We start from the raw sequence: 60,948 nt of genomic DNA, 5'->3' as shown, positions 1-60,948 counted from the left end.
TAGCAGCCTCTGCCAGGTGGGGTCGACTGGACTTATGGGAAAGGAGGGAATTCCTTGGCTCTATGGTTGGGAGCTGAGTATGTGCGTGGTCCTGGAGGAGGAAGCTGAGAGCAAAAGTCACCAGGCAATGGGCTGACAGTGGGGGGTTTGGGTGGTGCTTGGGATGCAGGGTGAAGAGAGCTGAGCCTCACATCTAGGTGGAGGAGGCATCAGTAGGGGCGTCTGGAGCTTCTAGACACTCCAGCTGAGGATGGCAAGAGTGGAGGCTGCTAGCGTGGTGGCCAGGGGGGCAGTGCTTGTGGCCCTGGAGTCCAGAGGCTCTGTGTGCCGCTGTAGCCACGCCCATTCCTCCAGCAGCTGGTGACGGCGCAGCTCTGGACCCACCTTCTCACGAATGGTCCTGTAGTAGCCATTCAGATACTGAAGCTGCAAAGGATGGGAGGGCTGAGCTGCCAAGCAGTTCCCTGCTGCCTGCCTTGGCCCAGCTACCTATAGGTCCCCAGTCATTGTCAACCATAGGCATTCTCCAGGGCATTCCACCGCAGGCCCCACCGTGGCGATGTATGTCACAATGACTCTCTTGGTGGGGATGGGGGCGTGGCAGGTGCTGGAGGACTGGATTTCAGGCCCAGGAGCGAGTCTGTAGGGCAAGTATTCCTATCCCCATTTTACAGAAGAGGGGACTGAGATCCAGTGAGAAAGGCCTGGTAGTGGCAGAGTCCCAAGATAGGTGACCCCGGCTAAGATTCCTCAGCAGTTGGGCCCACTGGGCTGGCTGGAGAGTTCTGGAAACTCTAGGGTCTCTTATGAGGTGGGAGCAATACCCTGTGTATGTCTACAGGCGCCACAAGTGTGGGCCCTCCTGGGAAAGGGGAGAAATGGGGGACCCTAAGGTGGGGATGGGGAGGGTGAATTCACCAAGGAGAAAGCACTCACCTGCTCCGGGGACAACAGGCTGACATCGATGAGGTTCCGGTCATAGGGTACCAAGGACACCATTTCAAAGGTCAAGTAGGTTCCTGGGTACTGAGACCCCCACAGGGAACGGGAAGTGGGGTAGTGGAAAGTGAGGGAGAAGGAGGAGTAAGGCTGCTGTGAAGGAGGGAGGAACCTACCTACTCCTTGTCAATCTTGAAGACTTAACCCCTTGGTCTGCCACTTAGCAGCCCCCCACCATCAGCACTCCCCACTGGAATCCTGAAAGCTTGACTTCACTCGGTTGTTTTCAAAGCAACTGAGGGTGGGGATCGGGGACTGGTCCATGGGCAGATTCTTAGACAAGATCTGGGAACCTATGTTGACATCATTGGAAGAGAAGTGCTGGTGGCTGTTTTATATCCGTCTTTTCTTCAGTCCCTGGGTGGTGCAAGCAGTTAGCTTGCTCCCGTGCTTAAACAAAAGGTTCGAGGTTCGAGACCACCCAGAAGTGATTCAAAAGAAAGGCTTGGTATGCTTCTGGAAAATCAGCCACTGACAACCCAATGGAATGCAGTTCGTCTCTGGCACACACAGGATTGCCTTGAGTTGGACTGGTTTTATGTTATTTCTACCTACCTACTTACCTACCTAAGGAGCCTGGTGGTATAGTGGATTAGGCATTGGGCTGCTAAGTGCAAGTTTGGCAGCTCAAACTTACCAGCCGCTCCATGGGATAAGATGAGGCTTTCTGCTCCCATAAAGCTTTATAGCTTTGTAAACCCACAGAAGCACTTCTATTCTGCCCAACAGGGAGCCAGAATCAACTTGATGGCAGTGGATTTTTCAACTGATCTGTCTATCTGTCTATCTATCTATCTATCTATCTATCTATGTATCTATCTATCTATCTATCTATCTTCTGTCTATCAAGCCTGTGTGTAAAGAAGAAAAATTTCCATCTCCTAGAGAACTCTCACATGTACGTGCTCAGAAATCTCCAACAATACAGGAAGATGCACAAGGAAAATGGAAAGCCTCCTCCCTGCTTGGGTTTCCTTCCTGACAAACATTTTAGGGCATGGATAGCATATATATCCCTATATATTTGAAAATTTGCACAAAGTAGATTATACCGTCTACTTTTCCTGCCCTGCTCCCTCCCCACTGCACCTAAATAAACTTAAGAGAAGGTTCCCTCTTCATTGTAGCCCAGGCAGATCTCCTGCATTGTTTCTAAGATTCCAGAGGGTGTGGGTGTATCTTCATGTCTTTAATCAGTGATGGATATTTAGGCTGTTGCTGGGTTTTAAGTATTACCATCAATGCTACAACCAATATTAGTGTACAGGCCTCCTGGTGAACTTTGGAAATGAGAGCCATTAGGTTTAGATCTGGCAGATGGATTACAGATGCAAAACATGCAGGCTTTTTTCATAGGTGTTTTGACAGGTAGTGCCAAACTACCTGCACTCCAGACAGGCTACACTCATTTATTTTCTCCCCAAGAGGGTATGTGAAAGTTGAACATTGACTAAGGAAGACTGAAGAAAAATCAATGCCTTTCAATTATAGTGTTGACAGAGAATATTGAAAGTACTGCCAGAAGGACAAACAAATCTGTCTTGGAAGAGGTACAGCCAGATGCTCCTTAGAAGCAAGGGTGTTGAGACTCTGTCTCACATACTTTGGACATGTTATCAGGCGAGACCCATCTCTTGAGAAGGACATCATGCCTGGTAAAGTAGAGGGGCAGAGAAAAAGAGGAAGGCCCTCAACGAAATGGATTGACACAGTCCCTGCAACAATGGGCTTAGGTATAACAATGATTGTGAGGATGGCGAAGGACTGGGCAGTGTTTCATCCTGTAAATATATAGGATTGCTATGAATTGGAATGTAGCAGTATATTGACAGGGAGCTACCAGAAATTCAGGCTGGGTTCGGAAGAGGATGTGGAGCAAAGGATGTCATTACTGATGTCAGATGGATCTTGGCCCAAAGCAGCGCATAAAAGAAAGATATTTACTTGTGATTCTTTGACTATAACCTTGAGAAGAATGGGAATTCTCCAACAATACACTGAGCTCATGCGGAACTTGTACATGCATCAAGAGGCCATTCGTTGTGCAAACAGAATAAGGGCATACTGCATGGTTTAAACTCCAGAAAGAGGTGTGCCAGGGTCATATCCTTCCACCATACTTGTTCAATATGTATGAGTAGAAAATAAACGGAGAAGGTGGATTATATGAACAAAAATGAGGCATCAGGATATGGAAGGCTAATTGACAACCTGCAGTGTGCAGATGATGAAGCGATCTTGTTTGTTGAAACTCAGGAGGACTTGAAGCACTTGCTGGTGAAGATCAAGGATTGTAGCCTTCGGTGTGGATTACAGCTCCATGTAAGGAAGGCCCAAATCCTCACAGCTGGACCAATAGCTAACATCATGGTAAATGGAAAAAAATTGAAGCGGTCAAAGATTTTTGCCTTGTTTGAATCCACAAGCAATGCTCATGGAAGCAGCAGTCAAGCGATCAAAAGATGTATTGCATTGGGTCAATCTGCTGCACAAGAACGCTGTAGAGTGTTGAAGAGCAAGGATGTTACTTTGAGGACTAAGATGCACCTGACCCAAGACATGGATTTTTCTATTGCCTCATATGCATGTGACAGACATGGAATGAGGAAGGACACTCAAGGATCGATGTCATTGAATTAGGGTGCTGGTGAAAGTAACATGGGCAGCCAAAAGAACAAACAAATCTGTCTTGGAAGAAGGACAGCCAGAGAGCTCCTTGGAGGCGAGGATGGCAAGACTTCGTGGCACATACTTTGGACGTGTTATCAACAGAGATAAGTCCCTGGAGAAGGACTTCATGTTAGGAAAGTACAGATGTGGCAAATGAGAGGAAGGCCTTTGATGAGATGATGAATTGACACAGTGGCTCAGGCATAGGAACACTTGTGAGGATGGCGAAGTTTTCATTCTGTTCGGCATAGGGTCACTATGGGTGGGAGATGACTCGATGGCCCCTAACAACAACAACAACATGAGTTGGAACCAACTTGATGGCACCTAACAACAACAACAAGAGGGTTGTCTCCTCACATGCTCATCATCCCTGGGTATCATCAAATCTTTACTTTTTGCTTATTGGCTAGGTGATACTTGGTGATCTCTTGTTGACTTGTAGCTCTTTCTTCAAGAATTAATGTGACAGCATTTCATTTTAATGGACTCTTCACATTGACCCTTCAGTGAATTGCCTCTTCATGTACGTTGCCCATCTCCCCCCCCCTCATTTTTGTCTTCTTGATTTGCTAAAGCTCACGGTCAAGTCAAGAGAATTGAACCTTTCTCTGTCACAGGTACAGCATTTGGCAGGCATCCTTTCACTCATGTATGGTGGTTCTTGTTTTGATTTTTTTATACAGAAAGTTCCTCTTTAATCTTTCCCTTTCTGGCTTCTGAGTCTTAGATAATAAATGAATTAATAGAAGTTTTCGTCTACATCTTGAGGGTTTCATTGCTTACTTTTAAACGTTTGACACATCTGGACATTTACTTTGGTGTAAAAGTGAGGACATTCTACTTAATCCCTGACCCCATTCAATGATTAGCCAATTGTCTTCTCCCCACTTATTTACTGGCCAGTCCTTCACTAGTGTGTTGAGATACTAGCTTTATTATAAACCATGTTTCTAGTTAGTTTACGGAAACCAGAGGGTCTATTTCTAGATCAACTACTAGGTTCCACTGTAATCTCTACTTCATCTTCAGCACCATGCTGTTTTAGTTACAACAGTTTCATCATGTGTATTAATATCTGACAAGGCTACTTCCCTCTTTTTATTTTTATTTCTCAGAATTTTCCTAGCAGCCTAGGCATTTGGGCATGCTTATTATTATGATTATTTTACAAATAAACTTTCATGTCATTTTATGGAGTTACAAACATGTTCAGTTAGCACTCAAATTGAGGTGGCCTTGAATGTACAGATTAAGTCACGGAGAAATGACACTTTTGCCATATTGAAGCTTCCTTATCAAATAACACCATTTACTTAAATCTTTTTTACGTCCCACAGTAGAGATTTCCATCAAGGAAATCCTCTTAAGTTTATATCTAGGTATTTCATCATGCTGTTTGCTATTGTACCGAATCTTTGTTTCTTTTCTTTCTTTTTTTCCAAATCATTTTATTAGGAGTTAATCCAGGCATCATACCATTCCATAGTTTAATCATATCAAGCAGCTTTATACAATTCTTACCCAAATCAGTTTCAAAGTATTTTCTTCCATCTTGAACTCCTTGCTATCAACCCCCCACCGTGCCTCACAGCAACCTTACTGTACTTGTTGTCTAACACACTCCCTTGCTGACTACTATGTGCACTGAAGACCAGCGATTGAGGACAAGCCAAGCCCACGTCCACTGCCATCAAGTCGATTCCAAAACACAGTGACCCTATTTTTTCATACAGAAAGTTCCTCTTTAATCTTTCCCTTTCTGACTCCTGAGTCTTAGATGAGAAATGAATTAATAGAAGCTTTAATAGACGGCAAAGTAGAACTGTTCCCTGGGGTTTCCTAGACTGCAAATCATTATGAGCGCAGATAGCTTTATCATTCTCCCTCGAAGTGGCTCGTGGGTTTGAACTGTCGACCTTGTGGTTAGCAGTCACACGCTGAACCCACAGGGCCCCCAAGGATCTTTATGCTCTATGCCAGGAATCTTTATTCCCTTGGTCCAGAGTAGGGCTTTGGCACTGGCATAAAAGTAAATACCGTACACACTCGAATATAAGCCGCCCCGAGTATAAGCCGAGGCCCCTAATTATTACCTGGGAAACCAGAAAAACTGATTGACTCGAGTATAAACCTAGGGTGGAAAATGCAGGATGTGAATTAACACAGAGACCAGAGGGGAGAGACGTTGCGCAGCCACAGACACATCCTTACCAGTTGTAAGTGAATCACTACTGGTGCTTCTGCGGATTGGAGCCACCCACGTCAAAGGACGGCTCTGATTGGTTAGATGTGAATAAACAAACATTCACAGTCCTGCAGTGTCAGCGGGGCTTTGAAAGAACAGCGGAGGAATGGCAATTACCCGAGAGATGTTACACCTCGCTGGGGTACCACTGACCCGTCTATAAGCCAGACCCTAGTTTTTCAGCACTCGGATTATACATGAGTATATACGGTACATAAAATACAGCTTCCCAGATGATTCTAATGTGCAGAGATTTCGAGAAACTGATTTTGTGAAGTCCTACAGAGCTACAAAAAACCCACTGCCACCGAGTTCATTCTGACTCAGAGTGACCTTATAGGAGAGGGTAAAGTTGCTTCAGAGGACTTTGGGGTCTGTACTCCTTTCTGGGAGCAGAAAACTTCATCTTTATCCCCCAGAGGAACTTGGTGGGGTTGAGCCTACAACGTTCTGGTTCTCAGGCCACTGTGTAACCAGCAGGGCTACAGAGCTAAGGAAGATTCCCAAGAAATGTATGCTCACACCGGAAATGACCTTCCTATGACCCTTCCCACGCCCCTTCCATGCAGCTCCCAGATGGCACCACTTCAGCGGCACCTTACCTTGGTCTTTGCTTCTACCACAAGGACTACATCTTCAAGACGGATCCCAAACTCCCCGTCCTGATAGTAGCCAGGTTCTGGGAGACACAGAGATGCTGGTAGCTTTAAAAAGAAGGACGGCCAAACCCCAGGCTTCCTGTTCCTATTGATGAACTGCTGAAGGGTCTGCCTTGCTGCTGACTCTGGCAGACCCTTCAGTTGGATGATGCTCATTGGCTCAGCAGACATAGGTCTCAGCTCTCCCACAGGAACACTCTTGACTCAGCTTTCCTCCCCTGAAGCCCCATGGGGAAGACCTAAGAACCCATTGGAACTCTAGAGATTGCGGACTTCAGAGTTGGAAGGTATAGGCAGGAACCCACTCCCAAGGGCAAAAAGCGGGTATGGGCTGAAGGGGCTTGGGCTAGAAGTGGGATGGTGGGGGACTATTTTGGACTGGGAAGAGCGGTGGCAGTGAGAAGGTGAGAAGTGATCGTCGTGGGCCTGGTGCATGCCCTGAACGTTGTCCCACCCAAAACTACAATCTTGAGCCAGCCCGGGTCTGGGCTGGGGTGTGTGTGGAGAGCCCCGGAGCCTTACCGATGGAAGTGAACATGCCCTTGGCCATGGCAATGTTGTTGGACTGGAATCCCACTGGCCCTGTGAGGGGAGATTGAGGAATGGTGTTGGCTTTCCTGCACGTGCCAGCTTGGAGGAAGAGCAGGTCATTGGGGCTCCCTAGACATCCCTTTCTCCGTCACGTTATCATTTCCCTGGAGCCGACATAGACCAGGCTGACTCTGGTTCTGAGCTTTCGGGGCTCAGTCAGCTACTGGGCCTTGGCTGGGCATGCCTCTCTCTGGCACCCTCCTGGATGCCAAGAAGGCAAGAGGCATGACAGACTCACTCACCCTGTGAGTGCCTCTGGGGGGCTTGGTCATTCTCATACCTGTGAAATGCCCTCCCTCCTTCCCAGCAGCACAGCCCCCAGGAGTGACCCCGGGGGGTGAGGAGGAGACACCTACACTCGTGCACACACAGGAAGTTGCCGATGCCATGGCCGGTCCCATGGCCATAATTGAGGCCCACATCCCACAAGGCTTTGCGGGCAAATGCCTCCATCACTCGCCCTGGAAGAGAGACAGCGGCCAGTCACTCTGCGGGGTTACCTTCCCGGGATGGTGGCTGGGGAGATAAGCCTGAGGGAGGCAGGGAAGTGGGCAGTCGCATTTGGTGGGGTTGGGGAGGAGTAAACCCACACCGCCGCCCACACTGGCTTTTCTATTTGTGCTCCACACTAGACCTGTCCCCCCCCCCCCAATTTTTGGCACATCATATCTTGTACCCATTCCCTGGACTTCTGACTCAATTACATTTTCTCCCCATCTGTCAAGACTCAGCACTGCCCTTGACACCTGCTTCTTCCCAGCATCCTCCCTTGACTGCTTGCTCCTCCTACCCCTGAGCTACTTCATGGGCTAGGAGGCAGTTCAAAGGCTGGCTCTGCCAAGCTAACCCTTGGTGTGACCTGGAGCAAGTCACTCTCTCTGTGCTGGAGTGCTGGCCTCCTCTGCATAAGGGGTGGGAATCCTGCTAGAGTTGGTGGGGTGGGGTGAGGGGGTCCCATCTGCTTTCCCAAACCCACCTGAGGTGGCTGCAGGAAAGATGAGTCTGGACAGGTCAATGTTTCCCATGAGTACTCGGGTGTATGCTTCCTGAAGGTGAGAGAAAGAGGTCATGTGGCAGGCAAGAGTCGAAGCACTGTGACCTGTGTGTGTGTGGGCCCAGATGTCTGTCTGTGTGGGCATGGGGGGAGGGGGAGGTGCTCCCACGTGATCAGCCACGTCCTGGGAAATGGCCAAAGGCAGCTGATGGGGACCTTCCCAAAGTGGGTGCTGTGGACGGTCTATCAGGGTGATTCTAATGCATGTAGGAGAAGCATGTAGGGGTTTGGGAATCAGACTTGGCCAATCATCAGCTTGGAGACTCAGGGTGGCTAGTTTTAACCTCTCTGTGCCTCCGTTTCCTTACTGGAAGTGGGATGGTCATGGGACCGAGTTCAAGGGGTGGTTGGTGAGATCTGATAGAGTAAAGCATGCTGGGTGCCTCAGTCAGAGCTGGGCCGGCACCCTGATGATGGTGACTGTCCTTTCTTTTTTGGAAGCCCTGGCCTTTGGTCTGGGGTGAGCCAGTCCCTCTCCATTGGGCTGTTGTCGGTGGAAAGGGGAAGGAGCGAGGCCGACATTGGACGGCCAGCTCTTCCTGGTCACTCCCTGGGGTCATGTGGAGAAGGGGCAGTAGGCAGTGGGCTCAGACTGAACAGCATTGGGGTTTCTTTGTTTTCAGAACAATGTTTGGCCCACAGACAATCTCTGCTCGCTGGATGCATAGACATAGTCCCTGCCTTCTCACCAAAAATCAACCAACACAAACCCACGGCCGTCAAGTGGCACGTGAACTCTGACTCATGGCATCCTCATGAGTGACAAACCAGAGCCGTCCCATGGGTCACTTGAGGACTTAGTCACGCCTAGTCTAGGCCACGGCATGTCCAGTCGCCGCTTATGCATGTGACAGTTGGACATTGAGTAAGGAAGACCGAAGAATGGATGCAGTTCAATTATGGTGCTGGCAAAAGATATTCAAAGTGCCACGGACTGCCACAAGAACAAGCAAATCGGTCTTGGAAGAAGTATAGCCAGGGTGTTCCTGAGAGGCAAGGATGGCAAGACTTCACCTCACATCCTCTGGACATGTTGTCAGGAGAGACCAGTCCCCAGAGAAGGCCACCCTGCTTGGTAAAGTCACGGGGCAGTGACACAGAGGAAGGCCCTGGAGGAGAGGAATGGACACACTGGCTGCAACAATGGGCTCAGTTGCAGGAATAACTGTGAATACGGTGCAGGGCCAGGTGGTGTTTCGCTCTGCTGTACAGAGTGGCTACAAGTCGGAAATGACTTGGTTGGCACCTACCAACAGTAGCAACATAAGGTTTTCTTGGCTGTCGTCTTTATGAAAATGAACCACCAAGCTGCTTTGTAAGCTGGGCAGGCTTACAAACTGCCAACCTTTCTGTTTGTGCCACCCAGGGACCTGCCCACCCGTCCCCAGATGGTCCCTATGATGTCCCAACAATGTCCAGCCTCTGTCTCAGCCCTTCCCACCCATGAGCCTTTGCTGCTATAGTTTCTCCTCGTCCCTCCTCCCTGCTGGACTGCTGCGCTCTCCCTTTGCCCCTTGAGCACCAAGCAGAGGGCCGGGCCCACAGACAACACCAAACACAGATGTGTTCATGGATTTCTTGAAGCCGGGCCCAGGTACTGTCAGTGACCAGAATGGTTTTGGGGAAAGTTCCAGAAGGGCTGGAGTTTCTGGCACTTGAGGTTAGATGTGAGTCAGAATAGACTCAATGGCAACTCAGAACGACACATAGACACACACCACCTACAGCAACGGGCCTCTCTGGGCATCTGTTCTCACCTGTGTATGATGAAAGGGATTTGGCTCTGGGGGTGAGGTGAGTGGGGGCAAGTAAAGTCCAGAGTGCAAGGCTTACCTTTTGGAAAGCAGAGGGGGTACCCCAGTGGACCGTTCTGGTGATATCCGTGGTTCCGTCCCTGTGGAGAAGCAACGTCGCCATGTGCAGTTCTAAGGAATACTTGGGGTATAGAACGAGCTGTGGAGCCGGGTCAGGGCTTGGGAGGGACCCTGTCTGACAATTGGATTCCTTCCACACCTACCCACCCCCTGGTCCCCTGTCTTAGCTGTTTGCTCAACCCAGGTGTCCTATGATCAGGCTGGTTCTTTAAAAAAGGCTTCTTGGCACAGCTTCCTGGGGACGCAGGAGCGACTTGTCCCCTTTGGGCAGAGGGGAAGTAGGCCCAGAGAGCAGACAATATCCTAACACTCCTCCTCATTTGGATGGTCATTTACCACTTTGAGAGCCGCACGTTCACAGCCCATCGGGGGGAGTGCAGCAGATGGGGCCTCGTGAATCCTGTTTCTTTTAGATAGATAGGTAGGTAGGTAGGTAGATAGATAGATAGATAGATGTCGATATTTTATGTCAATCATTTTATTGGGGCTTGGCCAGACACTGTGAGCAGAAGCCAAAAGGTCTGACTCTTCAGCACCACAGTGGCTGGCGAAAGGGTGAGGGAGAGATGGCCTCAGGGCCCTGGCTCCTCCCAGGGAGCAGGTCACAGGATAGGGCGGGGGCCTTCTTGAGAAGGAGAGAAGAGGAAGTGAGGTGGCCATTTCCCTGGCCTCACCCTGCCCTGTCCACGCCCCAGATCCAGCAATGGCCCCACAAGTTCACTTCCCCTTTGTATATTGGCCTGCTCCATCCCACAGGGCCAAAGCGGTGGCAGCGAAGGCTGCTGTGAGTCCTGTCACCCATTGCCTTCACGGTGTCCACGTGCCTTATAGTGGCCTTGGAGTCCATGCCAACTCTTGGCCACCTCTGGGGTGTCAGAGTAGGACTGTAACCCACTGGGTTTCCCAGGGCCGCCTTTTCAGAAGTGGACCCTGAACCAACCTCACGAGGCGTTTCTTCAGGAGACATGTTAACCACTCAGGGATTCATTCCACAGAGTAAAACTCATCAAACCAAACCCATTGCCACTGGAATTGATTCTGACTCATAGTGACTACACGATAGAGAAGAACTATCTCATGGGGTTTCTGAGACTTTAAATTATTACCGAAGCCAACTACCTCATGTTCCTTACATTGCATGGCCAGTGGGTTTGAACCACTCTCCTCATAGTCAGCAGCCCAATATTGAACCCAAGGCACCACCCACTGCCTTGGACAGATTTGGACTCCTACGGCCCTAGGCAGGGTTCACGAGGCTGTAAATCTTTATGGGAGCAGACAGCCTCAACTTCCTCCAGTAGAAGGGCTGGTGGATTTGAACCATCCACCTTGCTGTTAGCAGCCCAGCACTTACCGGATAGTGCCACCAGGCTGGGAACGTGTCCAAACTACTGCTAACTGCTTCATTACTTCAGTGACCTCTGTTCCTCTCTCGCCCCAAGCTTCCTATGGAACACTTGCTTCAGACAATAAGGGACAATCTTTCAGATCAGCACAGCTCCTGCGTGAATGGTTGCTCACACATTTGTAAGGAATGAGGTTAGCGTGTCTGGCGAGGTGGGCACGTACAAGTATTTAGGTTGTGCACGGTACAAGGGCAACTCAGATAAGGTGGGGGGAGAGGGATCGCCATTCATCTCAAGGTTATATTAACTAATTTCCAGGGATTATGGAGTCCTGGTGCGGGGAGAGAGCCCTCCTTCGTAACCGTGCCCTTAGACATGCACATTCTCAAAGAGTATGTACACATATCTGCTCACCAAACCAATGCCAAGTTCACGGCCATCAAGTGGATGCCCACTCCTGGTGACTCTACAGCACAGGGTAGAATTGCCCCTGTGGGTTTCTGAGACTGCAACTCTTTGTAGGAGTTTTCTCCCTCTGAGTGGCTGGCAGCTTTGAACTGCTAACCTTGCAGATTGCAGCCCAACTTGTAACCACTATGCTACCAGAGCTCCCAAACCAAACCTACTGCCATCAAGTGGATTCCAACTCCTGGGACTTGAATCACTCCCCTTTGGGACAGCACCCAAGCACTGAGCCCTGGGTGTCACCCCAAGCCTATGAGGGGAAGGCTGCTCAGAGCCCATTCCATCTAGCCCTTGCCTTACTCAGCAGAGGCCCCTGTGACTTGGGTAGGGGGATCTTGAGCAAGTTCTTGGGCTTTCTTGGCCCCGCCAGGTGGGCTTGGCACCCAGGATGCCTTAGCTGGCATAGCTGGGCTGGGGGTGGGGGAGCACGTACCAGTATTGCCCCCCAGAATCCACCAAGTACATCTCATCCAAGGACAGCTTGCGGTGCACCTCCTTGGTGGGGCTGGAGAGGAGAGAGAAGGCTGAGATGGGAAGAGCCTTCACCTGCCCCTGGTCTGGGTAAGTAAGGGGTCTTGAGTGAGTGCAGAGGAGCCTCCCTGCCCCCTAGGTCTTCTTGGGAAGTCAGTGTCTCCCAGAGGGCTCTGTGAGGGTACCCAGCTTCTATTGCTAAGGTCCTCCGTTCATGTCCATTGTTGGGCACTTTACAGAGTAAGGCCTAGGTTCCTGGAGTGGGGAGAGAGAGGGATGTGCCCGGGATGCCTGAGTCAGGAAACCCCATAGAGACCACCAGGGCTGACATTTCCTTTGAAACATAAGGAGAGAGGCCTACAGAGCCAATGGGGCATGGGTCACACCCTGAGTTAGTACAGTGATGGAGTGGGGACCTAGTTACCAGTTCTAGAGGCTCAGACCAGTTCTTTTTCTAGAACTTCCTGTTGGCTCCTTCTGAGAGTAGGAAGGCTCTGGGGGGGGGGGGGTGAGGCTGGGGAGCTGAGTTGGTGGGTGGAAAAGTACTGAGGTGAAAGGACTGGGGCAGACAGAGCAGTGGAGAGAATTCTGGGCCCCGCGTGGCCATCCCTTGGGGGAGCTGACCTCTCCCTGCTGTATCCAGATATCTGATCAGCAGTTTGCACCTGCCTCCACCTCCCCATCCTCCTTTCATCAGACCTGCAGATGTTGGTTTTCTATGAGGCCAAACATGTGACTAGGGTATATCTTGGGCAGTATGGATGGTCCGGGCTGAGTGAACAAGCCTTTCCCAATGGCTGATCGGGAACTCAGCTAACAGGATGCTGAAGAAAACTGTCAGACTACATCCTCACTTCCCTTCTACATCCTTCAGCACCAAGGGCACACAGAGTTCCAAGTTCTTGGCAGGGCAGACAGCTCAGATCTTTGTATTTCAGAGAGACTTTCCACCCCAAACTGAGGGGCCCCTAGCCCCCACAGTATGAAAGGTTTCAAGCCGGAAGAGGCCCAAGAGCATTTCCTTCCCCGACCAGGAGCCCCTTTACCATGCCCGAGGACACTTCTTTCCCCTGCAGTACCTGTAGTGGGCCAGCGCAGCATTCAGGCCACTAGCCGAGATGGTTTCAAAGCTGGGTCCTGAAGAGAACTCTTCTTTTCTGGAAGGCCCGAGGCAGGAGTAAGGAAAAGTCAGTGTGGGCCCAGGTGATGTTTGGGCCCCAGGTTTCTAACCAGAGTATAGGAAGTTGACAGCTGCCTCCACCAGGCTGACTCCCTTCACCTCCATTTGACCAAGGCCTCCATATCCCACAGATAGTTACTGGGTAAGCAAGAGTGAAGAACCGAGAACACCCTGAACCCTGGAGCAGCTCCCTGCACCTTAAGCCTGCAGACTTCATGCAGCCTGGGCAAGTAGGTCCTCTCCCCAACTTCACATTGCTGTTCTGAGGCAGGATGGGCCCTAACAAACCCTGAGCCCGCATTCCCCCCAAAGAGCGAGCTCATGTATAAAAGTGGTCACTAGAGGGTGCTGTTGGGTTGTAGCCTTGCAAGTGATTTTCTTTGAGGGGCTGTGACTGGAATTGACTAAACAGTAGTGGATTGGGGTTTGGAGAAATGCTATCCAACCCCACCCCCACCCCGCCAGTTCCGCCACTACCCAAGATCTTGTCACTCTTTGTTCTGAAACCCAAATCAATATGACTCTTGGTGACCCAATAGGGCAGGGCAGACCCGCCCCTGTGAGTTTCCATGACTTTTAACTCTTTATGGGAGCAAAGAGCCTCATTTTTCCTCTGAGGACAAGAGTTGGTGGTTTCAAATTGTTGACCTCGCAGGGTAGGGTATGCGGGTGTGTGTGTGGGGGGGGTGGCTATTAACAGCCCATCGTGTAAGCATTATGTCACCAGTGCTCCCTATTCTTTGTTCCAGAGCCCCCCCCCATCCCCGAATACATATTTTAAAACCAAACACAACCAATTCCTCTTCCTTCTCCTGTCCTCCACCCCCAATACAAAACAAAACCTCTGTGTTGGTCAAACTGATTCTAATGCCTGGCAACCCAGATGAGTGTCAACACAAGAGCTTTCATTGACTGCATTTTTAAGAAGTCAATCGCCAGGCCTTTTTTCTGAGGTGCCTCTGGGTGGAGTGAGCCAGTTCAGGAATATGCACCACCCAGGGACTTCTCTCCCTGCTCCCTCCCCTACATTCAAAGAGTAGCGGGTAGTACTTCACCCTCTGAGCTCATCCACAAACTTCGCCCCAGAGTATTCTGTGACTGTGCCTTTGGGTACATTCTTCTCCAGCCAGACCAAGTACTGGATGACTACCACGGCATCTCGAACCTGGAGGAGGGGAAACAGAGAAGCCGGCTGAGGTGTGGGCTCAGCCTCGGGGATCGCGGAGGATTGAGATCTGGGACCTGGAGCTCTCAAACCGGGACGGTTGACTGTCTGTTGGTTGACATTAACTAAGGGAATGAGCCTTAATGCTTCCCCTCAGGCTTAGAGGGTTGTAGTTGTGTTTCCAAACCCGCACTTATCCCAGTGGTTCTCTATCTTCCTAATGCCCTGTAAGACAGTTCCTCATGTGGTGGTGACCCCCTAACCACAACATTATTTTCATTGTGACTTCATCACTGTCATTTTGTTACTGTGATGAATTGGGCAACCCCTGTGAAAGGGTCATTTGAGCCCTCAAAGGGGTCGCGACCCACAGCTTGAGAACCACTGCCTTATTCTGCAGAGTGACTGACTGCAGTGTTGAGGAAGAAAGGAGACTCTGCCTGCTGTTTGCGTGACAATCCTCCAGCCAGAAGAGCATGGGGGTGGAGGAGGTGCTGGATGGGTAATTGAAGAAGAAACTAGGTTGACTATGAATTGATGGTGGACTACCACGTTGAATCTGGGTGGTGGGTACCTGGGCATTTACAATGTGAATTGTGTCTATTTTCTTAAGTGTTTTAAACTTTTTCTATAAGGTTTTAAACAGGAGGTGACTTATTCTGGTTTCTAAATGAGTCTCTGGGTAGTGCCAACTGTTAAGTGCTTGGCAGCCAGCTGATGGGTTGTGGTTTGAACCCACCCAGAAATGCCTGGTGATCGGTTTCTGTAAAGATTGAAAAAGAAAGAAAACAAATAAACAAACTCACTGCCATCAAGTTGAATTCAACTCCTAGCAACCCTATAGGACATGGTAGACCTGCCCCTGTGGGTTTCTGAGGCTGTGCATTTTCCTAGGAGTAGAAAGCCAGATCTTTCTCTCGTAGAGCAATTGGTGGTTTCGAACTGCTGACCTTGTGGGTTAAAGCCCAGTGCGGAACCCATAAGCCCCTAGGGCTCCTGGAAAAACCCATGGAAAAGTTCTACTCAGAAACACAAGGGGTTGCCATAAATTGGAGTGGACTTGAGGGCAGAAAACAACAACAATCCTGATTTTCACAGAAATATCAAAATGTGCCAGCCAGTCTCCCAGGGCAGTGGGATGAGGAAGTCATCACAGTGAGGGGATCAAGGAATTTAACTCATGAAAGGCACGTGGTGCTACTCAGACACTCTTTGTCTATCAGGCCTCCCAACAGCCCTGTGCTATAGAGTCAGGTGATGACCCCCATTGTAGAGAAGAGTTCCCTGTGGCTGGACTGGCTCTGTAGTGGGTGAAGCGGGACTTTTAACTCCCTGAAGCTGTCTTGCACTGTGAATAAGCGGAGAGCTGGAGTTTGTGGTCAGCTTTTTGTTTCATGACCACTCTTGTTTGGGCTGTTCGGGGAGGGTTTCCTCTTTCACCCAGCAGCTTGGGGGCTCCGCGGGACTCTGCACATGGACTTACGTGGCTGGCCTTGAGGAGAGCTTGCTCCTTGCTGTTTTTCACCGCCTTGGTCATCATCACTGGGGAGTAGGTGTCTGCCACGAGTTTCTCCTGTCAGGGGCCGAGAGGAGGGAGATGAAGAGAAGGCACGGGAGTGTGCTCTTGGGCATGTCCCCGTCAAGGGGAACCCAGCCGGCCATTCCTAGAGTGCCAATGGCCTCTCCTCCCGTGCTTTCTGGTTCTGTGGGGGCTCTGCCGGGTCCCAGGCAGGCCTCCAGGGAGGTTTCCTTGATTGCTGTTGCTGCTTGGCGACTCAATCCTTGCCCTTGGATCCCACTAGCTGTATGGGGATGGAGCCTTCCCTTGGGCTACGGGCTGCTCTGACCATGCCACTATACCAGCTCTTTTCAAGCTCCACAGAGCCACTCCTATAAAGTGGCTCTTATTGCCATTTTATGGATGAAGAAATCAAGGCCCAGCTGGCTAAATCTTCTGTCCAAGGTCATGGCACAGCCATTTGGGGGGGTCGGGGTGGGGGCAGACGGGCTGATTCCAAAGTCTCCCCATGGAGGCTTGCCCTAGGCAACCTGCCAGCTACCTCTTTGTGTATCCACAAGTCTGCTAGCCTTTCTTTTGTCTCTTGTCCATGGAGCCTAGAAGGGACCTCGCTGCACAGTAGTTGACTGATCATATGGCCACGAGGGTCTGGCCCCACTTCCAGGCTGGCAGGAGTGCCTGGCACTGACCTGGGGTATCACTTCATAGAGCCCGTAAGTGGTATAACTGGTCCCAATCCATATCCTCACGCTTCCTGATACATAGGACTGGATACTGTTGCGAACTTGGCTGTAGTCCTCGATTTGTACGCACATGGCCCCAGTGCAACTGGCGTTCAGGTACTTCAGCGTGTCAGCATTAAAGCGACTCTTATTTGCAAATAACCTAGGGAAGGGAGGGAGGGAAGAGTGGGAAGATCCTGAGGACCTGTACGGTTCACACGAGGAGTCCAGTCCCCTAGTTGCTGCAGGCACTGAGCTCAGGGGCAGCCTGAGGCTACAGAGGAGGGAGGGGAGGTAGCAGGGCAGCGAGGAGGCAGGGTTTGAAGGACGTCCCTGGCAGCAGGCCAGGGGAGAGTCATACCTGATGCTGGAGTCCGTGAGTAGCACATAAGAATAAAAGAAGGGGTTGTAGGGGATGTCGCTGCTGCGCAGGTTGAAGAGCCCTGGGGAGGAGGGTGGATAGGAGGTGAGAGGTCAATCTACCCGAGCCTGCATTCCCAAGCCCTTCCTTCCTGGTCCCACCCAGCATTCTATGTCCTGCCCTCCCCCATCCTCCACTCCCGCCCCCCCCCCCCACCCGGAGTGTTTCTCGATCTGATCTCTTTGGGGTCTTTGGTTAGTTGGTGAGAGCTATGTACAATGTCCCTCAGCAAAAGGCAAATACCCGGCCAGCAGGCTGGTCCCACACAGTCTCAAGGGGTTCTTAGAGTTCCCCAAACCCAGCCATGGGGGCCAGGCAAGAAGCAGCCCTGTGCCAGGCTGGGACAGAGTAGGGACACTTGAGACAGAGGCCAGGCTGTTGGGAGGTATCTGCAGGTCCCCTCACCCTTCATGAGAGGAAGCATTTGGCCACCAGTCTATGCTCTGGTGGCCCCGGGAACAGCCCCAGCATGCCCTGTCACTTCCTTATTCTGCACACAGACCCCTTTACCTTCTGAGTTCCCTCAGGCCATAGCCCAGGTGCTCTCTGGAATGTGCTGCCACAGGACTGCTTCACGAGGAGGGGCCCACCCATACCCAGAAATCCAGACTCACAGGCTGTCTCGTCAAGCGCGGACAGAAGGACGGCTGTCGGGGCCCTGCGATGCTTCTGCATCTGACTTCGGATGCCAGAGATCTTCTCCTGCCAGGTGCTCCCTAGAAGCAAGCGTGCTCGGAGACCAAGGTGGCCACACCCCCTCCACCCCTTCCCTTTGACACTGTGCAAAGGGCAGCTCCTTTGTTGTTGTTGTTGTTGTTGTTGTCCTTGCTAGCTGCCACCAAGCCAATTCCACCTCAAGGCGACCCAATGTGTTACAGAGTAGCACAGTTGCTCAGTACTCCGAGTGGGTTCAAACCACCCACCTTTCGCCTAGGAGGCCTCCCTGACAGCAGAACTCTTTCTTCAAACAAACTTTTGCTTGTGTGGTTGTGAAGGACGGAGACTCTACAGCCAGACGGGGTTCCAGTCCGGGCTCCTCTGTCAGCACTAGCTGAGTAGCTGGGGACCAGCTACTTAACTTTGCTGTGGCTCACGTTACCCCTTCCTTTAGTGTACGTCCTATTTATTTGTGAGTGGTGCACCTAGGTAGAAATCCTACAGGTACAGAAGAGCTGCACAGGAAAAGGAAACGAAACAAAGTCCTTCTTCCTTGACCTCAAGGCGGCCTGCCCTCTCTGCAAAGACCGCCAACATTTCCGGGTCTGATTCCACCTCTCAAGGTTCTTTAATGCACTTCGAAGCAAATGCATTGCATACAGAGGGGCTTTGAAAAGTTTGTAGAAAATGGAACCAAAAAAATAATGGAATTTATTCAAAAACTTTTGAAGGCCCCTCGTATTTTCTTTTCTTTCTTTTTATAAATAAATCATTTTACTGGGGGCTCTTACAGCTCTTATCACAATCCATGCATCCACTTTTTCCCAAGTACATTTGAACATATGTTGCTGTCATCACTTAAATAATATTTTCTAGGGCAGGGAATGTACAGATGTGCTTTATACAATTGATGTATGTATATGCATGGATTGTGATAACAGTTGTATGAGCCCCTAATAAAATGTTTAAAAATATATGTATATATTTTCTTTCTGTTTGAGCCCTAGGTATCAGCTCCTCCTTTGTTTCCCTCCCTTCCCCACCCTCATACCCTCATGGACCCCTCATAAATTATTATTATTTTCATATCTTACACTACCCACTCTCTCCCTTCATTTATGTTATTGTTGTTCGTCCCCCTGGAGATGGGGGGGGAGTGTACATCATTGTAATTGGTTCCCAGTTTCTCCCCCTTCTCAGGCCCCTCATATTTTCTTAGCCCCCATCTCCTGTGGTTTTTATTGTGGTAAAATACATTTAACATTAATTTTGCCATTTGAAGTGTACAGCTAATCAGTACTCATTATATCCCCAATGTTGTGTAAATAATTTGTGTCTCTTTTTCTGAAAATGAAGATAGATTATAATACTAATATTACCTCAGTGAGGGGACCCTGGTGACACAGAGGGTTAAGCATCAGGCTGCTAACCACAAGGTCAGCAGTTCAAACCTAAAGGTGAGGCTTTCTAATCCCGTGAAGATTTAGAGTCTGGAAATCCCACAGGGGAGGTTCTATTCTGTCCTTGGAGGTCGCTGTGAGTCAGAATTGACTCAGTGGCAGTGAGAGGGAGCTTTATCCCCTCTCTCAGATTGTTCTGGGGATCAAATGCAATCATATTTGTAAAGCAGGTAGAATGTTACCTTGCACGTGTCGTTGTGGTTAACTGCCATCGAGTCTGTTATGTGTGTGCAGTGTGGGACTGCTCCATAGGGTTGATGCAACTGTTTCTTTATCTGGTGGTGGTGGTTATGAGTGTACACAGCAGGACAGACATGAATTCTGCAACTTCTACACGTGTTGTGCCATCGCTCTCCCTCTTCTCTATTATCATGTGCGCACTGCCCCCCGAGGTTTCCCATCTAACTCTTGGAGTTGTTGCTGTCAATATTATTCTGGAGAGAGAGTTCTTAAAAGAACATAATGTTCCAGACAGACATTCTTTACTACTTAAGCTAAAGCACCATTTGATTTTAGGAAGACTTCAGGGGGATATTTTTGGTTAAGATTTAAAGGGCATCTCAGGGCAATAGTCCCAGCTGTTTTTCCACCTTTCATGGAAGAACAGAGAGTCTGGATTCCCTGAGAATTTAACGTTCCATTCTGCATTTACCCCTCTTTGATCAGGATTCTTCTGTAGAATCTTTGATCAAAATATTTGGTATGAGGGGAGCGGGGAGGGAGCGCTAGAACAGATTGTGGTTGCATAACTCATCTTAGAGGAGAGGTGATGCCCTCAAATTGATGTGGAGGTGATTGTACAATTCTCCTTGATATGAGTAAATGATTGAACTCTTGAGTTATAGCATACGTGTTACTTGCCAATAAAACCATTGAATATATATATATATATATATATATATTTTTTTTTTTTTTCAGTTCTCACAGCAACTCATGTCTGCTCGTGCAGTTTTTAAGACTGTAACTTTCCAAAGTGCTGCTGAGTGGGTTTGCACGGCTAACCTTTCAGCTAATAGTTGAGTATTTAACCATTTCAATCTCCCTGACTCCTGGGTATAGAGTAGTTTGCTATAATCTTTTTGATCAATAAAAAAATAGCACTTTGAACAGACATCAGGAAGGCACTTTAAATTCAAGGCAAAAGAATAGGCTTGAGATCATGGTTAAGCCTCTTCCCAGCAGCAAGTCCGTTGTTTTCATCCTTATACCATTTTGCAGATATGAAGCGGAGGGTTCGGAGAGGTCAAGTGACTTGCAATGTGTGTAAATAGGCTCCTCTTGAGCATGATGGGTTAAGTGTTGGGCTGCTAACTACAATGTTGGCGGTTCAAATTCACCAGCTGCCCCGCAGGAGGAAGCTGCAGCTATATGCTTCTGAAAGATTCTTAGTCTTGGAAACTCCGTATAGGGTCACTCGCTAAGAGTTGGAATTGAATCGATGGCAGTGGGATTTTTGCTTTTATGGTTTGGGGTTAGGCACGGCTTGGGGATTTGCTGGAGGAGGTCATAGGCGTTAAGGGTCCTAGTTGATCCTCCCTAGTGGCATAGTGGGTTACATGTAGGGCTGCTAATCACAAGGTCAGCAGTTCAAAACTACTAGTCAGCTCTTCAAGAGAAAGACAAGGCTTTCTATTCTTGTACACAGTTACAGCTACAGAAACCCATAGGGGCAATTCTACCTTGTCCTTATAGGATCACTATGAGTTGGAATTGACTTGATGGCAGTAGGTCTTAGAGTTGGTTACCCCTCCCCCAAATCAGTTGCCTCCTGGTTAATTCAGACTCACGGTGACCCCACGTGTGTCAGGGCAGAACAGTGCTTCATACGGTTTTCAATGAGTGAATTTTAAGAAGTAGATAGTCCTGTGTATTTTCCAAGATGCCTCGGGGGCGGGGGTGGGGGGACTCAAACCTCCAACCCCTAGAAGACAAGTGTTTACCTGCTTGCTCTATCCAGGGACCTAGCTGGGCTAGTAGATTGGCCTAAATGGTCATTTAAGACTATTTAAAAATAATTTTTTTGCAAACTGATAAAATTATTCAGCAAGAACCCAAGCTTTGGATAACACATTTTTCTATAGTTGATTTGCTTCATTGTGGTATAAGACCAAACAATAAAACTATCTTAAAGTAGACAATTTAGTGGTTGGTTATTTTGTTTTGTCAATTGTCAAGGTTGCACAACCATCACCACGATGTAGCTCCAGAGCTTTATCATGCAAAAAGGAAACCTATGTCCAGAAGCAGCCAACTCTTCACTCTCCCTCAAGACCTCAAACCCTCAAATCAAACTCACTGCCAGCGAGTGGATCCTGACTCACAGCCACCCTGAGTCGAATTGTCCCTGTGGATTTCTGAGACTGGAACGGTTTAAGGGAATAGAAACCCTCACCTTTCTCCTACCAAATGACTGGTGATTTGAACTGCTGACCTTGTGGGTAGCAGCCTAATGCATAGCCCGCTCAACCACCAGGGATCCTCAAGACTCAGCAGTCATTAGTCTCCTTTCTCTCTCTCTAGATTTGCCTATTCTGGGCAGTTCATAGAATTGAAATCTTATAATATGTGGTCTTTTGTGTCTGGTTTCTTTCACTTTGCATAATGCTTTCAAGGTTCGTGGGTGAGATACATCTTGGAGAAAACAAATGAAGGCAAATTTCATTGGTCTGATGTAGACAAGTCAGCTTTGAACGAACTTTTCATGTGCCTCCTTTGGTTCATTTCCCCTTTTGAAACCTGTGAGGGGCTGGCTGTTGAGAAAGGCTCTCTCATCTTCATTCACTCCTTTAAGCTGAACTCTTTCCTTAGGCTTCCAAGTTTTGTTCTGGCTCCAGATGGCTCTTCCTGTAAGACTAGCAGTTTGTGACTACTCAGCATGCCCTCATTTGTGGGAAGTGACAGACCCCAGGCGGATTCTCCTCAGCCTCCGCAAGATGCTCCCTCTTGATCCTTTCCCTTTCCAGGCAGCATTGTGACCTTTTAATCTGAATGAATGAGATGAAGTGTGTGTGTGTGTGTGTGTGTGTGTGTGTGTGTATTAAACAGTCGGGTAATAAATTTCTTTCAACATTTCGGCAAGATGAGAGGATTCTGCATGTTATACCAGAAGAGATAAAGCTATTTTAGTGTATTTCATCATAACTTGCTATTTTGAAATATTTCTTCTGCCTTTTGGACCCCTTTTTAAACAAGAAATGGGTATGAAATCCGAGTGCGGAAAGGGTCCTTTTAGATTGCACAATGATAGTGCCAGGACTCCAAGTCTTCTGGTTGTTTTAGAATTCCAGAGGCATTTGCGATGTAGTTGGATGGTGCCAATGAGGTTGGTAAGGAGCCTTGGTGATGGAGTGGGTTACATGTTGGGCTACAACCTACAGGGTTAGCAGTTCAACTCCACCAGCTGTTCCTTGGGAGGAAGAGGAGGCTTTCTACTCCCATAAAGAGTTAGAGTCTCAAAAACCCACAGGAGCAGCTCTACTCTGTCCTATAAGGTCACTGTGAGTCAGAAATAACTCTACGGTATTGAGTAATGAGGCTGTTGATGTTAGATTTACCTGGGTCAGTCAACTCTTTTTTGATGTCCAGTCAAAACCTGAGCCCTCATTGGCGACCCGGACTGAGCTTTGGTCCTGTCTCAAACTTAGTCCCTCTACTCCCTCTGTCCACTTCCGGCCCATCTGACCTCGGTCATCTCATAAATCGGAATGCCTTGTCATAGGAGGGACCACAAGTGATTCGCTACACACCCTTCTCCCTGTCCAGAAAAGCAACTCATCTCATGTGGCTTCTCACATCAAAGGATATTTTCTTTTCATCTCTCTTGGACTCCCTCCTTCCCTCCCTTCCTGTTCCCTAGCACTACACATCCCAACGTTTTGTTGTTGTTGTTTTAAAATCATTTTATTGGGGCTTGTGAAACTCTTATCACAATCCACCCATCCATCCATCCATTGTGTCAAGCACATTTGTACATTTGTTGCCCTTATCATTCTCAAAACATTTGCTTTCTACTTGAGTCCTTGGTATCAGCTCCTCATTCCCCCCTCCCATGAACCCTTGATAATTTATAAATCATTATTATTTTGTCAAGTCTTACAGTGTCTGACATCTCCCTTCACCCACTTTTTTGCTGTCGTCCACCAGGGGTTTATATATGTAGATCCTTATAATCGTTTCCCCCTTTCTACCCCACCTTCCCTCCACCCTCCCCGTATTGCCACTCTCATCACTGGTCCTGAAGGGATCATCTGTCCTGGATTCTCTGTGTTTCCAGTTCCTATTTATACCAATGTACGTCCTCTGGTCTAGCCAGATCTGTAAGGTAGAATTGGGGTCATGATAATGTAGGGGCGGGGGGGGGAGCATTAAAGTATCAGAGGAAAGTTGTATGTTTCATTGGTGCTATACTGCACTCTGACTGGCCTGTCTCCTCCCAGTGACCCTTCTGTAAGGGGATGTACAGTTGCCCACAGATGGGCTTTGGGTCCCCACTCTGCACTCCCCCTCATTCACAATGCCTGATACCTGATTCCTTTGACCTTTCGTGATCACACAGGCTGGATCGCAATGTTCTTTATTCCAGCATTTTCCCCAAATGTGGTCTCTGGGCCTTTTGACTCAGACTTTCAGAGGGCAAAGTCTAAAACCCAAAAGTCAGTACCCTGAGTCAATTCCGCCGCACAATGGCCCTACAGGACCAGGGCACAGCTAACCCCTGGGGAGTTTCTCTGAGACTGTATATCTTTACAGAAGCAGACAACTTCATCTCTCTCCTGAGGAGTTACTGGTGGGTTTGAATTAATGACCTTGAGGTAGGCTCTTAAAGGGAAGATAGAAAAGGAGATGATTTCTCTAATATGGGGATGACTAAGAGCTTATTTGAAAGTAAAGCTCATTGTCAACCGGGTGCGAAATGATGAATATTAAAAGAACACTTGAAGCTAATGACCAAGAAAAATCCTAACAAGGCAAGAGCCTTTGTGAAAAAAAATGATGTTACTCTCTCTAGGGCAGCGGTTCTCAGCCTTCCTAATGCCGTGACCCTTTAATACAGTTCCTCATGTTGGGGTGACCCCCCAACCATCAAATTATTCTTGTTGCTACTTCATCACTGTCATTTTGCTACTGTTATGAATTGGTCGACCCCTGTGAAAGGGTCGTTTGACCCCCCCCAAGGGGTCACGACCCACAGGTTGAGAACCACTGCTCTAGGTCATCATGGTATTTACATTATCTCCTTTGGACACGTTGTCAGGAAAGATCAGTCCCTGGCGAAGGACATCATGCTTGGTGAAGAACATTCTGCTTTATGAGGTTTATAAGTAGCAAACTAAACTGACTGGGACCAGGCTACTGATTCTGAATCAGTGTCTTGGTCTCCACCACTCCCACCTCCCTGGGATTCTAAAACAACCTGGAGACTTGGAGTCCTGGCACTATCATTGGTCAATCTAAGAGGTCCTTTTCTGTACTTGGATTCCATACCCATTTCTTGTTTGAAAAGTGGTCCAAAAGTTGTAGGGGCGGTTCCATCATGAGACACGACTTCCCTTCACTGACCCACAGCACTGCAGGGGACAGCACTGGAGACACGGTATGGGAATTGTGCCTTGTCTGACTGCTCCCCACCACCCCCACACACAAAGGGAGTGCAACAGAGCAGCAAGGGGTGGAAAACAACGAAGTCCCCAAGGAATCCCCCAAATAGACTTCAGTCTCAGAGGGCAGGGCTTGGCATGTCATCAGACGATCAGAAAATATACATAAGGGTCAGCAGACATAGCTGGAACTATTTATAGGCCTTTTCCCCCCTTTCTTTCTTTTTTTTTCATGGTCATCCATGTAAGGTGGGCAAGATAAACAATTCCAAGGGAAAAACAATAGGACCAACAGTTCCTGGGGGACAGGGAACGGGGGGGGGGGGAGGGAGAGGGGAGCCAACAAACTCAGGGACAAGGGAACAACAAGAGATCTAAAATCGATGGTGAGGACGATGCAGAACACCAGGTGGGGTTTGACCACGTGCAATATAGCCGAGAGGAATTACCGAGAACCAAATGAAGGCCAACATGATAGTATGACAAGAGGAAAGTAAAAGGAAATAGAGAAAAGAACTAGGAGGCAAAAGATATTTATAGAGGTATAATATAGGTATGTGTATATGCAAATAAATTAATATGTAGGGATATAGGTCTATGTACATATATTTATATGTTAAGTATCAAGGTAGCAGACAGACATTGGGCCTCTACTAAAGTCCTCCCTCAACCCAAGAACACTTAGTTCTCATAACACAGCATTCTGTGATATAATTGGTGAAGTCAAAATGTATAAGCAAATGAGGTGAAGAAAGCGTATGGTGCTCGGCTATTACAAGATATAGCATCTGGGGTCTTAAAGGCTTGAAGTTAAACAGTGGCCATCTAACTGAAATAAACAAGTGGCCATCTAACTGAGAAGCAATAAAGTCCACATGGAAGAAGCACACCAGCTTGTGTGATCACAAGGTGTATACGGGATCACGTATCAGGCATCAGAAGACCCAAAACAAACAATTATATCGATGCGAACAAGGGGGGCTTAGAATGGAAACCCAACGCCCATCTTTAGACAATTGGACATTGCCTCACAGAAGGGTCAAATCGAAGGGACGAGCCAGAGTACAGTAATAGCACTGATGGAACACACAACATTCCTCTAGTTCAGTGATTCTCAACCTTTCTAATGCCACAACCCTTTAATACAGTTCCTCATGTTGTGGTGATCCCACAAACATAAAATTATTTTTGTTGCTACTTCATAACTGTAATTTTGCTACTGCTATGAATTGGGCAACCCCTGTGAAAGGGTCATTCGGCCCTCAAAGGGGTGGCAACCCACAGGTTGAGAACTGCTGCTCTAGTTCTTTCATGCTTCCTCCCCCACTTCAACTATCAGGACCCCAGTTCTACCTTACATACCCTGCTTGACCGGAGCATGTACACTAGTACAGATAAGAACTCTCAATACACAGAATCCAGGACAAATAAAGCCCTCAAGAAGAATAATGAGAGCAGTGATACCATGAGGGTATGGGGAAGGTGCGGGGAGAAGAGGGAGATAGGGGGAACTGATCACAATGATTGGCATATGACAACCCCCCTGGGGGGTGGATGAACAACAGAAACTTGGGTGAAGGGAGACCACTGATGGTGTAAGATATGAAAACAATAATAATTTATAATTTATCTAGGGGTCATGAGAGTGAAAGTCTGGTGGAGAGAGGAAAAATGAGCAGCTGATACCAAGGGCTCAGGTAGAAAGCAAATGTTGTGAGAATGATGAACAAATGGACAAATGTGCTTGACACAATGGATGGATGGATGGATGGATGGATGGATTGTGAGAAGAGTTGTATGAGCCTCCAATAAAATGATTTTTAAAAAAACGAGGAGCCAATATCAAGGGCTCAAGTAGAAAGAAAATGTTTTGAAAATGATGACGGTAACAAATGTACAAATGTGCTTGACACAAGGGATGGATGGATTGTGATAAGAGCTGTAAGCGCCCCTGATAAAATGCTTTAAAAAACTGATGATGGCAACTTATATACACATGTGCTTGATACAATTGATGTATGGATTGTTATAAGAGCTGTAAGAGCCCCCGATAAAATAATCATAAAAGTAAACGAAACAAGAAAATGGGTCCAAAAGGCAGGTGGAGTCAAATTGCTGACCTTGTGATTAGCAGCACAGCCTGTAACCCACTATGCTACCAGGGCTGGGGCCCATGACGGCTGGAGGATCATAACTCTGGTCTCTCTTATGAACTAGTTTCCAGACTAAGGAGGTACAGCAAGGAACCGTGGTATAAGTTGGAAAAGAAAATGGAGTTACCTGTGAATGCCTCCTGCAGGGCATAAATCGGCTGGCTGGGAATGGGAGGCCTCTCTGCTCCCCACACCAGGTCTACAAGGTTGTTCGGGATGGACACTAACAGTCTGTTTGAATTCTGAAGGGCCAGGTCATAACTTTCCCAGGAGTCTGCAGAGACAGGAAGGCGTGGTTTTTGCTCAACCCTGTTGATAGTGCCTGAAGACACGTGATTCAGGGAAAGTTCCCCCTGTCTGCTCAGCCTCCTGTTCTGGCTCTGGCAGCCCCCAGCAATCTCACCCTCCTGGAGTGCTTGCCCTGGCCTGGGGTGGGTCCCTCTGTCTTCCACGGCCCCCGTTTGCAAAGCTAGTCGCTCTGAGGCTACCCCTTGATGTCCACAGCCAATTGGCCGAGCCTGGTGATGAACGATTCCTAACAGGTTTTCCATGTGAAGGTTGGGCCATTGGACAGGCTGGCAATGGAACCAGGTATGAATAAGCCTTTCAGGACATATTTGGGATGGCTCTACTTTAGGGGGCCTGATTTTGGCCATGGGGCTGGGAGCGAAGGGCTCAAGGAACTGGTCGCCCTAGAGGACTATCTTTCTCTCTTTACAGGTTCTCCCAAGTCCTTATAGCCTTCTCTTCTGGCTTCCAGAAGAAGGCAAACGTATGATTCAAGGACCATAGCTGGCAGATGTTGAGGGTGCCAAAGTGGCTTTGAATTCAAGGATGTCCTTCTCTGAGTCTTCCAGGTTGGGTCTCTGCACTCAAGACTGAAGCATTGTATGCCTTGCTATAAATGCCTTTTGAAGTAGGTAATCCATGAATACCTTCTTGTTGCAAAATCTATTCCATGCTTACAGTCTCACGGCCTCTCTTGGCCACCACTGCTTAGTCACTTTTCTCCCCAGGGTGGCCCTCATTGGCAGGGACAAATCCCAGGTGGGTGGGCAGAACCTACCTATGGAGAAGAGGAAGGGGTCAAAGCCCACACGCTGTCCAGTTGAAATCTCCGTGAGGAGCCAGGTGACAATGGGGGTGGTGCCAACTGTGAGAGAGACAAGAAGTCAGAGGCCACTTCCAGGCTGCCTTAGACCCTCTAGCCTCTCATCCATCTGTGATTTCCACCTCCACGTTTAGGGATAATCTCATATTTCAGGAGCTTTCCAAGAGGTCTGGCAGGCGTGTCTCACCTCAACCTTCTGGCCCCTGTTCGAGGTGCTAGCGCGCGGGGTGCCCATGTGTGTGGGCTGTCTACCTTCCTGATGGAGCTCCCAGTTGCAATCCATCTGCCGTTCAGCCTGAGTCCAGTAGCGACTGTCGGTCCAGAGAGCCGCCTTTGCTAGGGTCACCACAGCGGTTCCTGGGGCAGAACAGAGAAGGCAGGGAGACACAAGGGACTTCTGAGAAGAGTTGTGTGCCTCCACTGGAAGGAAGCAAGGCAGATGTGAAAGAGGGCTTTGGGGGAAAGTGGGCCCAAAGAGCGCCCTAAATCAGGCACCTATGATCCATAGGTGTGCAGAGGGCCTCTGGAAGGGGTCGTTGGGAATTTTAGTAGGAAAAGAAGTGGGGTTGGCTTTGGGCAGTCCCAAAGGCCTGTGCCACAGGCCACAGGGAGGTGCTCTCAGAGAAAACGACACTCAAGTGTGAACACATGGTGACGGAGAGGCTTAGTTGAGGACAAGTAGAGAAGTCCCTAGCAATGTTGGATAAGAGATGAAGGGCCCATGATGGGCAGGTAGGGTACCTGGAAGCTCTGGGCAGGAATGTTTGAAACTTAGCAAAGGGATTGGGGATGCCTTTCAAGGTCCCAGGATCAGGGTGAGCAGCCCCTTCAGAAAGTGACCTCTGTTTGGTTTTCATTTGTCCATGTGAGGTGCTAGTGCTTATACAAGGACCAGCCAAGTAAAACGTGGTCTCATGAAGACTAGATGTGCAAACAGTAACTGTCCCAGAAGTAGAGCCCAGGAAGTCCTGGGACAGAGCAAGGCCTTAAGCCCTGGTGAGGACTATTTGTGTGCTCCAGGGGCAGTGGAGGGGAGGCAGAGAGAGAGAGGGAGAGAGAGAGAGAGAGAGAGAGAGAGAGAGAGAGAGAGAGAGAGAGAGAGAGAGAGAGAGAGAGAGAGTTGATGGGGCCTCTTGACACTGCGTTTTCGGGTCAGAGTCCGGTTTCTAGTTCTCCCAACAGAAGCACTGGTTGGGGGGGGGGGGGTGTAATTGCTGTCACCTGCCGATCCTGTAAAGCCTGTCATCCACGCGCGCCTCTCATCATGTTTGCCGATGTATTCGCTCTAGAAAATCAGCAACGTCATCATTAGCCCATTGCACGGAGTTTCTTCCCACGTGGAACATTCCCAGGCACATTCTAATTCTTCTGTCTGGTCCGACCCAACCAGCCTACAAGTCCAAGCACACTGGGCACCTTTTCCAGGAATCCCTCAGTAGCTCCCTGGTGCTCCTAGTATCTCCCCTATCTTTTACCACCTGGCTTTCTCAGAGCCTCATAGGCCAGCAGTGGACTCAGTTTTACACTGGATTGTCCTGGAAAGTCTTGTGTTCTGAGACAGAAAGCTAGTCCTTTGGAGTCTGGGTTTTATTTGGGGGGCTCCCCTCCAAGTTGTCTAGCCCACACCTGCATCGCACATAGAGTTTACAGGGGGCTTTCTGTCTACGTTGTCCTTGGAGACCCCATTTTGGCAGAAGAGGAAACTGAGGCTCAGACCTTTACCCAAGGTTCTTAGTCTTCCCTAGAAAAGTAGGAAGCGATGCAAGCGATCTTACTCAACCTGAAAATGTCTTCTCTTCTAACTGGGCTGGTATTGCTGGTGAGGCGAGTGGGCTGGAAGGTGGTGGGAAAGGGTGGGCTGTATGGGTGGGGGGAAAGCTGCTTTGGGAAAAGCTAGTTCTTGTTCAGGCCTCCTTGTTTCCTGTCTGCCTCCCCCCGCGTGCTTCACCTCCACCCCCAAGCTCATACAGTCTAGAAGCTCAGGTAGTAATGCCCAAACCTTGCGGCCCTCATCAAAGCAGATTACCTGAAGACCAGTTCAATGTCCTGGGGGGAGGGGAGGCCCTAATAGCCAGCCCTTCTGTTCCAGGCCTGCCTGGCACCTAGCAGTGGACAGAAGTGGATCTAGAGATGGCTTATCACTTCCTTTCTGGAGGTCATGAAGATCTGGCAATGGGTTCCCTCAAACTACCACCGGTCAGAGCTCCCCTCTGTACCGCCTCCCACCCCCACCCCCACCCCCCACCCCAGTCTGCCCGGTGCTTTCTCTGCCTTCATCTTCAGAGTCCTGGCAGTCTCCACTTGGTGGCTAGGGGGAAAGGAGCTGTCCCTCACCATGTGGGCATCCGTGTCTGGGACGATGTAAGCGGTGAGGTTGTGAGCCTTCATCTGCTGGCGGAGGGCTGTGAGGCGCGCGGTGGTATTGACTGCTGTAACCGGGAGGTACTAACAGATGACAGGAAGACACCATCACACACACACACACACACACACACACACACACGCTGCTTAGAGAAAAAATGACACTTGGGTCCCCAGCCTCTCCTGAGGCAGCGGGTGGGCTGTGAGCAGTTAGGCTGGCCTGACGGAGTGCTGGTGGCACAGTGGTTGAAATTCTTGGTTGTTAGCCCAAAGGTCAGTTGGTTTAAAGCCACTAGCCACTCCTGGGAGGAAGATGTGGCCATTGAGGCTGTCTGTTTACATACAGATTTACAGCCTTGGAAACTCTAGGGAGTGGTTAGTTCTAATCTGTCCTAGATCTAAGGTCACGAGGAGGAGTCTGACTTGGTTTGACAGCAGCAAGGGAGCGTTTGCTACTGGTGGCACAGTAGGCTGAATGCACAGAAAGTTGATGCTGTCTGCTTCCATACAGATGTATCGTCTCAGAAACCCAAGGGAGCAGTTTGACTCTGTCCTATAGACTGAAGCCGAATCAATGACCGTGGGATTGGGAAGATGCCTAGGTTCAGTGAGGTGCTGAAGAACTGGGAAGGCACCTTGTGTATTAATGGGCCCTGAGTCTGGGTGAGGGCTGCAGGGACCTGAACCCTGGCCCTGGGTCAGGCGGCCCAGGATGGTTTCTCTTTAGCTACATTGGGGTATAGGTGGCAGACTGAAAACGGACAATGCCCCAATATATAAGAACTTCAGTTAAGCAACAAGAAATGTTTCTGTGTGTTGCATGCAATATTTGGGACATGCTCACGTTAAAATATCCTTTACTGTGCATCTGTATAAAACTTTATCCGTAGCTTATGGCATAGTGATTATGAGTTGGGCTGCTTACTGCCAAGTTCAAAACCACCAGGTGCTCCTAGGGAGAAAGGAGGCTGTTCTGCGCCTGCAGTTAGTTAGTTTAGGAAACTCGCAGGGGCATTTGTACCCTGTCCTAGAGGGGCACTATGCAGTGCAGGCCACCTGATGGCACTGAGTTAGGGGATTACCTCATCTTATCTAGGAATCCGACCTTGGGGACTTTTCCATTTTCCACTCACCTACAGCAGTTGGGGACATTGTCCAAAAAGATTCCCTGTGAACCAAACATTTCTCTCTGCAAGCTGGAATCTCTTTCAAATGAAAGGCTTAACTTTGGTTAGTTTGGTTTGGGTTTTGCTTTCTATTCAAGTCTGCTAAACTCTCGGAGCCATCGATTTATTGCAACTTCATCATAGTGACCTTCTGGGACAATCAGAAGTGGCCCTGGCAGGTGCTGAGACTGTAACTCTTTCTCCCACAGAGCGGCTGGTGCTTTCAAACTGCTCACTTTATGGTTAATGGCCCTGCAAGTAACTCAGTACGCCACCAGGGTTCCTTTTCAAGTAGACAAGGGGCCTTCAAAAAGTTCATGGAAAAAGTCCATTGAAATCCCATTTTCCCCACCAACTTTTAAAAGCTTCCACACAGACACATTTATTTTTAAAAACGTAAGCAGTGTGGTTTGCTCACCCATCCGCCTATCCCAGTTGTCCCATAAAGTTGACTTTACAAACAGATGCACCATTTCTGTCCGGTGGCTTTGTGCCCACTGCCTCACACCTCCTGGCCCACCCCAGTCAGAAGATCTTTTCGCCCTCCTCTGGTTGGAGAAATGCTTGGCTGCTAACCTAAAGGTGGGCAGATCGGACCCACCCAGTCGCTTCGTGATCTGTTAGACCGAGTGATGAGTAATCTGCTTCCGTAAAATATTACAGCCAAGAAAACCCTATGGGCCAGCTCTCCCCAGGTGGCCCGAGGCTGCTGTGAGTTGAAAAGCATTGCATAGTTCCTAACAGCTGGTTAGGAAAGGAGCCCTAGTGGCGTAGTGGTTATGCACTGGGCTGCCAACCTAGAGATCAGCAGTTTGAAACCATTAGTGACTCTGCAGGAGAAAGAGGAGATTTTCTACTCCCAGAAAGAGTTACAGTCTGGGAAACTAATTAATTCCAAGACTGTTTGTTTATAACAACCCCTGTGGGTGTCACTGGGTCTCCAGCTAAGAATCTGTTGTGTTCTGTCCCCCTGACTCTTATGGTCCTCCTCTGTCTCCCTCCATCCACCCTCCGGTGATCCCCTACCCTCTCCCCGCTCTAGGTTTCTCTAGGATTTTTGTTTCTGTCCCATCCTTGCCATAACCTCGGGCAAAGGACAGCCAGGGGCCTCCCCACCTCTTCCCACTTTCCTCCCTCCCCTCAGCCAGGCTGGGACAGTAGGAAGTGGATAACCCACTTGGTAATGGGTGGGAGGGAGGTGCAGGCATGGATAAGGGGGGTAGGGAGGAAGGGGAGGATGTTAGAAAGACACCGGAGAAGGTTTTCCAGCCCTGAGGGGTGCTATTTGTGTTATTCTGAAACAGGGGCCCCTCTCCCCAGGGCAGAAATCTCTAGAAAAAGCAGTGAGAGTCGGAGGTTAGCAATGGGGGATGGGGCGGAGGCTGGTTGGGGTGGAGCCAGAGCCTCACCGGAGGGCTAGCAGAACAGTTTCTCACGTCCTCTCTTCCCAGGTCTTCTGGCTTTGGGTAGCCCCAGGCACAAGCTAGAAACAAGGAGAACAGCGGGATCACTGGAAGACCAACTACTACCCCCCCCCCCGCCCCTACAGCCCCCCATCCACCCCTGTCCTCTGTCCTCTGAAAAGCAAATCACCACTTGGCCCAACTCTGCTGGAGGGTAAAAATAATCACATTTCATAGGAAATCAGGCTGAATAGATGGCACGCTGGGTCACAATCAAAGAAACCTGCTTCATCCACTGGTGATTGCCACTTTGGGATGGGTTTTAGTGCTCTTTAAATCCTTTTTTTATTTTCTTCTAATCTAATTGGGTCTTTTCAGGGTCTACTACACTGGAAAAATTGTGTGTAAATGAAATTTTGGTAATCAAATTTTCTTTGAGACACTCTAGAGGCTCTCGCTAACTCATCACCCCCCACCATTGTTTTAGCCTTTCATAAATCACATTTTGTATATATTGGCTTTGCTTCAATCAGAGACCCACTTGTACCATTTCTTACAAGTCAGGTCTCAGCGTATTGCAGTGTGTTCATTTGAAGCATAAAACGCACGTGAGCCCAGTCTGACATGGGTGCTTTGTGAGGAAAGGTGAACTCAGCATTTCAAGTGAAGAGTTGGCATGACTCCACAGCAAAGAGGCGTTTGTTCTTTTCTTAGGCCTTCCATGTGGGTGACCTGGTATTGATGCTTGGCCAATACGCCTCAGGCACACCCACCACCTGTGCGTGTGTTTCTATGACAGACTAACCTGCTAAGAGTAGGAAGAAAGGACTGGCAATTTACTACTGAAAATGAAAAGACTGTGGCTCACCATGGTGAGATCTCTAACCAATCTGGGGGACAGGGTAGGATGAGGCAGCATTTTGTTCTAGGGTCTGTGAGGTGGGGGCCCACTCGCCGGCAGCTGTATACCAGACATGGATCTTGGCCGTTTCGGCAGAGAGTCTCGGTTGACTCTTACAACAACCCCACAAAGAGGGCCTTATTGTTTGCTTTCCATAGAGGGGGAAACTGAGGCCCAGCTAGTTTGGCTAACTTGGTCAGCTCTGCCCCAGTGAGTCAGTGGCTGAAAAGGGACTGAACCCAGACGGGAACACAAAAGAAGGGAGTACCTTTTCTACTCCCCGACCCCTGCCCACTCTAGGAGATGGTCCCAGGAAGGTGAAGCTGCTGCAAAAGAGTGTTTGGACATCCAGGTCCCAATTGGAGTCTTGCCTCAAATTTGCGGTGACCCGAGCGGACCAAACAAGCACCCTCATTGCCACCGAGTTGATTCCGACTCACCAGGACAAGGTGGAATCACTCCACAGGGTTCCCAAGGCTGCCGATCATTGTGGAACAAGACTGCCACGCCTTCTTCCTGTTGAGTGGTTGGTGAGTTCCAACCACTGAGCTTTCTACTAGCAGGCAGGCGAGTGCTTAACCACTGCACCACCAGGGTGCCTGGCCCAAGAAGAGTCATCCCATGTGCGTGGAGTGAACATTTTCTAAGTGCCTATGTGCTAGATACTGGGTTAAGCGAGAGTGTTGAACTGGATGAAGTCCCTTCCGGATCTCAAAGTCTAAGCTCTCTGATATAGTCCATTCCACCTCCCCACACACCCGCTGCCTTTTCAGGAGGATTTCCTCAGAGGGCAATGGGGGCATGGAGATGAGGAGATCCTATATGGAATTTGGCTTTTCCAGTGGGCCCGAACTGCAGAGGGAAGGACAGTCAGTGCCTGGAGTCTCAGTAGCATCACCCAGTGGGAGCGAGGAGATCCCTGCTGCCCATGTAAGAAAACAAATTAGCCATCTCTATAGGAAAGAGTCTCTGGGAAAATGGTAGCACCAAGACACCAACATAAGAAGCAGAACCCAGCCGAGTGGGGCACAACCAGTGCATGTCCTCTGGATACCAGTGCATGGGCACTGGGGATTTACTACTCCAGCAGTGAGCAGAGTCAAGGGAATAGAGGTCTCCCTAAGGCCAGGGATTAGTGGGTCTGGTGACCAAAGAGGACAAACAGAGCACTAATCAGAAGGGGGGGGGGGGAAACAGAGGTACCAAGCCAGTCTTGCTCCAAGTCACCAGGGTTCCAAGGACATGACCCTGGGGTGCCCCATCCTCAAAACTGAGGGGCGGCATGAGGAAGAGAGACAACCTGGACGCCAGCCCTCATTCTAATCCTTCCTGCGGGGAGAGGCCAGAGTGCACCCCAGCTGGGCCTGCCCTCCCAGGGGTGGAAGGGAGAGGCCGGGACTGACATACCGCAGAGGAGGACAAGATAGGGGCAGCAGCCCCAACGAGTCCGAGCCATGGGGTCTCCAGATGCAGGCGCCGGTGGATGGAGGGACTTGGGGGCAATGGGCAGGGATGGCTGGGAAGGAGGTGTCCAGCTGGTGGATGGCGTGTCCCCCTCAGGTCCTTTGTTTCTGAAGGCTCCTGAGTCAGGGCCGGCAGATGGGCCCCGGACCGCCCCAGGTTGCCGGAACAGGGCGTGAGCCCGTCCAGGGCAGAGTCCAAAGATCTCCAAGACAGCAAAAAAGAGCAACGGCTGGTCTCAATCAGCCTGCTTGTCCAGCCCCCTCTCCAGCAGCCGGGCCCCAGCCATTCCTGAACGCTGCCCCCCTCCCTCCAACAAGCTGTTTCCCATTAGCTCTCCCACCCTGGGCTAGGCTCTGGCTTCAGCCCTACTGGGCCTTGGGGTGGCGAAGGCTCCTCCTTCTCCTCTGAGCTGCCCATTTCTGGAAAAACTGGTGTTATCTGTCTTCTTAGGGCCGGAGAAGCAGCAGTGTGGCCCTGTCCCTGGGAGAACATGGTCGGAACTAGAGACTTAACTTCAGGAGCTGGACCGATTGTGTTAACTGAGAATCCCCTGGAGCCCTGGTGGTGTAGCTGGTTAAGTGTTAGGCTATTCACCACGTAGTTGGCAGTTCAAACCCTCCAGCCCCTCCATGGGAGAAAGAGGAGGCTTTCTGTTCCTATAAAGAATTAGAGCCGCAGAAACTCAAAGGAGCAGTTCTACTCTAGGGTGCCTCTGAATCGGTACTGACTCTAGGGCAGTAGCTTTTGTATTTTGGCATTGGGAATGTCATAAGGAGCCCCGGTGACGCAGTGGCCAGAGTGCTCGCGGGTTGGAATTCACCAGTGGCTAGTGGTGACATAGAGGCAGCGATCTGTCTCCACCAAGCCGCACAAGCTTGGAACGTTTTGTGGGCAGTTCTTCTCTGCCCTACGGGGCAGCAGTGGGGTTTCGGGCCATGCCTTGGCCGCTGCAACGTTTCGGACTCAGGTTTTCAGTGTGGGCCACTCTTTAAGCAGAAGAGGGACTAGCTCCACCCCCACCCCCTTCATCGGAGGGCAGTCTACTAAGTGCCTTCGAAGAGCCTCAGCCCTTGGAGTCAGACAGGCTACATCTTGGAGAGAAACGCTCCTCAGAGACACAGAAACCCAGTAATGGAGACTCACCTAGCCTGGATTGTCCCCAAGGCAAATCATCCACTCCCTTTGATTTTCTTTGTAATATATTTATATTCCGCTTAGTGGTTATGCTTTCGGCCGTTAAGGGCAAGGTCAGCAATTGGAAACCCCCCACTGTTCCGAGGCTTTCCGCTCCTGTAAAGCGTTCCAGTCTCAGAAACCCACAGAGGCAGTCTACCCTGGCCTTTAGGGTCACTATGAGTCAGCATGGACTAGATGGCAGTGAGCTTATTTTTGCATTTTGTCTCCAACAAGTGTGAGGCTGCTTGCAACAATCCATCCAAATGTGATCAAGTGTTGTTGTTGTTGTTAGGTGCCATCAAGTCGGTTCAGACCCACAGTGACCCTAAATACAACAGAATGGAACCTCACCCGGCCCTGCACCATCCACACAATTGTTCCTGGGCCTGAGCCAATTGCTGCAGCCACTGTGTCAATCCATCTCATCGAGGCCTTCCTCTTTTTCACAGCCCCTTCACTCTACCAAGCAGGATGTCCTTGTCTGGAGACTGTTTTTTTCTGACATGTTCAAAGTGTCTCAGATAAAATGGACCACTTTACAGAGGTGGAGTTGATTCGGACTCCTTCCTCGTGGCCACATGTGTTTCAGCACAGAGCTGTGCTTCGTAGAGTTCTCAACAGATTCCACCTGCTGGCCTTCCTTCAACAGTATCACTGGCAGGGTTTGAACGAATACAGTCGGAGGAAGAGAGGATTGCATCAGTTTCCTCCTAGAGCTGCCACACGAGTGACTACCACCCGGGTGACTTATAACAACAGCAAGTTATTGTCTCAGCTCTGGAGGCTGGAATTCAAAGTTGAGGTGCTGCAGGGCATCCTTAGGTGGCAGCCAGCCTGACCCTGGTGTTCCTTGACTTGTGGCTGCATCACTACAACCTCCGCCTCCGTCTTCACCTAACCTTCTTCCCTCTGGGTATCTGTGTCTCACCACATGATCTTTTTATAAGGGCACCAGTCATCGGATTTAGGGCCCACCCTACTCGAGTATAACCTTGTCTTAATTAATCAGATCCCCAGAGACCCTATTTCCAAATATGATCACATTCTGAGGTTCTGGGTGAGCTTGATTTGGGGGGTAGAGCATGAGGGACCCTGTCTAACCAAGTACAACAGCCTTCATACCCTTCCTTGCTGTAAGAAGGCCTTGATTCTGAGATAAGGAGATAAGGGAGGCGCCGGGAAGGCCTGCAGATGAGGCCATCTTGGTCACCAGGGCTCAGAGCCAGAGGACTGAGAGCTGGGTGGAGTCTTGATAACCTCAGGCCATCTCGGAGCAAAGTCCAGAAGCTTGCGGGGGGGGGGGGGGGGGGGGGATGGGAATGGGGCGGATGGCTTGCTGCATTTGGAGAAGGGTAGGAGAAGAATAAGCAAAGAGGTCCCATCACACCTTTAGGAATACCAGTGCTATGCGTTGCCTTGCCTCTTCAACATCCACCCTAAAACTACCAACCAGATAAAGAGCAAACACTCACTGCCATGAGTCGATGCTGAATCATAGTGGCCCTCTAGAACAGTGGTTCTCAACCTTCTGAATGCCACGACCCTTTCATACAGGTCCTCAGGTTGTGGTGACCCCCAAGCATAACATTATTTTCATTGCTACTTCATCACTGTCATTTTGCTACTGTTATGAATCGCGCGACCCCTGTGAAAGGGTCGTTCGACCCCCAAAGGGGGTGCAACCCACAGGTTGAGAACCATTGCTCTAGGACAAGATCACTTGCTTCTGTGGGTTTCCAAGATTGGAATGCTTTACGGGAGTTGTCATTTAGTGCCGTCCAGCTGGTTCAGACTCCTAGCGACTCAGAGCACAACAGAAGGGAACACTGCCTGGTCCCGCACCACCCTCACAATTGTTCCTGTGCTGGAGCCCATCTTTGCAGCCACTGTGTCTAGCCATCTTGGCCGTCCTCTTCGTCGATGCTCCTCCACTTTCCCAAGCATGGTGTCCTTCTCCAGGGACTGGTCTCTCCTGACAACATGGCCAAAGTACGTGAGATGCAGTCTCGCCCCCCTTGCCTCTAAGGAGCACTCTGGCCTCACTTCTTCCAACTTGAAAGCCCTAACCCCTCGACGGCTGGTTATGTTCGTGAGACAGCAGTCGTGTGGGGCATGCTTTCATTACATCTCTTTTGAGATCTAAAGCAGACCCCATTTCAAATTTACTTCAAGGAAAACCTTTATGAAGTCTTAATAGAGATCAAGACAGCACAAAGCCACAGAGATCTCATTCAGATGAGGAGGCCTCCATGTGAGATTAAAATGGTATCTGAGGATTCACAAGTAAACAGCAAGATAAAAAGTCATGGTGGGGGGGGGGGCAAAGGAAACTGTCACACATTCATGATTGGTGGCAGATCAGTACATCACAGTTCTAAGTGGGACTACAAGAACAGGAATGAGACCAAGCTCAGGACACGTACATTGTTAGAAAGAAGGATTTATAAAATTGGTCCAGGGCCTTCAGACTAAGGCAATCAGGACCCGACTGATAGGACCTGGCTCATGACTGTGGAACCCCTGTGCTGTCCCCAGTATGGTGACCTCCATCTTGGACACGCCTAGACAAGCTCCTAAAAGAGAGGCTATCCCTCCTTGAGCTGGACTGAGAAGAGTGGCGACGATCCACCCCCCAGGCACTCTGCCTGAGGGCAAGGTTATCTACACCCTTGGTTAGTGATCCGAAAGCATTCAATGGAACCTTAATATATGTGGGGACTCTACAAAGGGATTTGGGCCTGTCACTGCCATCCATGGCCTTTTGCAAATCACGGTGCTCAGTATTTAAGCTTGAATCCAAGAGTAAGCCGAGATGGGGCAAAGAGAAAGGCCCAGCCCCACCGAGAAGCTCCAAAGAAATGAGATGAGGGCCTTGCTCTAGAGTTGACGCAGAGAGACAACCAAACCTGCACTTTGGACTGCCAGCCTCCCAAACAGAGAGAAGGAAAGGTTCTGTCGATTAAAACCAGGTGTGATTCTGCCATAGTGGCACTAGGTAACTAAGAGCATGGTCTCAGAGACCAGATGAGGGACAAGGACTCTAAGAATGTCCATAGTGAATGAAGTGGGAAGTGCAGAGTGGTGGCCAGAGGCCCAAGTGTCGACCACTGGAGATCCCCTCCCAGAGGGGTTTAGGAGAGGAGACAGGTCAGTCAGGGTGCGATGTAGTACTGACGAAAAACACAGCTTTCCCCCAGATCCTGGATGCTTCCTCCCCCCAACTACCATGATCCGAATTCTACCTTGCAGGACTGGATAGGGCAGAGATTGTACACTGGTGCATATGGGAGCTGGAGCCACAGGGAATCCAGGGAGGACGATACCTTTAGGACCAGGGGTGTGAGGGGCGATGCTGGGAGAGTAGAGGGTGAGTGGGTTGGAAAGGGGGAACTGATTAAAAGGATCCACATATGACCTCCTCCCTGGGAGATGGACGGCAGAGAAGGGGGGGAAGGGAGACTCCGGATAGGGCAAGATATGACAAAATAACACTCTGTGGATTCTCAAGGGCTCATGAGGGAGGGGGGAGCGGGGAGGGAGGGGAGAAAAAGAGGACCTGATGCAGAGGGCTTAAGTGGAGAGCAAATGCTTTGAGAGTGATTAGGGCAAAGAATGTATGGATGTGCTTTATACAATTGATGTATGTATATGTGTGGATTGTGATGAGTTGTATGAGCCCCTAATAAAATGTAAAACAAGAAAAAAAGAAAATGATTAGGGAAAAGAATGTACAGATGTGCTTTATACAATTGATGTATGTATATGCATGGATTGTGATAAGAGTTTTATGAGCCCCTAATAAAATGTTTTTTTAAAAAAAAAACAGGAAAAAAAAGAATGCTATGTGGTTTCGACCTGTGTCCTCTGAAGCACTCACTATTTTCGCTGCTCCCCAACCCCCCGCCATCCTGAAGGGCATGCCCCGCCTTCACTAGAAGTCCTGATTTAGGCACCAAACCAATAAGCCACCATCTCTGCTCTGTCCCCCATTAGCTGCATCATCTTAGGCAAGTGACTCCAACCCTCTGACCCTCTGTTCCTTCAGCAGTGAAAAACAAAACACAGCAACAACAAAAAAACCTTCACTGCTATCGAGTTAGAGTGACCCTATAGGACAGGGTAGAACTGCCCCTGTGAATTTCCGGGACTGTCACTCTTGATGGGAGTAGAAAGCCCCGTCTCTCTCCTGTGGAGCACCTGGTGATTTCAAACTGTTGACCTTGCTATTAGCAACCCAGTGCAAAACCACTATGCCCCCGGGGCTCTTCACCCATGAAGTGGATGTCATAAGAGTGCTGACTTCTTAGTGGAATAGGAGGGCCCAGTGGGTTTAGGTGTGTGAAGCTCTCAGCACCTGCCTGTACAGAGTTATTATGTGAGTGAATGTGAAAGTGAACACCTCCCCAGAACAGAAGCCAGAAAAGTGAACTAGAGTCCCAGAAACCCAAGGTCGGTGGGAACATGGCAGGGCGCTATTATACCTTGTTCCTTTGGCCCCTGGCACCCCACACTGCTGAAGTGGCAGTTTAGAGCAGCCAAGCCAAAGTACCAACCTCAGGAACAACCAAACTGGGAGGTTTCCCCGCACCCACTAGCCCTTAGACTCTGCCTAGGGATGGCCTGAGGTTATCAGCATGCCACGGAGCTCTCAATTCTCTGGCTCTGGGCCCTCTGTCCCTGCCTTGGCCCTGGTGGCAAGGATGGCCTCACCTGCCTTCCCTCCCAGTTCCTCCCTTAGCTCCCTATCTCAAAACCAATGTTTTCACTCAGCAGATTAAGGACTTGAGTCCAACTTGGCAATAGGTCTTGAATGGGAAGAAATGACTCATCATGGGAGGGTGAATGGCCCAGAGTTCTTGTGTGAAAGCTGTTGAGAATACCCACAAGCCACTGGGGCCGCACAGGAGCCTATGGCAGGCAGCTGCGCTCAGCTAGCTCTGGTGGTTTTATGTCAACAAAGATTTTATATCAACTTCTACCCATTTGCATAGTAGCTACCTGTTGGTCTGCTAACTGCAAGGCCAGCAATTTGAAATGGGCCTCGTTTTATTCCCATGAAGAGCTACAGTCTCAGAAACTCACAGGGACACTTCTACCCTGTCCTATAGGATGTCTATGAGTCTACATCAACTTGATGGCGGTGAGTTATTTTGGCTTCTACCTGAATGAAAGCATAGGGATGGGCCCTCACCTATCAGTTGGGTCAGAGCCTGGTGATGCCTCCCTGTGGGAGTGGCCTTTTTATAAAAGAGACACCGGGCGCACTCCCTCCCCGCTCTGTCTCTCTCATCCTGCACTTTCCTCATTGCTTGGATTCTGGATCTGCATCCAGGGGTGGCCCCACGTGGGCTGCCCAACCCTGAAATTGGTCAGCGCCCTGCCATGTTCCCACTGACCTTGGGTTCATGGGACTCTGTTCCACTTTTCTGTCACCAGCCTGCAGCTATGTGAGTCTGGAGAGGGCGCTGGCTTGAGTTGGACTGGGCGGGAACACCTTCTTGCTATAAAATTAGTTCTTGAGCTGATGGTGCCTGGCTATCGAAAGATATAGCACCTGGGGTTTTAAAGGCTTGAAGGTAAACAAGTGGCCATCTAGCTCAGAAGCAACAAAGCCCACATGGAAGAAGCACACCAGCCTGTGCGATCACGATGTGCCGATGGGTTCGGGTATCAGGCATTAAAGTCCCAGAGTGAAAAATCATATTTTGAATGAGGTGGGGAGTTCAAAGTGGAGGCCCAAAACCAATCTGTAAGCAATTTCCCACCCACCCCCTATCATAACCCTAATTCTACCTTTAAAATCTGACTAGACCAGAGCATGCACACTGGTACAGATCAGAGATGAAAACACAGGAAATCCAGGACAGTTAAACTCCTTGGGACCAATATTGAGAGTAGCCATACCAGAAGGGTAAGTGGAAAGTGGGGAGGAGGGGGAAAGGGGGAACTGATCATAATGACCTACCTATAGCCCCCTCCCAGGGGGGTGGACAACAGATCGGACAGTGTAGACATGAAAAATAATAATAATTTATAAATTATCAAGGGTTCATGAAGGAGGAAGGGAGGGTGAGGGAAAGGGGAAAATGAGGAGCTGATACCAAGGGCTCAAGTAGAAAGAACATGCTTTGAAAACGATGATGGCAACTTATGTACAAATGTGCTTGAGACAATGGATGGATATATGGCTTGTGATAAGAATTGTACAAGCCCCCAATCAAATGATTAAAAAAATTAGTTCTTGATATAAAATTTTATACATATATGAATGTGACTGCTTGTGTTTCTCTTGACAACTCAGCCAACCCAGTGAGCCCAGAGGCCACATTTGTGGGAATTGGAGGTCCTGTCCAGTGCTCTTTTTTGGGTCTCTTTTTCTCACTCTGAATTCCAACCTGGGTTTTTACTCTCGAGCATCGGTGTTGGCCTAAGTTGATGACATTTGAGTCGATTCGGTCTCTAAGTGACCCTTGGTGACAGGGAACTGCCTGCCCCATAGGGGTTCCAAGCCTGTTACTCTTGACAGAAGCAGACTGTCACACTTTCCTTTCAAGGAGTGGCTGGTGGGTTCGAACCGCTGACGTCCTCGTTTTGGTTAACAGCTGACCATTGGGCAACGATCAAAGCACACCTACCCCATTTGCGCTGTCCTGCGGTATGCTGAGTCACAGTTCAAATCATGATAAATAGCCCATTGCAGGAAATGCAGATGGAGGGATTGGCATGCAAGGAGCCCCAGAGGCAGCAGCAACAGGGCTCCAGGAAGGGCAGGCCCTGCTTTCCAGGCAGTGAAGAGAGCTGAACGCCAGAGGGCATCCTGGCAGCCTTGGGAGCAGCCGAAGGGGCTAGGCAGAAGCCCCAAGGAGGAGCAGCCTGAGAGAACACAGTAACAGAGAAGGCACAGAGCCAAGGGTGCCAGGTCTAACTCCGAAGGCTCAAACCTAGGTATACACCCTGAGTCAATGGCTTCCCCGTTGCCAGAAGGCAGGGGTCAGGCATGCCTCCACCCTTTATCCTGCGTTTACCCTATTCGGACATCAACCATTCCTGCCACGGCACTCTCTATGTAGCATCTATGGTGGGTTTGAGAACATGTTGCCATAGCTTCATGGAACTCAGAGGCGATACTCACAGTGAAAGGGTTTATTGGGGAAGTCAATAGGCTACCACTAGCCAGAACCAGGAAACAAGAAGGATGCACTTGTTAGTCCACAGCATCACCTCTCCTCAGCCAGCAGGTAAGTCTTTCTCCAGTTCTCAGCCTCTCAGTCACATGATCCTTTGACCTCGACCACTTCAGACAGTGGGCCAAGAAGTCAGCTTGCTGCTCCGCCTCATATCCCATAGTGTCTGCGCTGCTCCTCTGCTCTGTCTCATGGTCTCCTTGCCTCGGCCTCGGGTTTCAGCTCGGCTCCTTTGCTCAGCCCCATGGTCTCTGATCCACAATCTCTGGTGCCTCTGGTCTCAGCCCCCTCACCACACAGAAATCTCAAACATGGTCCACTGGTGGTGCTTCTGATGGTTCTTGGATTTCTCTGGATGTTTCTGAGATGGCGCTTATGTATAGAGAAATGGCTTTGAGGTGTGGATATTGTCTTTCAGCAGACCATAGCCCCAAGGAAACAAAGGGCCATTTCTATTAGAAAACAGAAACACAACTTATTGTCTATGAAGAAGGAGATTCAGCATAAGTTCCTCCTTAAACTTATCCATTGGCATAATAAGAGCTCCTTGCACAATGGGAATATAGCTACAGGCATAGACACAAGAATTTATAATGCATCATGTAAGATATTATGGCTAGAAGGGCTATATCCATTGACTGTATCTCACACCTTGAACAAGTGAAGGCAGGAGCACACACCCTTGTGTCCACCAATGTTCAATGCAGCCAAAGGATAGAACCAACTCAAATGTCCACCCATAGATGAGTGGGTAAACACAATGTGGAATGCTTGCACAAGCACATATGCCTAAACTGCTTGAGCCTGCAAAATATCTTGCTGAGGGAAAGAGGACAAACATCAAGGACAATTACTGACAGCTGTTGCTTATATGAAATCAGCAAATGCATAGAAATGAAAGAGTACTTGTTAGTGGTTACCAGGCCCGGGGCACCAGTGCATCATCCGCCTGTTTGAAACATTTCACTTGATATGCCATCAAATCATGGAACAATATCAGTGATTCCACACGCCAGTAAAATTTTGCTGAAGATCACCCAACAAAGGTTGTAGCAGTAAATTGATGGGGAGCAGCCAGATTCAGAAGAGGATGTGAAACAAGGAATATCATTACTGCTGTCAGCTGGATCTTGGTTGAAAGCACAGAACACCACAAAGCCATTTACTTGTATTTTGTTGACTTATGCAAAGGCATTCGACCATGTGAATGATACCAAACTATGAATTGTCTTGAGAAGAATGAGAGTTCCAGAACACTCCACTGTGATCATGCAGAACCTGTACTTGGATCAGGTGGCAGTTGTGCAAACTGAACAAGGGCAGACTGCCTGGTTTAAAATCAGGAAATGTGTGAGGCAGGGATGTATCTTCTCACCATACTTATTCAATCTGTATGTTGAACAAATCATCAAAGAAGCTGGATTAGATGAAGAAGAATGTGGCATCAAGGTTGGAGGAAGATTTATTATTTATTAATTTGTTTGGTTTTTAAATTTTATTTTATTGGGGGCTCTTAAAGCTCTTATCACAATCCATACATAGATCCATTGTGTCAAACACATCTGTACATATGTTGTCATCATCTTTTTAAAAACATTTTCTTTCTACTTGAGCCCCTGGCCTCAGCTCCTCATTTATTCCCTCATCCTTCCCTCTCCCTCCCCCATGTCCCCTTGATAATTTATAAATTATCCTTTTTTCCCTCATGTCTTACACCGACCACAGTCTCACTTCACTCACTTTTCTGCTGTGCATCCCCCTGGACTGGGAGGGGGCGCATATGATGGTCATTGTGATCAGTTCCCTCTTATTCTCCCCTCACCTTACCTTCGTAGTATTGTTGTTCTAGTCGGGGTGCAGTATAGCACTGATGAAACACACAACCTTCCTCTAGTTCTTGAATGCTCCTTCACCCCCTGCCCCACTACCATGATCCCAATTCTATCTTACAAATCTGGCTAGACCAGACCACATATACCGGTACAGATAAGAGCTCACAACACAGGGAATCTAGAGCAGATAAACCCCTCAGGACCAATAAGTGAGGAAGATTTGTTAACAACCTACGATATGCAGATGACACAACCTTGCATATTGAAAGTGAGGAGGACTTGAAGCACTTGCTGATGAAGATCAAGGACTGCATCCTTCAATATGGATTACAACTCAATATAAAAAAAGACCCAGATCCTCACAATTGGACCAATAGGCAATACCATGATGAATGGAGGAAAGATAGAAATTGTCAAGAATTTTGTCTTGCTTGCCTCCACAATCAATGTTCATGCAAGCAGCAGTCAAGAGATCAAAAGACACATTGTGTTGGGTAAATCTGCTGCACAAGACTTCAGGAAATTACTTTGAGCACTAAGGGGCACCTGACGCATGTCATGGTATTTTCCATGGCCCATGTGCGTGTGAGAGTTGGACATTGACTCAAGAAGACAATACTGAAAGCACCGAGGACTGCTAAAAGGACAAACTAATGTGTCTTGGAAGAAGTATGGTCAGAGTGCTCCTTAGAGGCAAGGATAGCAAGGTTTCAGCTACATACTTTGGAGCTGTTGTCAGGAGAAAGCAGTCCCTGGAGAAGGACATTATGCTTGGTAAAGTGGAGGGGCAGCAAAAAAGGGGAAGGCCTTCAGTGGGATGGATTGACACTGTGACTGCAACCATGGGCTCAGGCATGACACCTAACAACAACAAATGTGAAAGTAAAACTGCCTTTGTCGAAAATCTAATGGAGTCTAAGAGACATCATCTGATGGAGGTAAGTTTTACAGAGTGGGTTGCAGATTGAGAGAGATGGTACCGAATAACAACAGGGCTAGGAGGGAGAGGGACAGAAAGAGTTTCTGTGTAAGGGGTACTGAAGGTCTACTGATGGAGGTGGAATGATTTGGAAGAAGATAGTGATAATATTGGCACAATCTGAAAAAGGTGATCAACACCATGGACTTGGGAATGTGGACATTACGTTGGTGAGCATTTGGTTGTAGAACAATGTCTCTGGCTCAGAGTCTCTCCTATGGTTGCACTCAGAGTGACTGGGGGTTGCAACACAGGCATGGGCATCTCTCTCCTTTCTTAGGGCCTCAAGACCTCCTCTTATCCCTTCACAGCTCCTCCAGTTACTTCAGGTATGTGCTTACATAACAGCTATGTGCTTTAAGAGTTAATATTCTGGCGAGCAGGGCAAGGCGGCCTCACATTTTATGATCTAGCCTTAGATGCTATATGACATCACTTTCACTGCCCTCTATTGATCAAAACTGTCACAGAGATCTGCCAGACCTGCCCATAGCCCCCACCTCTCAAATGGGAAGGCACCCAGAGTTCAATCCCACTGCTGTGGAGTCGATTCCCGCCCTAGAGCACAGAGTAAGACTGCTTCTTAGAGTTTCTGAGGTGGTAACTCTTTACAGGAATATCAAGCCTTATCTTTGGCCTGAGGAGTGACTGCTAGGTGTTGAATTCTCAATCTTGTGGTTAGCAGTCCCATGCTGAACCCATCACACCATCATTCGGAACTTTATAAGAGTGAGAATGGAAAGATTTTCAACAGGGCACTCAAGACCCCAGCCAATGAAAAGGTGTGGAATTGTTGATGCGAAGAAAGGTGAAATGACCCATGTTGGTGACGTAGACACTCTTGAGATCATGCTGTAACTGTTAAGCACCTGACTGCTAACCGAAAGGCGGCCAGTTTGAACCCACCTGATGGCTCTGCGGGAGTGAGACCTATGTATTCGCCCAGATGACAGCCAAGGCAACGAGGGGGAAGTTCTATCTGCTGCAATAGGAGTAAAAAGTGACTGGATAGCACCCAGCAGCAGCTACAACCCACAACCGAGTCATTGCCCACTGAGAACCCTCCCAGTCAGCATTTCTACAATGGATCCTTTCATCCTAGAAGATAGCAGGCCACACTCAGCCATTCTGACAACATCATGTGGCACAGACTCCATGTCGTTTTAGTTCACAGAAAGAAGTGTTTTTTGCCTTCTACTGAAACAGAAGATGCTCCCACAGCTTTGTTCCTTGTCAAGTGCACTTCCTAAATACACCTAAACATTTCCTCCTCTTCCTGCCCCTGCCAACCTACCCTCCACACAGTGGCCAGCGGTGAGGAATATTGTCTTTTGATTTAAATAAATGGGCTTTGGGGTCCCATCTCTGCCACTCACTCATTCCCTGACCTTGGACAAGACATTCTCCTTTCTGCATCTCTGTTCTTTCACCTATATGATGGGACTAATAATAACTGTACCTATTTGCCAGTGTTCAATAAGATAATGCATGCACACCACCTGGTCCAGTGCCTGGCACAGGAGAAGTGCTCAATGAATGAGCATGGAGTATTTGAGAAGGGGACTTTGATGAGAGAATATGGATGGCCTCAACAGCCTGCCTTCTTCATGGAAGGCAACAGTTGCAAACTCCTGGACCACACCAGTGGTGGCTTCAGTATGTGAGCTCTAAATAGGAAAGGTGGTATATTTGTAGAGTAGGGGAGAGCGTGGATGATTCAGAAGGAAAAGTCAACCTACACTGTATTCCTGGGGTCCAGGGTGGCAGCTAGGTGCTGGAGAAGCAAGCAGGGGCTTAGAAGCGAATTTAACTATTCCAACTGGGTCCAGCACATCTGGAGCCAGGCAGCAGAGGGCAGCAGAGGTTGGAGGGATTACAATACCTTGGATTGGCAAGGGGTGGGGTGGGGAAGAGAAACCCAAAGGAAGAATTTGGAGTCCTCATTCCAAAAATGAGGTTGCCTGGGGAAGCTGGCCAGGAGAAAGAAGCGCTTCCTCTTGGACTTACTGTCCTTTAGGACTCAGGATGAAGGTGCTTAAGGAATGGGGGCAACTTGGGAAAGAGGAGCTAAAGCTTGAGGGGTGGAGTGAGTGTGTGAGGACTTGCCAAGTACATCAAAGACAGGGCGTCCATATACGTCTTGCCTGTTTTTGAGCCTCCTCTCTTTTCTCCGAATCCCAAAGTTTCTTCAAATGACATAGTTCGCACTTGAGGCCCATGGAAAGTGGGGATGCCTTTTCCTGTTGGCTGGTGAAGCTGTAGCACAGATGGGAACCACAGCCCTAAGGTTTACAAGTGAGGAAACAGCAGTCTCAGAGAGGTGAAGTGACTTGCCGAAGGTCCCACTGTTGTGGGTGTAAGGCGCCTTCCAGTTCATTTTGACTCAATGGCATATAAAGTGGGTTTGAAGTCGGGCTGCTAACCATAAGGTCAGCAATTGGAACCCACCGGACACTCCACATAAAGAGTCACAGCATTAGAATCCCCTTGGAGAAATTCTACTTTGTTCTATAGGGTCACTATGAGTCTGAATTGAACTGATGACATATAACTCATAGCTAGGATTAAGAGCAACAAAAAACACTCCCCAACCCAACCCAACCCAACCCAATTCACTGTCAGTGAGTTGATTGTGACTCATAGCAACCCTATGGGGCAGTATAGAATCTTTCTCTTGTGGAACAGCTGGTGGACTCAAACTATTGACCTTGCAATGATTAGCAACCCAACATGTAGCCACCAGGGGACCTTCTCCAATTCCTGAGACGATATAGGTCCTGCTGATCACAGTGTTAGGGTCATCTCCATCTAATCTTCCAAACAGCCTGATGAGGCAGAGTCAACCAATCAGTTAGTGGTGCAGCCAGGATTTAAACACAGGCAGTCTGGCCCCAGGGCCTGACCGCTTAACCACCACACTCAACTAACCCCCTTAGGCCAGGAGCGAGGTCTCTACACTCCCAAACCAGTGCTACATTGTCCTGTGTGGGAACCCAGTTTGAGTTAAGCCCAAGCCCCTGGTCTCCAAAGAAGTACAATGGCAAGACAGTTTGCTACTTTAAACAAATCCTTGGTGAATTCTTGTGTGAGGGAAATGCCCCTTCCCCCTTTTCCCATAGCCCCATCTATAAATTACACCTCTGTAATGTTCATATAGTGCATGAGCTGACTGGGTGATGTGTGGTTGGAATGCTTCCTACAAGGGCATGACTCTGTTTTAGGTGGCTTCTTTCCAGCCTGTATTGGCTTCCTCCTGGACTGTCTTTCCGCACCAGATTGTTGGTGTAGTTCCAGGGGCTGTGAAAGAAAGTCTGTGAAAGAGATGGGACTTGGGGGGGGGCGCAATGCTCTTTTTCCCCTTGTACCTTTTGTTGACCAAGCCATCATTCTTCTTCTTCTTCAATGTTTTATCCATCTGCTTAGAGGATATACATTCATTCATTCATACAACACTAGCGGAACCCCTACTATGTACCAAACACCATGCCAGGTTTGGGGGGGGTACTGAATAAGGCTTGCATGGTCCCTGCTCTCATGGAGCTTTCAGTCTAGAGAGTGGAAGTGTGTGGATTGCCAGACATTCACTCTCAGGTACCCCTGATTCCAATGGCAAGGCACCTAACAACAGCAACAATCTGACTTTCAGCAAGTCTTCTCTATTCTCCCTCTTCTCCACTTCCAATGCTTTAGCTTGATCTCTCCTCATCTCTTTCTTCCGTGGACAACTACAGCTGGTCAGCCAGTCTCCACCTTCTCCCAGCCCCCACCCAGCCTATACATAGCAGACAGGCCGCCACCTTTGAAAACATCCCTTTCAAACATGTCACATCCTTCCCCTGCTCAACCTGCTCAAAGCCCTTCAAGGACTCCCCACTTCCTGCCAAGCGCGGCCCACATTCCTTCGCCATCTGATCAGATTCAAGCAGCTCCCTGGGGAGATCCTGCCCTATCCTCCCCTCCCCACTCTTTTATGTCCTACCTGTCCCCCTACTCTAGTTAGGGAGAGTCTTCTAAGTGTCCCCAGGCACTGCCAGTTCATTCTTCGCTGAAGTTCAGTGCTAGTTCCTTAAATCCTACCTGTCCTTCAGAAGATCCAAGTGGAGCTGCTCCTCTTGCAGAAAGCTTCCTCTAAGTACTCCCCCTTTCCCCGACTCCTCTCCCTTTTCTGTGATCCTGGGCCCATGGTCTGGCTAGTGTGAGGACCAAATGAGATGTCAGCATGGGCAAATACTTTGCCTTGTGTCACGTGAAGGGTGTCTGCGTATCTGCCCTCGTTCAGTGAGCATGAATCCTCTGCTAGGCAGTGGGGCATAGACATCATCCTATTGAGTCTCTATGCCCCTGTGTGAAATAGATGATGCTAACCCCATTGTTCAGATGAATCAACTGAGACCCAGGGGAGTTATATATCTGGCCCAAGGTAGGTCCTGCTGTAGAGCCTGTGCTCTTGCAGGAAATGGCCCCATTGGACTATGCCAATTTGAATCCCAACTATGTCTCTCTCTCTCTCTTTTTTTTTTTTTTTGCTCCCTGTAGTTCAACTCTTTGTGGCCTTTGAGTTCTTTGACATTTGCTTTTAAAGTTCTCTATTGATATTTCTCCTGGTCCTGGTTTACTATTTCATTGATATGAGATGCTTCAAAGTCTTTCAGAAACAAGGTGAGGGGGTAGTTAGGTTTGGTGTCAACTTGGCTGGGTCAGGATTCTCAATGACTCAACCTAAGCCAGTGAGTGTAGAATTAAATAATGCAAACAAAACATGCTTCTCGTTACATGTACACTGATGTTCATTGCAGAACTATTGACAATTGCCAAAAGGTGGGAATAGCCTAACTGTTCAGCAACAAGTCAATTGATAAAATGTACCTCCATCCAATGGAATGATATTCAGCTGCAAAGAGCTATGCCATCCTAATACATGCTACAACATGGGTGAACGTTGAAGCCGCCAAGCTGAGTGACGTAAATCAGCCACACAAGGACAAAGATCGCCTGATCTACTGTATATGAATGGTCTAGAGTAGGCTAGTATAAAGACCAAAGCTTATTAGTGGTGACCAGGAGGATGAGGGAAGAGAGGGTGGGGGAAGGAGGACTCACTGCTTAGCAGACACTGTGCTTCTGTTTAGGGAGACGGAAAATTTTAGAAGTGGATGTTAGGTTTCTCAGGTGGAAAACACCTTGGTTTGTGGAGCCTGGATTTTGATCCAAGTGGGTTTTTATAAAGGATGGAAGAAGTTTCAGGTTTTACAGTCACTGAACACGGGCCACCTCATGGGACTGCACACCCACACATGGTAGCCTGGGGCCAGAGAGACCATGACATGGGTGAGCAGAAGGGCGAAGAAGAAGAGGGGAGGGCAGTCTTGCAGTCCAGGTATTTGGGGCCTTGGGCTGGGAGGTGTGGTCGAAGGTATTGGTTGACCCCATTGGCTGAATTAAGCTACCTGCGCCTAGTTGGAGTGCCAGGTGTACCGCTTACCTGGCTTGGGCTTGAATTGGTGTATGCCCAGTAGGCTTTCTGGTTGGCTAAGGGCTCACCTGATTCTCTCCCAACCTCCGGTAGTGGGGGCCTGCAGGCATGGAGAGGGACAACAATCCCCCTCCTCCCCCAGCCCTGCCTCTTCCTACCTAACAGATAATGATAATGGCTGAACAACGGTCACAAACAGAACTGCTGTTATTACATGCCATTGAACTGGTTTCAATTCAAGCACAATAGAATGGAATGTTGCTTGATTTCATGAACACCCTCACAGTAGTAGGTATATTTGAGTCCATTGTGTATGAGACAAAGCCTTACTTACCATCCTTGCTTCCAAGGAGTGTTCTGACTGCTGGACGCCCACGGTCTATTCAATATGCTCCATGGCCACCATCAGTCCAAAGCATCTGTTCTTCTCTGGTCTTGCATAGTCATCATCCAGCTTTCACCTGCACATGAGACCAGTGAAAAGACCAGGGCACCTGAAGCATCTAAATGACACAACCGATGTCGTGGGATTGTTGCTGCGAAGAAAGAGGAAACTGCCATGGTAGGGCTTGATCAAGGGCAGTGTAACTGAGAGGAATTACTGAAACCCAAATGAAAGCTGAACATGATAGTGGGACAAGAGGAAAGTACAAGGAAATAGAGGAAAGAACTAGGAGGCTGAGGACATGGATAGAGGTCTAAATGCAGGCATGTACCTATGTAAATATATTTATATATGACGATGGGGAAATAGATCTATGTAAAATATTTATAGGTTTAGTATTAAGGTAGCAGATGGACATTGGGCCTCCACTCAAGTATTTCCTCAACACAAGAACACTTTGTTCTTTTAACCTGGCATTCCATGATGCTCACCTTCCCGACACGATCACTCGCTGAAGACAAAGTGGGTACATAAGCAAATGTGGTGAAGAAAGTTGATGTTGCCCAGCTATCAAAAGATACAGCATCTGGGGTCTTAAAGGCCTGAAGGTAAACCAGTGGCCATCTAGCTGACAAGCAACAAAGCCCATATGGAAGAAGCACACCAGCCTGTGTGATCACGAGGTGCCGATGGGATCAGGTATCAGGAATCAAAGACCTAGAATAAAAAAAAAACAAAAAACAACATATCATTGTGAATGAGGGGGAGTGCGGAGTAGAGACCCAAAACCCATCTGTAGGCAACTAGACATGCCCTTACAGAACGGTCTCGGGGAGGAGACGAGCCAGCCAGGGTGCAGTATAGCACCAATGAAACATACAACTTTCCTCTAGTTCTTTAATGCTCCCCCCCGCACCACAGTATCATGACTCCAATTCTACCTTACAAATCTGGCTAGACCAGAACATGTACATGGATAAGAGCTGGAAACACAGGGAATCCAGGACAGGTAGACTCCTCAGGACCAATATTGAGAGTAGCCTTTTCAGGAAGGGAAGGGGAAGGTTGGGGGAGAAAGGGGAAACTGATCACAATGATCCATGTATAACCCCCTCCCAGGGGGATGGACAACAGAAAAGTGGGTGGAGACATCGGTCAGCATAAGACATGACAAAATAATAATAATTTATAAATTATCAAGGGTTCATGAGGGAGGGAGAGTGGGTGAGGGACAGAAAAAAATGAGGAGCTGATACCAAGGGCTCAAGTAGAAAAAACATGTTTTGAGACTGATGATGGCAACGAATGTACAAATGGGCTTGACACAATGGATGGATGGATGGATGGATTGTGATAAGAGTTGTACGGCCCCCAGTAAAATGATTTTAAAGAAAAGAAAGATGAAACGGCCAACGCTTCCTTACATAGACAGGGCAATTGGACCAACAAAAATGCATAGCCTGGCCCTGTTCACAATACCGAGGAGCTGGGGCGCACCTTCTAACCTGCCCCGTTTGGAGTCAAAGGGCATTTCTTTCTGGGAGCTAAGATGGCATGGTGGTGTCTGTGACACATCACTCTCTCAGAATGTCAAACTAGCTGTTGCCTGAGCTCCATTTCCTGCCATTTTTATATTTAAGTAGCCATCAGGTGGTAATGGATGATTCATGCTTTACTTTGTCTCCCTGTTTATTTCCTTTCCTCGACCTTCAAATTTTTTTCTTCATAATGTTTGTTCCGGGTCTGGACAAAGCACTTGACTTGCGTTGGCAACTTTTATTTTCCCACTGTCTTCTTAGGGGAACAACCACAACAAAAGAAGCAAAAGAAAGGAAGTGACAGTATTTCCAAAGCATCTTCTTATTCCACTGGTGCATGGATGGCACCTGCTGTTTCTAAGGCCCTTCTCTGATTGTTTCCCTTTACAGTAAAACCTCTGTAAGAGGCACTCCCTGGGTACGGTTTGGGGCTGGCTTGGGCCCTATCTGGCCTTACTCCGCCCACTCTGGGCAAAAGGAGTCATCTGAAGAAATGGACGCTGTGAGGATTCCCATCCTTGCAGCGACTTTGTAGCTCTTTGGGCAGTGTCATTTGTATACAAGGGGCTCATGCTGGGGATTCTTTCTATGTCATTAAATCAAGGCTCCTAAGACCTCAGTTAAGCGACAATTTATTAGCCTACGTGGAGTTACTGTGAATTATTCAAAGCAATAAAATGGCATTTCTTTACAAGTAACCTACCATACAGATGGTCCACTAATTTGAAGGTCTACCTCCAATTAGTGTGAATACGTGAAGCTGAACTGCATTCAATAGCAATGTATTGATTTCCTTCATCCTACAAATCACTTTCACTAGGCAAGCATTCTTGGTAACACCCTGGACTTCGAGGTCATTCACCGGAATGACAAAGAGGAGCTGTCCACTCACCTGTTCTTTGAGGTGCAACGTCAGGAATAGGGATATTTTTGCTTGGAGACATCCACACCCCTGTCCTGGTGCCCCTTGTGGCTGAAGCCAAGGGCCAGTGTATAGCTGGGTTGGAGGCTTCTTCATTCTGGGTGATGCTGCCCTCCTTGCTTTACCTCTCTAGGTCTGCATTTCTTCATCCTGCAGTTGGGTAGGCGCCTCTGAATGAGATTAAGGGCTGGTAGTCACCAGAGTTTAGGTTCAGTCTGTGAACAGCAGGGTTGGGGAATATTATGGGCTGGGATGAGGGCGCAGTCGCTGGTCAGGGCTAGGGCTTGGCCTGTGGCTAAGGAACTAAGCAAAGGGACCCTCTCTTTCTACTCTGATTGTCTCCTTGCAGGCCCCATGGGATGCCCCACCGCCTGGTGGGTACAAGACATCAGTAGTACTTAGAAGAGCTGAATTGCAGAAAAATGACATTTAGGGAGACGGGGAAAAGACAGTGGGTACTTCCTATTTCCCACCCAGCACGTAAACACTGAAGAGGTTCACTTCACAGCCATTGGTGTAGCAAGGAGTTCCCGGATTCCAACTCAGTCTTTGAAATGCTTGCTGGGAACTGCTCTCCAGAGCCCTGGTGCTTGATCAGGGGTGGGGATGGGATGGGGAGGGGGGTGGGGGGGGTGGAAATGGTTCGGTCATGTTGGTCTGCTCTGCTTATCCTAAGAGCAGGGATGAAGAGAGATGGGCCAGGTCACCTTGGCTAGGTTTGACTTATTAAATGACAATAGCATTCCTACCATAGCATGCTAGGGAAATGGGTTTCTCTGATCTCCTGGGAGGAATGGTAATTACCACGTTTTGAAAAGCCCAAGTGAGGGCCGCCTTTCATTTGGGACAGGAAGAACCAGACACGGAGGGCCGGGCTGATAAGTGAGAGGGCGTGAAGCACCATTTCCCCCTGCAGGATGCTAGCAATGGGCTGGGGCCCTGCCACAGGAGACGGAGGGATCCACCCTGCTGGACCTGACTGCCCATCCCCCTACAAGGTCACTACCATAATTACCTTCATGTACAGATCAGGAAACTGAGGCACGGAGAGAAACAGAAGTCACGTGGCTAGTGAGTTGCCAAGTTGCCTTTTGAGCCCAAAGAACTGCTTCATGGCTATTGGGAAGGTCAAGTCTACTTGGAATAGGGAGGCGAGGCAAAGAAGCAGCAGAGGGGGTGATCAGAACATGGCACCTCAAGTGCCATGAGATGGCATCAATGCTAAGAGAGGGTAGTGATGCAGATGTTGTAGAGTGTGGTGTAGGGGAGTGATGAAGAGCAGACACCAGGGATCTGACAGTTTGGGTTCAAATCCCAGACACACCCCTCCTTCAGGACTGTGTGGCCTTAGACAAGTTACTTGACCATTCCATGCTCCAGTTTCTTCACCTATGACAGACTGAGCCTAGGAAAAGGACAACACCCACTTCATGGGGTTATTGGGAAGACTGGGTGAATGAGTATGTGAGCGCGTTTCAACAGTGCCTAATGCCCCATGAAACTTTCCCATTGAGCCCATTGGTGTCAAGTCCAATTCCAACTCAGAGTGACGATATAGAGTGGAACAGAAATGTCCCAGAGGGTTTTTATGGCTGTACCCTTTACAGAAATGAGTGCTACAGGTTTATCTCTCACACCGCGGTGGGTGGGGTCAAACCTCCGGCCTTAAGGCTCACAGCATCAGGGCTCCTTCCATGAAGACTGCGTATCACAGTCAGTTACTATTCACAAGGTCCAGCAGTTCACAACCACCAGCCACTCCTTGGGAGGAAGATGAGTCTGTACTCCTGTAAGAGTTCCAGTTTCAGAGACCCACAGGGGCAGTTCTACCCTAACCTATCAGGGTGCTGTGAGTGGGAACGGGCTCAATGGCAGTGAGTAAGTTTATGGGAACAAAAAGCAAAGGCACTGAGTCTGTGGTTTGCCGAGATCTCCTTGAGGCCCTTGTTCTTCCCTGAAACCTACTTCTGAGTTACTGCGAGACTTAATGAGGCAAGAGAGGCTCTCCCAGCCGCCTCTGGCTGCCAGGCAGCTGTTTCTCATTATTTCCCCCAGCCCTTGCAACCAACCCTGGAGCAGAGTCCACTTTCTGCTGTTGAACTAGGGTCTGGGAGGTCAGGCATCCCTCGGACTGAGTGGGTCAGTGGCAAGAGATGGAGAACACCTTTCCCTCAGCATGCAATTTGGCTTCTCTAAGGTGTGGCTAAGGGACCACAGCCTCCTACACCATTTGTCCCAGACCTCAAGCCTAAAGAAGCCTAACTCTGCAAGGTGGTGAAGCCAGACTGGCCTGGGTTCAAATCCCAACTGTCTCACCTCTCAGGGCCTCTGTTTTCCCAGCTGGCTAGAGGAGGCCCACTGGACCTCCCTCCCAGGGCTGTTGTGAGCATCCATATAGTGGCCCACCGCAGTCTGAGGTGGGGTGATTGGCCTTGGAGAAACCCCGGGAGATAAGGGAGCAATGTGGGCAGGCACTCTTCTCCACCCTTGTCCCCTTCCCTGCTGCCGGCTGAAAGATGCTCCAGGCCAAATGGGGAATGAGAGCCAAAATAGCACAAGAAAGAAGAGGAAGCAGGGGGGGGGGCGCAGATGGGCTCCCACTGGCAGTCCTGAGGAATGTGCTGACTCTTTAGGAACAGGCCTTTGGCAGTCACTTAACACAATGACAGAGCAAAGGGAAATGCGCACGTCTGTCACCAGGGTCAGTGCCAAGTTGTTTAAGAAGGTGGCAAGGATGTGGGAGCCCCCTGCCCCATCCCCCGCACATTCTTGGCGCCATTTTGCAAAATCCTCCTCAGCAGCACGCCCAGGAGAAGGCAGGGAAGACCTATTTCACCTCATGTCCTTTCCGGAGTCCCCAGAAAGCCATCCTGAAGGTGGTGGTGGTGTGATTGTGTCCCGAGAGCAGAGGCTGCGTCAAGGAGGGGCCCTCACATTGCTTTTATGCATTTTCCACAAGTGTGCATGCAGTGCCCACTGGGGCCAAGCCCAGGGCTAGGAGCCACGGGGGAGGCTGGGAAGATGGACACAGGGGAGGTCCCTGACCTGGAAGAACAGAGGACAGAGTCCAGTCTGCCTACCCCATGGGGAAGCATCTTTACAACGCTGAGGGAGCTTCCCTGGAAAACTCTTGTTGTCCTTGGAAAGGATAGTAATGCTTAACACAGAACAGCCCCGAATGGTGGGACTGCAGACATAAGCGGGGGTGTTCTTTCCTGGGGGTGGTGATGGAGAGACCATGGCAGACTGTAAACTCATTAAAGGGACAGCCTGTAGCAATTATTTGCCCAGTAGCTAACATGGTTCCATGAGACGTAGATTTCCATCCATTTCGAATTCGCTCCTTCTGCCTTTGATTGCGTATCTGCTAGGTGCCAGGCACAAGGACAGCTACTCTTCCATGCTTTTTGGGTGGAAAAAAAACCTGTCTGCGATGGATTCATGCCATTAACTGGGCCCTGAAGTATGAAGGGTGGTCCTATCCCACCCCCTCCAACCCGGAACTTTTTCAAAAAGAAAATTCTCATCCAGCTTCCAGATCTACGGCATCAGGCGGTGGACCAAAGGGCCGTGTTGTAACAAACTCTTCAAGTGATGCTGCCTTGCTGAACCCAGGGAGGGGAGAGGCCCAGTAGCCTTTGAGGAGCTGTGGTGGTTATGGGGCAGGGGAGCTCCAGGGTAGGGAAGGAGGCAGGGAGAAGCCCCACTTTTCTCTCTGTTCAGCTGCCACACCAGATGCTGCTTAAATTATGATGAAAGACAAGTACACACAGACTAGAATGACTCCCCTCCCCCACCCGCCATTGATATAATATGGATATGGAGAACAGGAACCCTCTTCCATCGCTGGTGGGACTATAAGATGATACAACCATTGTGGAAATCGGTCTGGGAAAAGTTTAAAGACCACGATTCCAGTCCTATCACCGCCTCCTTCCCTCTAGTCATCCGGCCTCACCCTCTGAAGGGAAAACTGAGGCCCAGAGACAGGAAAGGCTGTGCTCCATGAGGGTTGGGGATTGTGGCCAGAGCTCCTAATTTTTAGCCCAGAATGCTTTAATGCATCGAAGGCTTCCCCCACATGAGAGAGGAAACAGGAAGATGAGCCTTTGAACCATCTTTCATTAAGCTCCCAGGGCTGTCGGTTTCTCTTTCTAGTTATGCCAGGAAAGACCAGAGACTTAAGAAGTTCTTGGAGGAAGTACTTCCCGTTTCCTTTCTTCTCCCCAGGCCCAAGGCCTGTGACCCCAGACCACCTGCTGAGCTGTCTGACTCTAACCAAATCAGCCTTCAGCTCTAGGTAAAGGATCGTGGAGAATCAGCCTGGACATCCAGCATCCTTTCCCCACTTGAGTCTGAAGCGCTGTCTAATCCTGGTCTCCATTCCCTGCCCATCCCCAGTCCAGGTTAGTCTGTCATTACCATTGCACTCTGAGCTGTGAGACTCTAAGGCAGTGGTTCTCAACCTTCCTAATGATATGACTCGTTAATAAAACCATACAATTATTTTCGTTGCTACTTCATCACTGTGATTTTGCTACTGTTATGAAATGGGCAACCTCTGTGAAAGGGTCGTTCGACCCCCCAAAGGGGTCGTGACCCACAGGTCGAGAATCACTGCTTTAAGGCATCCTGTGCCACATGTCCTTGCTTCTCTAAAACTGCTAGCCTGCTTGCCTACCGTCCCAGCAATCAGCTCGGCGAGCAAGTAGGATTGGGTGTTCCCACATGCTCTGCCCACATCCCAAAGGTCCAGCTGGCAGGGCTGCCCCACGGCGCCTGTGCCCTTGCAGATCTCGGGCATTGCCTTTGACTTCATACCTGAACCTCTGCCAAGCTCCAATGGCTATCTTTCCCCAGAGCAAGAGCTCTTAGGCCAGCCAACTCCACAGACGAGAGGAGAGTGCAGAGAGTCTTCACAGTGCCAAGTGAGGTCAGCTCTCAGGCTGGGGCAGGAGTTGGAAGCCAGCAGAGCCTACATGAACAAAGTCAAGACAACTGCGGTGTGTGAGTCAGCTGCTTGGCTTTTCCGTGCTGTGCGAGTGTACGTGCGTGCTGGGAGAGGTGGTTCTGGAGAAGAAAGAGACTGAGAGGAGATGGGAAACATGACCACGGAGAGGTTGACATTTGCAGGCCAAGCCAGCTCATTCCATCATCCTGCAAAGGAGCATTTGAAGCCATAGCCAGGCCTGCCCCTGTCCGACCTCTTAGCCTCCATAGAGCAGCTTGTCTAAGAAATTTCACAGCTGATCGAAGCCAGGTGGTGTATGGGGAAATAGGCCTTTGGGTCCGATGGATGAGCATTGAAATCAGTGCTCAGTCACTCGCTACCTGATCAAAGAAGGGACTCACTTCCTTGAGTCTTGCTTTCTTTGGCGCTAAAAAGGGGATGGTGATGACATCACAGTCAAATACTTGTCTACAAAGTGCAACACGGACAGTTTTAACCCACTCCGGAACTGTGGGAGAAAGACCTGAAAATCTGCTTTCTGGCTGGGGAACCCCGTGGGGCAATTCCACTCTGCCACATCGAGTGAAGTTGACTCTGAGCTGTGATCAACTTGGTGGCACTCAACCATAATGATCTTAGGCTGAACCTTATGAAAGTGATATGTTTTAGGTGGCAAATGGTTAAATACTATCATTTCATATGGTTCAATAGCATCCCCCTCCCAGGGTTACTGTTCAGATTAAATGAGTTAATATACAAAAAGATTGTTTGTATTGGATTCATGATACTCTAGTCACTGCTCTTAGTTGAAGCCAACTCATAGCCATCCTACAGACAGAGTAGATCTGGCT

At 49.1% G+C, this 60,948-nt stretch overlaps 1 protein-coding gene across 1 annotated transcript; it reads right to left on the bottom strand.

Moving 5' to 3' along the window:
• Positions 1 to 231: 231 nt before the first annotated feature.
• On the bottom strand, positions 232 to 35,851 carry XPNPEP2 (X-prolyl aminopeptidase 2). The gene is made up of 21 exons (XM_075539111.1): positions 35,601 to 35,851; positions 33,299 to 33,372; positions 30,697 to 30,807; positions 29,584 to 29,647; positions 28,615 to 28,719; positions 28,318 to 28,404; positions 27,379 to 27,525; positions 17,999 to 18,100; positions 17,325 to 17,406; positions 16,931 to 17,126; positions 16,206 to 16,295; positions 14,613 to 14,722; positions 13,457 to 13,534; positions 12,340 to 12,411; positions 10,055 to 10,115; positions 8,144 to 8,213; positions 7,524 to 7,628; positions 7,099 to 7,158; positions 6,520 to 6,596; positions 937 to 1,026; positions 232 to 426 (listed from the first exon to the last, which is right to left on the bottom strand). The coding sequence occupies exons 1-21, from the start codon at positions 35,647 to 35,649 to the stop codon at positions 232 to 234; spliced, it is 2,025 nt and encodes a 674-aa protein (XP_075395226.1). The 5' UTR covers positions 35,650 to 35,851.
• Between the last annotated feature and the right edge of the window lie 25,097 nt (positions 35,852 to 60,948).

This window comes from Tenrec ecaudatus, chromosome X (assembly GCF_050624435.1).
Source record: "Tenrec ecaudatus isolate mTenEca1 chromosome X, mTenEca1.hap1, whole genome shotgun sequence".
NCBI lineage: Eukaryota > Metazoa > Chordata > Mammalia > Afrosoricida > Tenrecidae > Tenrec > Tenrec ecaudatus.
This window is presented reverse-complemented; position numbering and strand designations above follow the sequence as displayed.

Bases quoted from the DNA above. Each gene is read 5' to 3' on its own strand.
- XPNPEP2 (XM_075539111.1), bottom strand. From the start codon at position 35,649: ATGGCTCGGACTCGTTGGGGCTGCTGCCCCTATCTTGTCCTCCTCTGC. The intron at 14,723-16,205 runs GTAAGTCCATGT...CCCCTCCTCCAG, and splicing joins CTCTCCTCAAGGCCAGCCAC to GTTCGAGATGCCGTGGTAGT. The intron at 7,159-7,523 runs GTAGGTGTCTCC...CTCCCCTCACAG, and splicing joins CTTCCTGTGTGTGCACGAGT to GGCCAGTGGGATTCCAGTCC.